The 72,089-nt window shown below is 39.3% G+C and overlaps 1 protein-coding gene across 1 annotated transcript; it reads right to left on the bottom strand.

Annotated features, from left to right (window-relative positions):
- Window positions 1-38,963: 38,963 nt before the first annotated feature.
- KAT7 (lysine acetyltransferase 7) lies at window positions 38,964-64,998 on the bottom strand. The gene is made up of 15 exons (XM_087713621.1): window positions 64,751-64,998; window positions 61,638-61,785; window positions 60,695-60,871; window positions 59,997-60,236; window positions 59,800-59,882; window positions 59,413-59,502; window positions 58,992-59,090; window positions 58,214-58,324; window positions 53,510-53,701; window positions 51,744-51,833; window positions 50,566-50,706; window positions 47,790-47,883; window positions 45,103-45,249; window positions 44,220-44,326; window positions 38,964-42,131 (listed from the first exon to the last, which is right to left on the bottom strand). The coding sequence occupies exons 1-15, from the start codon at window positions 64,763-64,765 to the stop codon at window positions 42,030-42,032; spliced, it is 1,836 nt and encodes a 611-aa protein (XP_087569747.1). The 5' UTR covers window positions 64,766-64,998; the 3' UTR covers window positions 38,964-42,029.
- Window positions 64,999-72,089: the final 7,091 nt, after the last annotated feature.

Raw genomic sequence — 72,089 nt, 5'->3', positions numbered from 1 at the left:
GCAAACCTGGATGTGCAATTACACCAGGTATAGTAATACCCTCCAGATTTTTGGACCACCACAGTTTAAAGTATGAGGAGGCGCTGAGGTAACACCCACTTAGAAAAGGTGTCCACACGAGGAGGAAGGTACGCCCATCCACAGGCCCAAAGAAGTCCAAGTGTAGGCGGCTCCAGGGAGCAGAGGGGGTTTCCCACTCCCGGGAAGGTGACATGGGGGGGGGCGGGCCAGATGGCTTGGCAGGGAGGACACCACTGCACCCAGCCAGCGATGTCCGCATCCAGGGAGGGCCGCCAAACATTCCCGCGGCTGAGGGCCTTCATGCGGACAATGCCTGGGTGGCCCTCGTGGAGGCGACACAGGACCAACTGGCGCAGGGCAGGCAGCACAACCACCTGGGATCCCCAGAGGAGGCATCCCTGGACTATGGAGAGTTTGGTGCGGCAGCAGAGTAACGGCAGGAACTCGGAGCTCCGAGAATCTGCTGTCCAGCCCCAGCGAACAGCATCCAAGACGCGGCGAAGGAGAGGGTCGGAGGAGGTGGACTGGGCAATGTCGGAAGCGGAGAGTGGCAACTCCAAGTCGTCTATGAGGAAGACGCCGGAGACCACAGTCAGGTTAGGGTCAGTTACCTGGATGGGCAGCAGACAGCGGCTCAAGGTGTCCGCGTGGCCCATATGCTTACCCAGCTGGTAGTGCAGCCAGTAGGAATAAGCGGCGAGGAATTCGGACCATCAGGACATATGGGGTGACAGGATGGGGGAGTGGCGCGATCCCCCGCTAGAATGCCCAGAAGGGGCTTGTGGTCCATAAGGAGGGTGAACGGGTGGCCGTAGAGGTAGTAGTGAAACCTCTTCACCCCAGCTATGGCCGCCAGAGCCTCCTTGTCCAGGTGGCTGTAATTTCATTCAGCCCTGGACAAGGTGCGCGAATAGAAGGCAATGGGGGCTTCCGACCCATCAGGAAAGGAGTGGCTCAAGACGGCCCCCATGCCATAGGGCGCCATAGTGAGCTGAGGTGGTGCAGTGGTTAAATGCAGCACTGCAGGCTATTTCAGCTGACTGCAGTTCGGCTGTTCAAATCTCACCGGCTCAGAGTTGACTCAGCCTTCCATCCTTCCAAGGTGGATAAAATGAGGACCCGGATTGTTGTTGGGGGCAATATGCTGACTCTGTAAACCGCTTAGAGATGACTGAAAGCCCTATGAAGCGGTATATAAGTCTAACAGCTATTGCTATAAGGGGACGCGTCACAAGCCAGTAGGAGGGGCAAGTGCTCATCGTACTGAGTAAGCACGGGGGCAGCTGGTCCAGGCCCAGGGAGCGGAAGAATCAAGCAAACAGTGAAGGGGCTCTGCCACCGATGCCTTATGCGGAATGAAGGCGGCGTAGAAATTAAGGAGCCCCAAAAACGCCTGAAGCTCCACCTTGTTGGAGGGGGTGGGGGCGTTGGTGATGGCCTCCACTTTGGTGGGAGAGGGGTGGATGCCACAGGCATCCACGCAGAAACCCAGGAAGTCAACGGAGGAAACTCCAAGTTGGTATTTGGAGCGCTTCAGGTGGAGACCTGAGGCGCGAAACCTGGATAAGACAGTGCGTAGGGTGGAGATGAGTCCTGATTGGTCTGGGGCAGCAATCAGGACATCATTAAAGTATGGCATCACGCTAGGGGTGCCATGGAGCAGGCGCTCCATGAGTCCCTGGAAGAGACTGGGGGCAACGCTGATGCCGAATTGTAGGCGCTTGCAGTGAAACACGCCCTGGTGCGTGACTATGGTCTGGGCTGTGGCAGTGGCGTTGTCCATAGGCAGTTTACACCCCTCAGACAGGGTTCGCAACTTGGGAGTCCTCCTGGATCCACAGCTGACTTTTGATCACCACCTGTCGGCTGTGACCAGGGGGGCATTTGCCCAGGTTCGCCTGGTGCGCCAGTTGCGGCCCTACCTGAATCGGGAGGCTCTCACAACAGTCACTCGCGCCCTCGTGACCTCTAGGCTGGAATACTGCAACGTGCTCTACATGGGGCTGCCCTTGAAGAGCATTCGGCGGCTTCAGCTAGTCCAGAATGCGGCCGCGCGAGTGATCGTGGGTGCACCTCGGTTCGCCCACATAACACCTATCCTCCGCGAGCTGCACTGGCTACCTGTTGGCCTCCGTGTGCACTTCAAAGTGCTTCTTACTACCTATAAAGCCCTTCATGGTAGTGGATCTGCGTACTTGGGAGACCGCCTTCTGCCAATTACTTCCTCCCGACCCATAAGATCCCACAGATTAGGCCTCCTCCGAGTGCCATCTGCCAGCCAGTGTCGGCTGGCAACTACGCGGAAGAGAGCCTTTTCTGTAGCAGCTCCGACCCTCTGGAACGATCTCCCCGTGGAGATTCGTACCCTCACCACCCTTCAGACCTTCCGCACAGCCCTCAAGATCTGGCTATCCCGCCAGGCCTGGGGGTAAAGATCATAGTTTGCCCCCGCCCGAATGTTGAATGAATGTTGTTTGATCTTAACTACACACTGTATTTTTATGTTATTGTATGTCTTCCCCTCCCATAAGTTGTTAGCCGCCCTGAGTCCCCCCAGGGAAAAGGGCGGCCTATAAATAACCGCAACTGAACTGAACTGAGTTGCTGATACGCTTGGGCCAGGTCCAATTTGGCAAAGATCTTGCCCTGGCCCAAGGAATGCAGCACATGCTGGACAACGGGCACGGGGTAGGGGTGGGCTTGCAGCATTTTGTTGACAGTATTTTTGTAATCAGCGCAGACCCACAGGGAGCCATCAGACTTCAGTGGGAGGACAATAGGGGTCTCCCAAGGGGCATGATCCACTGGCTCTAGAATGCCCTGGGAGATGAGCTTGTCCAATTCGGGATTGACTTTAGCTCACAGCGCTAGGGGCACCCTGCGAGCCTTGAGGTGAATGGGCGCCACCAGGGGATCTAAGCTCAGGGAGATAGGAGTGCCATTATAACAACCCAGGGCATCGCTGAATTCCACGACTAGCAGGTCTAGATCGGAGGCCAGCCTGAGGGAATTGACACCGGCGATGCAGAGGCCGAAGGCACGGAACCAGTCCAGCCCCAGGAGAGAGGTCAAAGGATTCCTAACCACAATAAGGGGCAAGGGACCCTGGAACCGCCCATACTGGACTGGCAATGTGAGGCAACCCAGTACAGGAATGGAAGTCCCCTGATAGTCCCTGAGGTGGCAAGGGGCAGAAGAAAGTCGGTCCTGCCTGAAACGGGGAAAGAGCCGTCTCAGCATGTCCCAGGAAATGATGGAGCACGAGGAGCCCGTGTCCAGCTCCATAGTGCAGGGTCGGCCGGCTAGTAAGACGCAGAGGTGCATCTTACCCCGGCCCCCTGTAGTAGTTGAAGCGGAGTCCAGCAGCCAGTCAGGAGTGAGCCCCTCGGGTTCCGAGACGGCGTAGCACCCTTGGCGGGAAGCCTATGGAACGGAGGCAGGCCGGCGGCCGGCGGGAGCTCTGGCAGGCCATTGCGTTGAGGCAGGGGAGCATCACACTGCGGTGATGTGCCACTTCTTTCCACACTGGCAGCAGATGGCGGTCCGGAATTGGCAGGACGAACGGGGATGGCGGCCACCGCAACTGAGGCAGGCCCCAGCTTCTTTGAAGGAGAGGGACCTGAGGCGATCCACCGAGAGGTCGAAGTTGGACTGAGGGTCTTCCGGGCCCATCTGGCAGTGGATGGAAGCAGCAGGAAGAGAAGCCGTGACCGAAGGAGGGAAACAGTGAAGATCCGGTGTGGACTGGCCGGCCATTTCATATGCTCACACCTCATCAATGGTGATCTTCATCAAGAGCTCCAAGCGGGAGAGGATGCAGTGGTGGAGGTTTATATCTTGGAGGCTGTAAATAAACTGCTCCAAGAGCGCATCATCCAAGTCCAAGAACTCATAGTCAATGGTGGCGGTACGAAGAGCCGCCACATACTGGCTTATGGACTGGCCCTCTCCTTGGATACAGCAACAGAAGTGTTGGCTCCTGGCATAACAGGAGGGAGCCAGCTCATAGTGAACCTTGAGGCATGACAGAAGAACAACACACGCACTGGACAGCGCCACCTGACAGCTATTTATACATATAGCTGTCAGGCGGCCGGCCAATGGGGTGGCCGCAATTCTCCCACCGGCCGGCATTCGCACCAGGACCAATCAGCCTCTTGCAAGGGGTGGCTTGGCTGCCAGCTGCGTCAGGGGGACGCAACCCACAGCAGACATTATTCCCTGTCATCCTAGAGCATTTTGCTGGGATTAATAATCATTGGCAGTCTTTCCTCATTCTGAAATTTAACTGAGTCCATCCAGGCTTCAACATTTCTATTCACTATTATACTAGAATAAGAACTGAAATTCTTTTTCCCATGGCAAACATTGCCAGGTATCTAAACTATGGACTGGCAAAAAGTTGCTTGTTGTTTATCTAATTATAGAACTGTCATCTCACAAGCATGTGTCTCCGAGCAATATATAAGTAGTTCAGAATCCATTTGGAGATTTCTGGATGTCTATTATACAACTTTAAAACCAATTCTCCCTGTGATAAGTTGATGAAAAATTGTTTTCAACAATTCAAGTGGCCATTTCAGAAATCTCAAGAAAAAAAAGAAGATGTATTCCAGGAATGCAAAGTTTCTGCTGTTTGATACAGCATTTGCTAATTGAGAATGAAAGCTGTTATACACATCTCAAATTGCTCCTGTTTAGGGAAGGCTAAATTAAGTTATCTGAAATAAAAGGTAACCTAGCTTTCCTCGGTACATGCTAACTGATTATATTCTGCCTTTCCAATCTTAACTATCAGACCCAAAGATAGTATTAGAATAGGTTCCCTGTTTGGACTTAACACTTAACCTCAAAAGCTGCAAACCAAATGGAAAAGGCCTTTTTTATGTCAGCAAGACATATCAGTAGGTACAGAAAATATTCTTCAGATAAGAAATGAGTTGTGGGCAATATGAAAACAAACCCACGGCTCATCCTGCTTCTTCACCTCCCTTCTCGACTCCTACCTTCCCATCATCCATCCCTCAGGGCAGACTGCACTCTATGGTATGTGTGTGGTTACTGGCGACAGTGCTGGGTGGTAAGAGAACATCAAAGGGACTGGGGAGTACCAGGGAGCTAAAAAGGGTGTAATTAAAAAGCCTGGGTTGTACTATTTTGTGCAGATGTTTGAAGTAGCTCAGAGCAGAGAAGCATCAAAGCCTTGAGAGCGAACTGGAAGTGTGTGTGTTTGGGGGGGGGGGACAACTAGAGACAGAAAACCAGGAGTCTCATCACAGTGGAACAAATTGGCTCAGGACCTGCACCTGCTGATGCAGAGAACTTTTGATGATCACAGACTGGAAAAAGAGCTGAAAGGGCAAATAGATCTAGTAGTCCAGTTCCCTCATTCAGGAAGCAGAGTAGAACACTGAAGTCACATATTTGCAAGATAGGCCAGAAGCTGAGTTTGGACAAAAAAAAGTAAAAGGGGGGCGGAGTATGCACAATAAAATAAAATCAACCAAACAGAGCCTTGTTTATTCTGGCATCCTTTCCCCGAAATTCTAACTTCTAGACAGATTGCTAGGATTGATCACTTCCAGTTTTTATGGGATATGACAGAGATGTTTTTGCTCTGGAGAAATTTGAGGTGACTGATAAAATTGCAATATATGAATCTATGTATTTTCTCCGCCCACCTTCATACCCTTGCCTTCACATTATACTGATTGCTGGATATTCTTCAATTTCATCTCCATGCTTTTTTGTGGCCGTTTATGGATTAGAAAGTCCTCACAATCTTTTTTTTTTAAATAAAAAGAACAGTTAGCAATGATTCACACGAACTATGCAAAACAAAAACCAGGTGGCCTTACTCACATACAGCAGGGGATATCTCCCCAAATTTCTCAATCTTCTACAATAAGGGATAAGATTTATTTTCATAATTATACAGTATGTAAGATGAAAATTGTAAATCCTCAGTGTGAGTTAACTCACACTCATTTAATGTAAGAAATTATGGTCAGTTTATTTCTAGAGCAGCTAAAATACAGATCCTTTTAAAAACTCAAATGCCTTGCTTGAATCAGAGCAAGACATTCAGTGCATTTATATCTTATTTCCACATTAGTTAACCAGATTTCAATAGATAGTGTACATGTATGATAAAACTCCAATAATCTCTCTTTGTTTTATTTCAAAACATTAGGCCAATTAAATAAAGATTAAATAAGTCTTCAAAATTGTGGTTCATTTTAATATAGTAAGAGAGGTAATGTACATTGCCCCAGCAATTCTGCTTGAGTCCTCCTTTGTATTGGTAAATTAATAAATAAACCAAGTAATCTCAGCTAATTTATTATTGTTATAATCAAAGAGAAATTTCTGGATTGTTGTTTATAACAAGCAGAATTTAAAATTGGGATCTATCTTTTGAGCAGCATGTGATCAAAATATATAACCATAAAACTTGATTAAAGAATCAAAATTATCCATTTCTGTATTGAAATCCAATCAAATGTTCTAAAAGAGTTTGACCAAATTTAATTGTCAAAATGCCTCAGAAAGAACCTGATCATCTATATGTAATAGAAGAGAATAGAATTCTTTATTGGCCAAGTGTGATTGGAAACACAAGGAAATTGTCTTAGTGCACATGCTCTCTGTGTACATAAAAAAGACAAGATACATTCGTCAAGAATCATAAGATACAACAAAGGGTCATAGGGTACAAATAAGCAATTGGGAAACAATCAATATCAATATAAATTGTAAGGATACAAGCAACAAAGTTACAGTCCTGCAATCATAAGCGGGAGGAGATGGGTGATAGGAACGATGAGACTAATACAGGGCGGGGCATAACCTTTTCCTAGGGGGTCACAGCAAGATCGACAGCAGTTTACAACTTCCGCGACACCTCATTTTAAAGCCCATAAAAAACTGAATTGAATGAGCTATTAAATGTTAAATTTGCTTTAAGAATGGCTGGAAAATTCGATTCGGAAGAACAAAGGATCATTGACAGAATAAAATGCATTGCCTTTCGAGAGGCTCGCGATGCTGGAGCGACGTTTATCAATCGAAAATGGATTGCAAACAAATTGAAACGTCATCCGGATTGGGTTACTGATAATTGGAACAAAACAGCCCAAGAATGTTTCACAAAATTTGGAGAAGGGCATCCTCTGCAACTGTCCCAAGAAAGCAAAGCCATCATTGCAACTGGCAGTCGCAAACAACGAAAAGGAAACCGAAAAGTGGCCCAAGAAATCCTTCAAATTCGTGGAAAACGAGTTGATCAAAGGACAATCGGCCGATATCGAGAACGAGAAGGTTTGAAGCCATTCCACGTCATTTGCAAACCATTGAAAACTCAAACACACGTTCAAGATCGGCTTTGGTTGTGCGATTGGTTGTCTGAATGGACCGAGGAAGATTTTCTTCATTTGGCGCCATCTGATGAATTCTTCGTTTATGCCATTCGAAAACCGAATTTCCAGAACGATCGAATTTGGGCTAAAGACGTCGACGACATCGCCAAACATGAACGATATCGACAAATCGTTCGCAATCCGACTTGCATCGGGATTTTCGTCATTTTCACAGCCAAGAAACTGCATTGGGTTTTGAAGGATAAAGGGGAATCCTGGGATGGCAGTTATTTCCGTGAGAAAATTTTATTGGAGAATGTCATTCCATTTCTCAGTGATCCAGACAATGTCTTGGTGGTTGGTGAGGCTGTCTTTCTTCATGACAAAGCTCCTTGCATGCGTGCAAATTCGACTCAGCAATTGTTAAAGGAAAACAATGTCGAATTTTGGGGCAATGACGTCTGGCCGGGAAATTCGCCAGATCTCAATCCGGCAGAGAACATTGGGGCCATAATTAAGGATGAAGTGGAAGCTCTGATGATTCAGGAGCAAGGTCAAAATCGATATTCGGTTGAAACTTTGAGAATGAATTTGGAAACTGTGTTGAAAAATCTGGAAAATCGAACGGAACTGTTTGAAGATTTGTTGTGTTCTTATCCACCTCGTTTGAATGCTGTTCGAAGGGCTAATGGTGGTCATACTGACTATTAAATCGTGTCAATAAACTCAGTTTTTGATGGGCTTTCGAATGGTGTATGAATTATTTGTGTTGTTATTACAAGTGTTGCTGTGACCCCCTAGGAAAAGGTTATGCCCCGCCCTGTAGTAATGGTAATGCAGCCTTAGTGAATTGTTTGACAGTAATGAGGGGATTATTTGTTTAACAGAGTGGTGGTGTTCAGGAAAAACTGTTTTTGTGTCTAGTTGTCTTGGTGTACAGTGCTCTATAGCATCGTTTTTTAGGGTAGGAGTTGAAACAATTTATGGCCAGGATGCGAGGCGTCTATAAATATTTTCACGGTCCTCTTTTTGACTTGTACAGTGTGCAGGTCCTTAATAGAAGGCAGTAGTTGTTTTTTCTGCAGTTCTAATTATCTCTGAAGTCTGTGTCTGTCTTGTTGGGTTACAGAACCAAACCAGACAGTTATAGAGGTGCAGATAACAGACTCAATAATTCCTCTGTAGAACTATATTAGCAGCTCCTTGGGCAATTTGAGCTTCCTGAGTAGGTACAGAAAGACCATTCTTTTTGTGCTTTTTTGATGATGTTTTTGTTGTTAGGTGTCCATTTTACGTCTTGAGATATGATAGAACCTAGAAATTTGAAGATCTCTACTGTTGATACTGTGTTGTCTAGTATTGTAAGAGGTGGTAGTATGGGAGGGGTTCTCCTAAAGTCTACCACCATTTCTACGGTTTTGGGTGTTCAGTTCAATTGTTCCAGTCGCACCACGAGGCTAGTTGTTCAACCTCCCGTTTGTATGCGGTTTCATCGTTGTCTCAAATGAGACCACTGTTGTATCAACTGCAAACTTCAGTAGTTTAACAGATGGATCATTTGAGATGCAGTCATTGGTATAGAGAGAGAGAAGAGAAGTGAAGAGAGCACATAGCCCTGGGGGGGCTCCTGTGCTAATTGTACAGTTATCTGATGTGATTTTGCCTAGCTTCACCTGCTGCTTCCTATCTGTTAGGAAGCTTATGATCCACTTACAAGTGTGTTCAGGTACCGCTAGTTGATTTAGTTTAGGGCAAATTGATCCAGCTCTAATACCACAAGAATAGAATAGTATAAAAATACATTACTTGATCATTTCTGCCTGAGGTTTAGTTCACTTGTTTGAATTTTCTATTCTGTAAAAATATGATTTGGTCCAGACAATAGTACCCATAGTATAAACTGTATGAAATACAGCTGGAAGGCTTAATGGAAGGCTGAAAAGTAAATTGCATGTTCTTATTAGGAGAAGGTAAAAATTTGGATCCAATAAATTTATCTCAATCTTGTGCTTCTTATAAGTTGGATTATCATTCTCAACAGTGCTATAAGTTTTCTGATATAAGCAATGTGGCATGCTAGCAAGCTAGGAATCCCAGCAAGCAATCCCATAATGACGTACCTGGCATCTACTTATTGGCACAAGCCGTTATTCTCTTCCATTCTATCAGACATTTCCAAATATAGCTGTCTGGACATTGATGCTCCATTTTTCTCTCTCTTGGAAAGCATGTTCATCTGGTGCCTCCTAACAGCAGCATTCATAGAAGTGGGGAAAATCCCAGGTTGCAAACAGCCTCACAATTGCAATCTGCTTGACTCAGGGAGAAAAGTCAAATTGTCCAAGACTGGATTTAATGATTTAGTGGTGGTAGGGAAAGCTCTTGTAAAAATATGGTATGTTTGATGCCCTATCTGAGAGAGCACTAAACTTCTGGTCCACATTTCTCCCATTATGAGGGAAAAGACTTCAATATAATAAATATCAATGCTTCTTGCAGGAAGAAACACTACCTCTGCAACTGGATGTTTTGGAAAATACTGTATTCTGGCTTGTCCTAGGTGTTAACATTTTCCCATTAGTACATATTAATCAGTGTAAATCTTAAAAATATACCTTGACATCTTCTGTATCAAACCACAGGATATGTGTGTATTCACAGATCATGCCTCAATCTGAAAATTGAAGCAATTTTGGAATGATGCATATTAGTCGTCTTGCAAATGCATCTGTCTTTGTCTTTCTTTGTGGTTGCTTTTCCAATAAACAAATCACATTGATTGCTAAATAAAGTAGGGGGTATGTACTTCACCCATAAATATGACTAAGTGAAACCCAAAGATATCATTCATTCCATTGGGGAAAATAAGCAAGGCAGATTGCCAGCAACAGTACAAACGCTTTTCAAATAACTTGCTAGTAAAATTGGACAATACAATTACAATTTAAAGACTCAAGTGGTAGATAGAAATATAAAATAAATACAATACTTCTTTAAAAAATAAAAATGAGTGATTGTGTAGAGGAATGGAAATATTAAGAAATTAGATGAAAGATTTCATATTCAAGCATGAAGAATTTTGGGTCATTATTTCACTTAGGAATGCATTACTGAGCTCATAACCACGTCCCTGCAGTCCAGGATCTTCAAAAGACCAGCAATATCTGGAACATTTATATTTCTTTTTCAACAACAGAAAACTGAATTCACTAACTTGTCTTGTTGCTATCAGTAGGTTTAAAATAAATGTAGTAACTGACTTTGTCCAGGCTACTTTGATTAGTTTGCTGGTAGCCATACTCCAAAAATGTATAAAAATAATAAAGATGAGATTTTAAAAAGTATTGTACAAAGCTAGCACAAACATACATATATATATATATATATATATATATATATATATATATATATATATATATATATATATATATATATATATATATATATATATATATATATAGCACTTACTAAAAATTATTTTATGGCCATGTATTTATTAATGGTCTCTTTTTGCATATAACATTTCAATTTGATAACAACTTTTGAAGTTTGATAATAACCTAACCCAACATTAAGAATTAAGTACAGATAGTCCATGACTACAATTGGGACCAGAATTTCCATTGATAACGAAGGTGGTTGTTAAATGAATCAAGCCCAATTTTATTATCTTTTTTGCCATCCTTGTTTAGTGAATCACTGCAATTGTTAAGTGAATCATATGGCTGTAAAGCAAATCCAGTTTCTCCCATTCACTTTGCTTTTCAGAAGCTGGCTGGAAAGATCATAGAGGCAGTCAAATTACTGTGGGGCAGTACAACGGCTGTAAATATTTGTCATTGCTAAGCAACCAAATTTTGATCACATGGCTATGGAGATGCTATTATAGATATAAGTACAAGAACCAATCATAAATCACTTTTTTCAGTGCCATTGTAACTTTGAACAGCCATTAAACCAGTAGTTGTAAGTTGTGAAGTAATCTTAGATATGAACTTTTATAACAGAGATGAAATACATGTCTTCTAAATGTTGCTGAGCTATAGTCCAGCAACTGCTCCAACTAGCAGAGAAAAATCAGTTTTAAGAAGCATTGAAAATTATAGTTGAATATTATTAGTAGGGTCACTTTTACCCATTCAAGATTATTTTTTACTTAGGAACAGCGGCAGAGATTCCACACAAATACATCTAAAGGGTCCTTCAAGGAAAGCTTGACGTATTGTGCCAAAATGATGGACATATCCATAAAGATTTCTTGAAAGCAATATAGAGGTGTGCCATACTTTCTTCAGGGATTTTTTAAAATTCCCAATCAAGTTTATGGACCTAATATTTCTAGTGTTCTTTCATCCATATGCTAATCAGGTAAGTTCAGCTGCTAGTTATGATAATAAATGTATCATGCTGCTGTGCCCTTTCAAAGAACAAATAATTGATTTTACTATATATTGTCTAAATCAAACTGTTGCATCTGGAGATTAACCCCTCCTCAATCAGATTCCATGAACAATCAGCCAAATCAGGCCAATATTTGTCCTAGAAGCAAATTTAATGGACAGTGTTCAGGAGAGGTCCCAATGGAATTGCATGCTCCATTATTTAGAAGTAATTGTTTAGTAATAGGTCCCTGTACAGGAATAAATCAATCAAACACATTTTCTGATGTAGTTGCTTGTTAAAGGAGTTCCTTCTGAAGAGGGTATAACTTGCAATGTTGTTTCTGACTAAGCACCTCTATATATTACAAGAGCACCCTGGACTGGAAAAATAAATAATCTTCTCCCTACTGCAACAAGCAATGCACATTCCCAGGGTCAACAAAGAGTAGAAAACAAAGAGGCAGGAAAGGGATCCAAAGAAAATATATTTTATCACCATTTGGCCTTCAACAGCAAATCAGAGATGCAATTCCATTTGCCCATATACTGTAGCAAGGTTCCATTTTAGATTATGCTATGCTCATGAAATATGGAATTATTGAGCAATGACAAAATACTGGTAGTATTTCTGTGAATGCATATGGATATTTGGAACACACACAGTGTTGAATCTACAAATATTACAGGTTTTAAGTACAATAAGGCTCTAAGTAAATTTATTCCTGGAAATAATTTACCCCTGTTTATTCCTTCTAGTGGTTAGAAAGGCTTTTCAAGCCTTCCTCTCTTTTTTTAAATTGTCCTTTGAAGGCTACAGAGGACACCATTTAATAAACTGAATCCCTGAGTAGGCAAAAGATTTTTTAAATGTATGTTATGACTAAGTACAACTTGACTGATTGATTGTGTGCCATGTATCAATAAGTTAGTATCAGCTCTAGAAATAGTTTTTTTTTTCCCAGAAAAGAAAAATTATTGTTAAAATAATTGAATTGTGACCTGTGGTACTAACCATCAACTGACTAGATCAATTAATGCATAGAGTAGAATCATTTAGATTTAAAAAACCAACCTGAACCCAGGATTTAAATAAGTTGTGATTAACTTTTTAAATTGTGTATTGTTTTGTTCATTTTTTTATCCCTTATCTGCATCCACTTCCCTGACTTGGATTGTGAGCCACCCTGAGTCCCCTTCGGGGAAAAGGGCGGCATATAAATGCAATAAATTCAATTCAATTCAATTCAACTCATACCTTACTCATTTTAATTGATCTGCTCTGGATATGAAAAATCTGAGTCCAAGTGAACAATTAGTAACACCTATAAAGTCTTGAAGTTCCCAAATTCTATCATATTATAATTTCTATTTCTCTACAAACATGGCTTATTCTCAGGAAGAAGTCCTGAAAATCAAAAGGATTGCAAAATAGGATCATTTCAAAACTCGGACCAGATCCCATAAAGGAACGATCCTCCAATATATGAATGGCTATTAGGAAATATGCTTATGAGGTGAGATAAAACTGATACCAAAACAGACAGGAAATTTGTACTGAATTCAGATTGCTTTTCTAAGATATTTCTAGAAAGCAGAGTTCAGTATGGCCTAAATTAGAAAAAAAAGTCCTGCCTAAGTGTCAACAATTTTTGTAGTAAATTTGGGGGGGGGGGGGGGAGCTCTCCAAGGTCCTGCAATCTTTGGCTGCCATAAACAAGTTCTCCTATTGATCCTTATAGATACAGATACAGATTAATAGAGTTGGAAGGGACCTTGTAGGTCATTTAGTCCAACCGCCCACCCAAGCAGATTCTATACCATTTCTGAAAGATGACAGGCCGGTCTCTTCTTGAAATCTTTCAGTGATGAAGCTCCCACGACTTCTGAAGGCAAGCTGTTCCATTGGTTGATTGCTCTCACTGTCAGAAAATTTCTTCTTATTTCTGAGTTGAATCTCTCCTTCCATTCATTACTCTTTGTCTGGCCTTCAGATGCTTTGGAAAATAGCTTGACTCTCTCTTTTCTGTGGCAGCCCCTCAAATATTGGAACACTGCTATCATGTGGCCCTGGTCCTTCTCTTCACTAGACTATGTACAGTTCCTACAACTGTTCATCATACGTTTTAGCCTCCAGTCCCCTAATCATCTTGGTTGTTCTTCTTTGCACTCTTTCTAGAGTCTCAATATCTTTTTTATAGTATGGTGACCAAAATTGGATGCAGTATTCTAGGTGTGGTCTTACTAAGGCTTTATAGAGTGGTATTAGTACCTCACTTGATTTTGATTGTATCCCTCTGTTAATACAACTAGGATTGCATTGGCTTTTTTTGCTGCCACCACACACTGTTGGCTCATATTTAATTGGTTGTCCACTAAGACTCCAAGATCCCTCTCACAGTTACTGCCATTAAGCCTGATTTCACCCAGTCTATATGTGTACATTTGGTTTTTCTTGCCTAACTTTTCTCTACATTGAATTTCATTTTGTTAGATAAGGCCCAGTGTTGTAAGTTCTCATTCTTCATTTGAACAAGACAATAAGTGTTCCTCACCAAAATGTCAGAACTTGTCTTGTTCTCAGAGGTATTTCTTAAGAATGAGGCACTTGAATTTCAAATATGTTTATGCCACCTTAATTATTCACATATGTATAATAATTATTCATTGTTATGAATCAGTGATTTCATAACATAATTATGATCATAATTTTCAAGTATAACAAAATAATCCTAACAATGAAAGTTGGATGGGAACTCTATAGTGGTAGAAGAACTTTTCCCAAGTGCCAAGAAAGTCATCAGTACCTAATTAATTCTAAAATAAGCAAGAAGCATAACTTTGGCTCATAACTAATGATCAAGATTACACACAACATTACAATGTGAAGGTTTTTTTAAAAGTATAAATGTTGAAAACAATATTTTACTTATAATTTCAGGAACTTTGAAAAGAAAATGGATCGTTTTCTCTCTTGGGCAATAATTGTCCAAATTTTACCATTGTACCAAATAATCCCTGTTGGATCATCTGTCCCAAGTCCTCAAATGTCTCAGCAGAAAACTGTTTCAGCCAAGACATCCCCATAAAAACAGAACACTCCTAAAAATAAAGGTATCTCCAAATCAACAACAAAGGACTTCTTTTCCTCAGCAGATCCTAATTTATGAGCCTCCAGATACATTGAGACTTCAGCTCTCAGGGGGCCAAGCAGGATGAGAATTTGGAATACCTTCATATTTTGAGAAAACCGGATTGAGGCTCTTATCTTACTCTTGCATAACGAAGATAAGTTTGAAAATGTGTTTTATTTCAAAATGTACTTATTTCACTGACAAAACCTCTCTGGCTCCATGAAACCTCAAAGGTTCTAGTGAAGGAAAGTTAACCCAGATTAAACACACAAAAATAACAGAAGGCAAAGAATGAAGACATATCTATAAGGCCAGATGGATATTTTGTGTTAAAATTGTCCACTGAAGCTACATTGCAGAACAACTATGCTCTGATTGTTTTGCCTAATAATTCTCCTTCCTAGCCAAATTAATGGCCCGTTGTACCAGACCAGCCTAAGCCTGAAAGCGACAAAGACCCTCACCAAATCTCATGATCTCTAGGAAGGAAAATATCCCTAGGGAGATCTGCTGGCACATTTTTTCCCTTTACCTCATACACTTCATCTTGAACATTTCTACTGCTGGGCGGTAAAGATGCCACAACATGCCTGTGCCTGAAAACCCTGGAAAAAGAAGAGAAGGGGAGACTGTGGTGAGCCGGCTGTGTTGCCTTCCGCCCACCCACTGGCTCCATACAGACAGAACTTCGGTCCTTCTTTGGGCTTTGCTAAATCCCCTTCTCTCCAAACCACAAGATACTACCTAGCAGAGAGAGATAACAGAGGGTTATGTGCTTAGAAGAGGCTGAGGTGGACGTTTGTGTGGGGGTTGTTCTCTGGTAAGACACCCTACACAAACATCATCCCCTCAACAAAAGACAGACAGGGAACCTGCAATTTGTGGGGACAGAGACTCCAAGATGGGGGGGGGGGCGTATAAAGTACTTCCACCCTCTTCTTCCAATGTCTGCTGCCAAAGCCTCAGGGCTACTTTCTTGGGAGGTCTTCCGACCAACACTGATGATGGTCTGATGAGATGTCAAAATATGAACACTTGCAAAGGCAGAAAAGTTAGTGAAATAAATGCAATATGACCTATGGGCAATTTTCTAGATCTATACTTGGGGTTCCAATTTGTGCTATACATTTTATCTATTACCTTGGACGACTTGATAAGCTATTCCATTTGTAACACGGGAATAAAGAAGTGGAATAAGATCAACATGGGGGAATTATATTTCTTGTGAAAGTGCCGTAGAAATAATTAGTACCATTACTTTTAATAAATGACTTGCTCTGCATACTGATTATAAGTTTATATCATAAAAACTTTGTAAATACATGATATATACATGTGCACGTACACACATACTTTTGTCCATTTATGTATGTTTTGTTACTTTTCTAGAACACTAGAAGAAGGCACAGCGTACAAGAATCATGTGGAAGTGAAATAGATCTGTATCTCGATTGGCTATCTTGAAATGTATACCATGAAGTTCCTTAATGCTATCAGATTCCAGATAATGCCAATGGAAAGCACCAAGTTGGGAAATTTGTATAGTTAATCCTCGGTGAGATAATGGGCTTGGAAGTCCATGATCACCACCCTCTGTTTCATTGTAGAAGAATATAATTAATATACAAATAGAGCATTTAACAAAACATTGCAATATGTAGTGCTCCCGTTCCATTTAGCCCAGTTCAATTTTTATGCAACATTCATTCAATATTTTAAAATGATTGAACATTCTTAATCTTTTATGGATTGTTTTTTAAATGCATTAAATGTAGTGAATATCATTAATTCAGGATCTTCAAATCAATATCAACAGCAAATTATTGTACTCTTAGACATACTGGTGACAACATATGACCACAATCGAATCCAATATATCCATTGCTAACCAAAACAGTTATTAAGTGAGTTTTGCTCCATTTTATGACTTTTCCTGCCACAGTTGTTAAGTGAATCACTGCAATTAGTAACATAGTTGTTAAATAAATCTGGCTTCTACATTGTAATCACATGACCCAGAGACACTGCAACCATTGTAAATACATGCCAGTTGCCAAGCATCCAGATTTTGAATATTTGACCATGGGGATCCTGCAACAGTTGTAAGTGTGAAAAACGATCAAAAGCCACTTTTTTCAAACAGTCACTAAACAAATGGTTGTAAGTCAAGGACTACCTGTATTTGTTTATATAACTTTATATGAAGCTAGATAGAATTATTTGAGTTGTATGCTCATCCCATCTTTAAATTCCAAATTGGAGAAATGCTTATGTGAGAAATGTCTACTCTCAATTTGAATCTATACATATGTAGCTTTGTACGCTTTTTAGAAGCCAGTCATCATAACGAAATTATCAGAAGTCACTGCAAAAGTGACTAGTCAGGATTCAGCGTTGGATCATAGACAAGTTTATAGTTTACTGTAAATCGAGAATAAACCTGTACAGGAACCAGAGAAATAGAAGAGATATACCATGGGCAGGGCTGGTATTGTATTCTAGGTAAGAGTATTTTTTCTACCTTCTTTATAAGAATACTAAGCTTATACCAAGGTCTTTTCTATAGTTTTTCTATATTTTCTTTTACCTCAAAATGGCAGGAAATTGAAATACCAATGAATGGCAATTAACCTGTTGAAGTTGGGGATACAATACAAAAAGAAAAGAAAAAGATGGCAGCCATATTCTAAATATTGAATAAGTAAAGTTTACCATAAGGCCAACTGAAAACCCAAATTATGATTTCTTCCAGTTGCTTACATAGATACAAAGCTTTGCTAATTCACAGTTGTCCTATATAAAATACTTTAGTATAAAAATGCAGCGTAGCTTCCTTTGTTGCTGGCAAACTTAAGGCATATTGTCCTTAAAAAACAAATGTTTAAAAGCAACTTGTCATAAAGAAATTCAGCCGATAAAGTTCTTGCCACCACCATATCAGAAAATGTATCACAGATTTGGGGAGTGGGGTGGGGGGTAATGTCAAGTTGCTATTTAAAATGACACTGGGGCTGGGCCCCAAAGAAAAGAAGGCGACCCTGTAATTGTCTTGATCGTGCAAGATAACAGAAGACATGTCTCCATCCAGTGCCTACTTGCTTGATGAAAAGGGCCAGAGCAGCCACTTCCTTCCACCCCCTCCACTGCCTACTTTGGCAGCTGCTTCCCTGAAGCTTCATCAAGGCCAAACTTGTGGGTCAGGCTGCATGCCAGCAATTGGAGGCCTCCCACTTCATGCTTGGAGGGCTAGTTTGTATTGCCTTCCCTTCCCACCGCAGGTTCAGCTCAGTGCTTCTTCAGCCTTATACTGAAGAGGCTGCAGGGCTTTAAATAGAAAAGGGAAGAGATGCCTAAAAATAAAGTTTAATTACAGAGGAAGAGGGTGACAGGGGTTCAAAGTGCTCAGAGGAGCCGGAGGAAAGGGGACACGGGATTCTCTTCCCCTCTTGCCAATCCAACTGCTTGAATGGATTCCGCCTACATATAATCACTAGCTCTCTTTCTGGCCCTGCTGTTTTGATCCTACTACACTCCTGTGGCAGGAGTGTATTACACTAATGCAACACTATTTTCTGATTAAATTTTCTGTTTCTCTCTCAAAACTGAATTATGTTGGAGATTCAACATTCAGGAAATATCAGACTGTAGCACTGCTCTGTTCAAACATATCAGCAAACTACTGGATTATTTATAACAACAACAACAACAACAACAACAACAACAAGTTTTTACAATAGAAAACCACGACTTGTTTAGCAGTCAAAATAACCAGGGGATGTTATCAAAGATCATTTTAGTGACAGGTTAGAAAAGACAAGGGATTGACAGATGTGATAGTGATATATGATATGGAAAGATTTATACGATCTGAAGATAAACCAGAGTATGTGGAAGAAGTTAATGGAATACTTTACTGAGACCAGTGTTCAATCTAGGCGGCTTTAAGATGTTTAGACTTCAATTCCCAGAATTCTCCAGCCAGCCTTAAACTGTGCTGATTTGAAGAGAAAGAAAAGCTTTAATTTGGATTGAGAACCTTCTTTTCTGCATCATGCTTAATTGTTCACTTTTAATGGTTGATACACTTACAGAGAAGTCACCCCCCCTCACCCCTCCGAACCCTTGTTTATTAGCAATTTTATTTTTTGTAATTTCAATCCATTTTATATTCATAATTGTTGGATGTTTGTTTTATCTTGATATAAGTTGCTCAGAGTCAGCTGAATCGTGGATGGGCAGCAAATAAATTTGATAAATAAATAAAATGAAGTGCTCATTCTACAAGCAGTGAACAAGTACATTAGCCAGAAAAGGAGAAGAAATTTGCAGCTTCTCTCCTCAAATACATGTTGCTAAAGATGCTAAATATAAACCTGAGTGAATAGAACAGAATTTATTATGTATATAATATGCTAGCTCCATAATAATTACTAGTATTACAATGTTATGTGGTGCTTTATAAGATGACCTGGTACACAAACATGTTTACCTAATGGCATGAGTTTCCACATCATGCTGAACCATAAGATATCCAATCACAAACTAGCATGTAAATCCATCTGAATGTTGAATGAATGTTGAATGTTTATTATACTTGTATGCCACCCTATTCCCGAGGGACTCAGGGCGGCTAACAAACAAGTGGGGGAAAGGGGAGATACAAAAAACGAACAAGACCAAAAAACAAGATACAAGAAACAGATTAAAAACTTCACAACAATCGCAACCATTCAAGTGGGACTGGAAACTCATCAGCCCCAGGCCTGCCGGAACAGCCAGGTCTTGACGGCTTTGCGGAAAGACTGAAGGGTAGCGAGGGTCCGAATCTCCATGGGGAGATCGTTCCAGAGGGCCGGAGCAGCCACAGAGAAGGCCCTCCCCTGGGGGGTCGACAGTCAACATTGGCTAGTTGATGGTATCCGGAGGAGGCCTAATCTGTGGGATCTAATTGGTCTTAGGGAGGTAATTGGCAGGAGGCGGTCTCTCAAGTACCCAGGTCCGATACCATGTAGAAAGAAAACCCATGTTATACTATAGATCCTCTAGCTCCCCTACCCTTGAAAATAGCAATGGTTTAATTTTAACTATGAATAATATAGTTTTACCTTGGGAACCATGTAATGAAAGTGTTTAACAGAAGACTCAGGCAGATCGGGTCTTTTGCAAACTCTGCATATTTAAGGAATAAAATCCTCTGATAACAGAGGAAGTCATAGTCCTAAACATGGGTTAGATTCATTCCAGAAGGATTACGCTGTCAATATTCATGTTCGAAGAATATCATGGGATGACCATTATATATATATATGTAGCAAATACCACTCACTCATCACGAAATCTCCAGAACCGTAAAGCCTTCAAACTTGAAATTTGGCACATATGTTCCCTTTGGCTTCTAGGTGCTCGATAAGAAAGGATTTCTTTTTAAATGACTATCAGATCATTAATATTTCTTATACAGTAATTAACATGCTCTGATGCTAAGGAGTTCTACTCCCCCTCCCCACCTGAAAAAAATTCTGTTTCAACTCCCATTTGCCTCACATTCTGTTACGTCAGTTCAAACTGGCAGACATTCCACTCCTTTACTCAGGAGCGGTCTAGAGCTCCTTACAGTACTAAATGCTGATATCTCAACAAGATGTCTACACCTTCCACATATGGAATTGCTTCCGGACTCAAGGCGGCAGGAGCAATATTCCCTTAAGTGTTTCAATCACCGACCGCCCCTGAGCCAACAGTTTGAACCCGATTGAACTGGATTTCTCCTGAATTGCCCGATCACATAGTTTCGTGGCAAAGCACAGGTATCCAGCTAGGAAAACATATAACAGACTGTGGCCCATCTTCCTGTTGCTACTTTGCACAAATAGCACTACAGGTAATTCTCAACTTACAACCATTTGTTCAGTGAACTTTCAAAGTTGTAATGGCAATGAATGAATTGCACTTATTGCACTTATGACTGTTCGTAATTTAATGAGCTTATATGACGCCCAATCCCGGAGGACTCCGGGCGGCTTACAAATACGAAATAAAATAAAATTACAAATAGGGGAAAGAAACAAAAACAATTAAAAAAACACAACATACATTTGGCTTAGCTGGGAGTTGGACTTGATTTATAGATCAGCAACCCCAGGCCTGTCGGAACAGCCAGGTTTGGTGGCTTTTTGGAAAGCCGCGAGCGTGGGAAGGGTCCGGATCTCTGTTGGTAGCTCGTTCCACAGAGCCGGAGCAGCTACAGAAAAGGTTGCAGCATCCTTACCACTGTTGCAGCATCCTTACCACTATATGATCAAAATTCAGGCACTTGGCAAATAGTGTGTATTTATGATGGTGGCAGCATCCCAATGCCATGTGATCACTATCAGCAACCCTTCTTGCCAGCTTCTGACAAGTAAAGCCAATGGGGGAAGGCAGAGTCACTTTTTTTCAGTGCCATTGTAACTTTGAATAGTCACTAAACAAATGGTTTTAACACAGATTTGTATCTTCAAAGAAAATGAAAGAAATTACAAGCACAACAAAAAATCAACATCATTATTAGTAAAAAGCATAATATATAATTTTGCTAACATTTCCAATTTGTCCTGCACTTACACTATGTACTGGTGTTTAGATTAGGCTCATATTTTAAACAAACAATTACTGTGCTAAAATAGTTGATTGTGTAACAAATTTTATTCTAATGATTAATTTTGCTTGTTTTATGCATTGTATTTTTTATTGTTTTAAGAGACGACAAATGATGGAATAAACAGAAAGGTGGCCTATACATAAATACATCTGGAACAGCCATTCATATATGAAAACATGATTGGCATGCAGACTGGCAGTTTATATATCTGCTGAAATCCAAGAACTACTTAATCTATTATTTCTTATCTGTCAAAAGAAAGAGGGGGAATTATAGGCCACTTGAAAGTAAATCAGGCTGGGTAAAACATTGGAAATTTTCCTTCTTTGCCCAACATGAATTTTTTGTTGTACATACCTTTAAAATGATCCTCCAATGCCCTGCATTCAAATAAACTTAATTGGCAACTCAATAGTATATATGTTTAATTGCTATTATTTAATTATAAATAGTTGCTGTTATTATCTGTCACAACTTTTGAAGTTATTTTGTCAACTATTTCTCTCCATACTTGTTGGGATTACATCCCCCATTATCATATGCAGCACTATGTAGCATAAATCTGATGGGAGTCAATCTGGAAGCTGCTAGAATTGGCTCCATAAAATATTTTTTTTCTCTTCAACATCATAATCTGCAGCAGTTCTCTTGTTCACAAGCATCCTCCATTTTAAGAAAGACAGAGCCAATGTGAGTCTTATGACTCCCCCTTTATTGTTCAGATCAAATATGGGAACACAAGTAAAAGATGTCCATCTGGATGAAAGGCTCCTTTCAATCCATTTAAGGAGTCTGATTGGATCCCAAACTGTTCACTGGACAGAAATGTACATGTCAATGTCACACGGGTCAGACATGTATGTGGCAACTTACCGAATCCCAAAAAGGTAGAGCCCAGCAAATTCACCTGCAAAAATAGTTTGGAATTCATAATAGATATCCTGTTTTAAGCATGTGAGGCAAAAGTGAAGTTGCAGAATTCTGGCTTCCCAGTAGAAATATCATATTTAGTTGCTTCTGTGCTAAGATTTGTACTTTTTTTTCATGCTACTAACAACTTTGTGGCAACAACATTTGGGGAAAGTCAGTATATATGCCAGATAGATCATTGGCAAGACATTGTTCAATCGTTAAGCATATAGATATTGGCACAGAATCAGAACAGTGAATTTCGGAACCATATCTCTACAAAGACTGCAGTTTGAAGGAGAAATTGGCAAACCAGTTACAGATAGTCGTCCACTTATAACAACAATTGAGCCCAACATTTCTGTTGCCAAACAAGACAGTAGTTAAGAAGCTTTGCTCATTTTGGGACATTTTTTGTCATAGTTGTTAAATGAATCACTGCAATTGATGCAGTAACATGGTTATTAAGTCTAGCTTCTCCATTGACTTTGCTTGTCACAAAAGAGGATCATATGATCCTAGAATATTGCAACCATCATAAATACATGCTGGTTCAAATTTTGATCACGTGACCATGGGGATGCTTCAATGGTCATAAATGTGAGGACTACCTGTACCTAAATTCAAGATACCACTGTTTGTTTTCCAACCCAAACTATTGGTGGCAGTATAAACTTACTAGTGAGGAAATATGGTGCATGTTTTTTCCTATTTCCAAAAGACTACCTATTATTCACAAACTGTATTTACTAGCTCATTTCTCCCCAGTATTTTTGTTTAACAAAAGCAACTCAGAATTTCGTTAAATTTTGCTCCTGTGTACATATATCATGCTATGTTTAATTTTGTAAGGATCTGCCTTTTCAGAACAAATTTAATGTTACTAGATATGAATGAAAGATTAATTTCGATAATACTTCCTTGGAAAATGCACGTGAGCTTGATATATGAAGTTCCCCTTCCCTATAAATCAAGCATCAGTCATATGCAAGTTGCAGTTTGGATTCAGGGATGAAATTATTAAAATGGTAGGAGGATCAATAATATCCCTGAGGCAGAGAAAATTGGAAAATAATGTCTTCTCCTATCTAGTATCCTAGAATTTGGGGACATCCAATAGAATAGATTCTGCAGTGATTTTGGATTATCAAAAAAAAAAGATAATCCTCAAATAACAACCTTCCATTTAGCGACTGTTCAATGTTATTATGGCACTGAAAAGGCGAGATGACCATTTTTCATACTCATGACTGTTGCAGCATTCCCATAGTCATAGGATCAAAATTTAGGTATTTGGCAGCTGGCATGTATTTATGACAGTTGCAATGTCCCAAAATCGCATTTCATCACCTTTTGATACCTTCTGATAAGGAAAGTCAATGAAGAAGCCAGATTCACTTTACAACCATATTACTAACTTAAAAACTGCAGTGATTCCCTTAACAACTGTCTCTAGAAAGGTCATAAAATGGGGCAAAACCCATTTAACAATCACCTCCCTTAGTAGCAGAAATTTTGGGCTCAATTGTGGTTATAAGTTGAGGATTACCTTAGTCCTTCTTTCTGCAATGCATATTGAACTTCTTGAAGTTACTGCCACTGGATAATGGATAATGATCATAAAAATTTCCAACATTACAAAAGGATTCCACAAATTCTGCTAGGATAAGTCTACCAGTCTTTTGGATGTTACTTCCATTGAACTTGTAACATGCATCAGTTTCCATAGTTTATGATGGAGTTTCTCTCATATTTACAAGAATTAAATGATAGAATGGGTCCAATAAAACCTGAGGTTTCACTTTCACTTTCTGTGCGAAGGCAATTCCAATGGCCAAAAGCAGCCTCACTAGAAGAGAAATCAAAGGTGCTATGTTGCTTTCCTTTCCTGGAAGGATGCCTTACAGCCTTCTACACTGTAGGATAAATCACTACTAGATGTTGTATAAAGGATAGGATATTATAACATAGTTTATGTTTTTCTTGGGTAAGTAAAATCTTAAATCTAGGGTTTTTTAAAATTCTCTCTTAAAATAATAGAATCCAATCAGACTCATTAATGTAGCTGAACAGTATAAAATTCAGAAGAGAGGACAAGAAAGACTTCTTCATGTGGTGTGTAATTAAACACTGGAATTAACTCCCATAGTGTGGTGGTTGTCATCAACTTAGGTGGTTTCAATAAAGTTATAAAGGGCTGCAAGGCATGTTGGCTTTAAGTACTACCACCAATATGCTCTGCAATACTATTTTTAGAGGTTTGTACATATGAAGGTGCTCTTGTGAGAATGTTTTTGTATCTGGAATTTTCAGATGGACTTTTCAAAGGATCAGGTCAACTATTAGCACTTTGAGATTGCCTCAGATAAATAAAAATAGGAGGTCTCGGGGCAGAAAATGTAATCATCCTAATCCCTTCTTTCACTTTATTAACAGATAGAGAATTGTATGCCAAATGGTCCGTTCTGTAGCCCTACGCTAGCCTGCTACCTTCCAACAAACAAACCTTCCATTACAAACAACATTGTTCTTTTACCTGTGTTGAAGTCTTTCTTGGTTATATCAGTGTCAAAAAATCTAAAACCTGACATTTATTATAGGATTGTGTCTCCCATCTTCTAATGGCTAAAGATCAGAAAAGTTATGATTCATCATTGCCCATCATGGTCATGTAGATAAAATGTTAATGTTGGTGGGTTCCCATATTTTCCTTCACCTCAAGATTCAAAATATTTAGGGCCAACTTGACTGAATGATAAAAAAGAAACTTAAATCTAAACCAGAGAAATATCTTTTTATGTTTTCATGTGACTGCCAGCAGATCTGAATATGTCCACCCATTCAATACCAGTCTTTTTTCTCTCTACTAGGTCTGAAGCACTCTGGCCTCCAGGCAACACAGCAGCAGAAAAAGCTACCCGTGCCCCAGCAGCTGGTTTTAGTTAAGTCTTAAGACACATGAAAGCAAGCATTGGCTTATATTTAGCAGTGTTGGTTTCGGAGGAAAGTCTTTTATCCTGGAGGCTGGTCATCTATCATAGCCTTTGGGGTGGGACCATGTCTCCAAATAGCTCCCACGGACACACAACAACAGTAAAACCACACTTCCTCCCTCGGACAGTTTGTGCAAAACGGCGCCTGTGGTGGCCAGTTCCTCCAATGGCAGGCTGCTAAAGTGAGCCAGGACTCACCAAATTTTGACCCTTACGGAGTCTGTTCAGAACATTCAGCCCAGAGACTTGTGGCACAGTAGGAAACATGAGTGAGTATATACAGGCTGGGTTTGCATATTTGGCCAGGCTAGGATAAAATGAGTACTTGATATTCAAAATGTTGTGTGAACCCAATCATTTTCTTAGCATGTTGAGTGGTCTTGGCCATTGTATTAAAATGTCATTGTTTGGGAATCCATGCTATGGGAACACAGCATTATGTTTGATTAACCTAAGTTTGGGGTTTAGCCAGAATACCCCCTTTCCACTGAATAACAAAAACATTCATATTTGAGTTTCAGGGGTTCAAATCTTTGCTTGTTGTTTATATATGGATACAATTTATATACTGGTCAACTCCAAACCTCTGTGGGCTGCTCACTATTAATAAGTTAAAAAAATGACAAAAGACACAAAGAAATCACATGTGGCCAGAAAGGCATCATCTAACCAAAAATCCCATCCAGCAGTATATAGGCAAAATCTGGGAAATAATTCTGTAATAGCTTTCTGAATGTCATCAAGGTGGGAGCCTGGTATGCCATTCTGGAGAACAGGCACCATGACAGAAAAGGTCCACTTCTGGATCCCCATTAGATGATGGCCTTTAACTGAAAGGACAGACAATGCCCCCTCTCTGCCTAATCTCACCAAATGGGCAAAAATAATTGGTGACAGGCAGCCTTTCAAATAACCAGGCCCTAGACTACAAGGGCTTGATAGGTGATAACCAGCACCTTCAATCATACTGTATAAATCACTGTATATTTAAGTCTGAAATTAAGAGACTATCTGAAGATAATCTTTAGAATAATCTCTATAAGTATGAAAAATAGATAAACCTTCTTCCATTCCTGTTTCCTTTCTAGTAATTGAAGCCATCACTTGTATTTCCCATTGAATGAGTTAAATAAGTTTACCTGCCTTTTGTTGCTTCCCTCATTTTGAACAGTAAGCTATCCAGGGCAGGGACCCATCTTCTTCACTCCATAAAGTATTTTGCTAAGGGATAGGTATAAGGGATAATATATAATTAAGTATGTAGGAAGTGCCCCTTGCTGCATACAGTGCTTTGGCTTAAGGTTCCAGACACTTAATTTCACATGTTTTCTCCCAAATCTTCAACCAGCATTTTGTGATCATCAAGAATGCTCATCTCTCCCAAAACTCCAGTTGCCTATTTCCTCCCAAAGGATTTTTTTTTCTTGAACCAAACCCAGAGGTTACTCAGAACCTGTTGAACCACCCCTCTGTCTTGTGCACATATCTTGTTCTGGTTTTGAAGGACCTGCTCTTGAAAAGCTGAGATGAGGACTCCTGTGCAGGTTATCAATACAGTTCAACTCAATTATTGTTAATTGATTACAGTTAACTGATCATATTTGTTCATCATGCCAAGTTATGGTTTATCAATCATAATTTCTTGACTTGACCACAATGAATTGCTTTTACCCAAACAAGCAAAGATGTTGAATCACCAGAATCTATTTCTTAATTTTTTGTCTTCGTATAAAAAAACTTTTGTCTGGAATAACCAACCCTGTTATACAAGAAGGTGGCTTGTTTTCCCAAAGTGTTTCTGTTTCATAGAAGACAGATTAAGTTAAATTAGTGTTTAGAGCAACTTCCTGCAATCCGGCACTCTCCAGACATGTCGAACTACAACCCTCATTATCTCCAGCCAGGATGCTTAACATTTTCAAGGTGGGAGACAGAGGATGTGTAGCCCCAATGATCTGCAAAGCAAAGAAAAATATAGGCGGTATCATCTATTAACAGGATCAACAATGTGGAAGTTGGTTTACTGTCTCCCTCTCTAGCCCAACAGCTGAATCTGCATAAGTGGAGTTGTAATTCCAATCATCAGTTACTCATGAGTGGAACAAGAAGATGGAATCAGAATATTCTGAAGAGCTTTGAGTGAATGCACTTTTTCAACTTTATAAATGATTTTTGGGGCTGAGGAAACAATCGTGTTCACTTTTTTGAATTGTGAGGATTAAAAACCTCAATTTAAACTCATGGCAACTAGCACTTAGCTTAGACTACTGCTGTTAATTGGTTTGGTTCTTTTCATTCATATTTTACTCATCTTTGAAATACCTTGCAGCAGCTTAGTTTTTCATCAAGGGTGATTTTCTATCTAGCAGCTTTAAAACTGATCCGCTTAGTCCAATAGCTGTGCAATCTTGTCTGGTTGTTAGTTATGTTTTAACATTTCTGCAGGCTAAATAAAAACTGTGCTTTTGATAGCTCTTTGGACCATTGAGATGCATTTTTGTATATCCTGTTACTAATATATATAGGCCAGGCATTGGCTGTTCCCCACCAAGTGTTGCTGAACCACAGTTTCCAAAATCTCTCAGCTGAGGCTACTGGAATTTAAAGTTCTCTAGTATCCCAGAAAGTTTCCATTCCAGCTTAGGCAATTGTAACTGGAAATACTGGCTATGGAGTGACCATCCAAAAAAAAAAAAAAAAGAATGTTCTAGTTAGGGAAGATTGTTTCGAGATGACATCAAACATTTGGAAGAATCTCTAGTATTTTAGCAGCAATCTATAATATGCATTTAAAGAATGCAGTTCACTAAAATTCACGCCACAGCAAATGTACCAATTTTTAGGATGATTTAGTTTTATGTGCGGTGTGTGGATGGATGTAAATAACAGTGACAGGCAGTTGTACAAAATAGTGCAGGTTTTTTTTAATGAAAGAAGAATCTGGGCCTAATAAGTCTGCTCTGCTCAACCTGGGCATTCTTCTGATGTGTAGGTCTTGTACCCAAAATGCTCAGCAAAAACCATATACTGGCTATGGAGTCATGTGGAAGCAATTATTTGATCACACTGTTGGAACCACCATCTTGACTTTTTGGCTACTTTTTGACACATTTTTTCCCCTCTTTCCTTTGGATTCCCCATCCTGTTCATTCTACTTTCCATGGCCTCTCATGGACATGTGACAAATTATAGCACTTTAAGGAGAGAGAATCAAGCTGGTTAATGGCAATTATTCTTGATTCCTAAATGACAGGCAAGATATCTTACATACTAAGTGCTAGGGAATACAGGCAGCAATTATGCTATCAACAGTACGATTGATCTTTCCATGCTTATTGGGTGCCACTAGATGACATATAAATAGACTAATGTCCTTATCCATTCACATTTTTAACCATTTCACTCTGAACTTGGATTACATTGGGAGAAAGGATTTTATGAATGGAAACTTTTCCCAACCAGCCTTTATAAACTTAGAACACTTGAATCCTACATGGTTGGGGCTCCAATGCTCAAGAAATGAAAGCTTTTGCAGTTTCCATGTTTCTGCTAGGAAGTTTTTCCAGAACAAATCTTCTCCCATTTGAGTCTTGGAGAAGTATTCTTTCTACCAATATGGCATCTTCTGAACCCGTGAAGCTATGATTTCAATTAGCAGGAGGGCCCCAAATGCATCAAGGCCAGCATAACCTGTTTTCAAAGCAACATATAAACCTTTTTTTTAAAAAAGCAACACCTCACCCTTCCATGAAACCACTAAACCCAACATTTAAAATGAGTTGACAGCACCACCAATCTTCAAGTCCAGAAAGACTTGCCTAAAGATTAAACTTGGCTAAAATTGTATTTTTTTTATTTTGAAAAATGGCAAATAAAATAGTCTGAATTGTTCTAGGCTGGTTTAGAAAGCACTCCAAAAAGCTTTGCTCTGCACCCTCAGAATGCTCACTCAATCTCAATACTGCAGCAAACCTACTAAAAAACCAGGGTGGCTATTTGACGAGACCCTGATGAACTCTAGTTCTTGCTAGTAAGGGTAACAAGTTAGGGTTCAGACAAGAGTTATCTATTAATGCCGAGTGATCATAGAAATGTGCTTTGGCATTCTGGGACTAACCATTATTTTTATTTTCTACAATGCCCCATCATGTTCCTGTCATAAAATGCCCTTTGTGTCACTGACCGATTTGTCTGCCTGGTGATAGTCAGGGTTGGACCAGAAAACAAAACTAAAACTAGGGCATGAGCCAAATGGGAAAAGAAGATCAGAGATGTGAGCCCTATTTCTGTTGGTCTCCCTCAATATTTCCATTTCTAGCCTATATCTTCCAAGTCCCTTTTATCATTCTTTTTTTTCACTTTCTGAACAATAATAGCAATTAAATATGACTGCCAGGGTGTATTTCTCTTTTAAAAGGAATGAAAAGGAAGTAAAAACAAATTGAACAGAATTATCTCCAACAAAGCCTTCTAGCTGTGTAAAAACCAAGTTATCAAGTTAGGAAAGTTGACGTAGGTGATGAGCCTATACTTCGGATTTCTTTATTTTTAAAAAAGGAGCTCCCAATAGTGGGCGTCTACTGCCACCTACTGCTACTTCCTGTCAAATTTTTTTACCAGAGGCTTGCCTGAAAAGTTCTTCCACAGACATATATTTTTTCTAAAATGGGTACACACTTAGATTTGCCACATTTTTTTACTATAGCTGGGGTAGAATTGGAATATCTTGGCAGGAGAAACCTAAGCGTACAAAACTGTGATATCAGTTGGCATCTCAACCGTCCTAATCAGAGGTAGGTTTCACGTAAGTTTACCACCGGTTCGCTGCGCATTGAAAATGTGAGTGCGTGCATGTGCTCACTTTGTGAGCATACATGCCTTCCATGCATGTGCGTGGCCTTCCACACACATACTTTGCTCATGCGCACAGCTTGCACACATGCACTTTGCTTCCTCATGCGGCTTGCATGCATGCACACGGGTTAGGAAATGTGGCTAAATAGGACAGCATAGAACCGTAGGGGGCGGGCAGGCCGACACGCAGGTCACCACTATCAGTTCACCCAAACCAGTCCGAACCAGCTGAATACCACCACTGGTCCTAATAGTTTAATGGTGCTTAATCTTTCACTTGATCTACGTTAGCTTTCTACCTGAATAATCAAAAAAATTTCCTTAAATAAAAAGTTCATTGAACTACATGAAAGCAGCTGTTTCAAGGAGCTTTGTGCCACAATGGTCAATGTTGTTGCAGACAGGATACAGTGGTGAGCAGATGCTGGCTGAGGAATTCTGGGAGTTGAAGTCCTCACCTGTTAATATTGCCGAAGCTGAGAAACATTGCTGGGTAGGATTTCTTTAGTTCTTCAAGTCAGAAGTAGTCCTTGTATTGTTAGCAGCAGCAGTTGTAATATTAACAACAAAATCCTGTACACTGTGTGCACAAGCATTAGGTAAGTATTTTGACATCATTTTTATACATATTTTCCATATTTATGAATATTTTATACAAGATGTATAAACTTCAATATTTAGTGGATATAAGCATAACAGGTGATGTGTATTTGTGTAATTAGATAGGGTGTGGCTTAAGGCAGTGTTTCTCAACCTTGGCAACTTGAAGATGTCTGGACTTCAACTCCCAGAATTTCCCAGCCAGCGAATTCTGGGAGTTGAAGTCCGGACATCTTCAAGTTGCCAAGGTTGAGAAACACTGGCCTAAGGAATCAACACCCTATATCAAGGTGTGCATAATTATTAGGCAAAATGGGCCAAAAGAGATTTCACTGACACTGAAAAGGTTTTTTTTAAGTCTTTCAGACGGATGCAGCACTCTTGAAATTGCTAAGATATTTCATCACAGAACCATCAAAATATTTTGTTGCAAATAGTTAACAGGGTCACAAGAAACATCTAGAGAAAAAGACACACATTAAGTGCCATAGATTTGAGAAGAATCAAACGTGAAGCTACTAGGAATCCATTATCCTCCAGTGCTGCCATATTCCAGAACTGCAACCTACCTGGAGTGCCCAGAAGTACAAGATGTTTAGTGCTCAGAGACATAGCAAAAGTAAGAAAGGCTGAAACCCAACCACCACTGAACAAAACACGTAAGTTGAAATGGCAAGACGGGGCCAAGAAATAAGACAGATTTTTTCAAAGGTTTTATGGACTGATGAGAGTGACTCTTGATGGATGGGGCCATGGATGGATCAGTAATGGGCAAATAGCTTCGACTCAGACGCCAGAAAGGTGGAGGTGGAGTACTGGTATGGGCTGATATTATTAAAGATGAGTTAGCTGGATCTACTTGGGTTGAAGATGGACTCAAAATCAACTCCCAAACCTACTGACAGTTTTTAGAAGACACTTTCTTCAAGCAGTGGTACACGAAGGTCTGCATATTTCAAGACCATGATGTTTATGCTGGACAATGTCCATCACATGCATTGAAGTACACCACTATGTGGCTCGCCAGTAAAAGTCTTAAAGCTGAAAGAATAATGACATGGTCCCGCTTCCTCACTTGACCTCCATTCTATTGAGAACTTGTGGGCCCATCTTAAATGGGAGATTTACAGTAAAGGAAAACAGTACAACTCTCTGAACAGTGTCTGGGAGGCTGTGGTTGCTGCTGAACAAAAAGTTGATTATCAATAGATCAAGAAATTGACAGCCTCCATGAATGGAAAGCGTGTGACTGTTATTGAAAAGGAGGATGACTATATTGATTACTGGATTTTTTTTTTTGAAATGTCAGAAATGTTTATTTGTACATTTTGAGTTGTTTATTATTCTCACTTTAACAGATGTAAATAAACGAGTGAGACGGTCAATTTTTCATTGTTGCATAATAATTTTGCGCACTAATAGTTGCCCAATAATTGTGCACACATTTTGTCCTAAGAAAGCCATAACCTGACTTTTACTTTCTTAAATATTCAGATTTGAGGTTTATTAACATTTTGGATTGCCCAAGAGCACTGTAGTTGTTCAATAATAAAATTAATCCTCCAAAATACAACTTGCCTAATAAGTGTATGCACTCCGTCTCAAAAGCTTCTCTCAAGCTGTGTTCACTATTCATTAGTAAGTGTACTGTATTATTTATATACCGGTATGTGTACAATTTCTATTTTGCCTTCCCTTGTTTGATAACAATTACTACCAAAGTGTAATAGCCAAAGATTTGTCAGCTGGGTCCTCCAAGGAAGATCAACCTCTCAGGATTGCATTTTCCTATCTAGTTATGATAGTGCCTTCTACCACTGCTCAACTGACTCAGTTCAAACACACTTCTTTTAAAAAATGACTATAATTCCATTGGAACTCATACCCTGAATACTCAAAAGTTCATGATCAAATATATTGCACCCTTTTTTCTCTTGTAATATAATTTTGAGAGATGGTTGCAGATTAAAAACAAAAATAGCTTAATTCTAAAAAAAAGCAGCAGTGCAAAAGTAACTTTAACATGAAAAAAAGAAAACTTCGGGATTTTTTTTAAATGTTTATTTTTTAGAAAATCTAGAATGAAAAGGCAAGCAAATAAAATCCTTTTCTGAACACTGAAAGGGTCTTAAGAGTCGATTCATGGCACATTTTCCTAAGGCATATCTTTAAAATTACTTCACATTAGAAGATAGCAGGCTTGGGGCACTGGGAAAAATCCTATAAGCGTAATATTAAAACTTAGACTTTTAGCATTTTAAAACTTGAAACAGTGAAATATGCTTGAATTGGGATCAGTAGCCAATGTCAATAGCAAAGTCCCTGCTCAAGCAGGAGACTATACTATTTCAGACAAATAGCTGTCCACTCTTCTCTTTTAAACGCCTCCAGTGATGGAGCACCCACATTTCCTGCCAGAAGTTGGACTAGAAGACCTCCAAGTTCCCTTCCAACTCTGTTATTCTAGTCTATTCTATAACAGTTAACCCCTTCCTCTTTGTAGCAGCCCTTCAAATATTGGAACAGTTATCATGTTATCCCATCCTCCTTTTCACTAAACTAGACATACTCAATTCCTGCAATTCCTTATATGTTGTAGCCTCCAGCCCCTTACATATTTGCAGATCTCTGCACTTTCCAGATTCTCATCTTTTTTATATTGTTGTGACCAAAACTGAATGCAGTATTCCAAGTTTGGTCTTACAAAGGCCTTATAAAATAGTAGTAACACTTCATATGATCTTGATTCTATCCCTTGGAGGAGATTCTCCAATGAAGTAGATCTGAGGATATTTTGCTTGATATTCAGCATCTTCTTGGTGCCCAATATATTTTTTTAAAAAAATTCATCAGAAGCTCCAGGTCTCCACTGAACAGTGAAGGCAGCTGTCTCTTTAAGTCTGATTCCTTTAATTACACTGGACATACTAAGGTATACTTAAATTACAAGTATTTTATTTATTATAAAACATTAAATATTTAAAATATTATTTTTAAAATATTAAAATATTCTTATTCTCTAGCCTGTGTTTTCCAAAATCTCATTTCTTTAATTTTTTTGGAGGCTTCCAGTTGCCTTGGCTGATTTTTCACATCCTTTCCGCCAATCAGATATACTATCTTTAATTAAAGAGACATTTTCCAAATCAAAGCTGGAATTTCATCCTCCTCAAGCACAAGCTGGTGTGAAAACAATTTCCTTCTGGTCCACCTGCTGTTGGAGTAATAAGTCATGAAAAGCATCTGACACAATCCTCCTATGAATGAGAAAGATCATAAGTGTTTTGGAATTTCTTCTTTACTGATAAAACACACATTTAGCTTGGTTAGATAACATTGCAGTATGTTGTAAATCACTGATGGAATTTTGCCAGAACCCTTCACATTTAGCTCATCAGTGGATCTTTGATCTTTTAGGTAATTCAAATTAATAAATAATCTGTTGCAGGACCAATTATGTGCCCATGAAGCAATCTAGGCATTTGCCTGGGCAGCACAAAAGGGCAAAAGTTGGTAGAAATGGGGCTGCAGACTAGTGCAGTAGAAATCCTCAGGTTATAATGATTAGAGCAACCACTAGATGATACTGAAAAGTCCCTGGAAAAAAACCCCAACATTCTGCTGCTATCTAGTGGACCTCCAGATTTTTTGCTGTCCAGAACAGTAAGCCTTGCTTCTTATTGAGGCACACTCCAACCATAAAGATATCACTCCCGGAAGTCCCTTTTCCTGCACTTCCTTCCTAAGAGTTGCTTGTGTTTGCAAACCAGGGCACCAAAACAGGTCTGCTCCCTTGTATATAATCATTAGGTCTTTAACAGATGACTATTATCAGAATGGTATGCCTCCTCTGAGTAATTTATTTTGTAGTCCAAAGAGCTCTGCTTACATCTCTGCATAGCATCCCCTTCCAAAAAGGATCACAAGCACGATTTCTTGTTATTTCATCCAAATTCTGCAAGACTTTATTCATAATAAGTTTTTGATTCTGCAATCCTTCCAGAAATGCAATAAGACAATTTTCAATTTGGGAAGTTCTGAGAACTGAGGTCCAGGGAAATGAAGAAAGCCTACTTTGGAAGACTGGATTTATCTGTCTTAAACTACAATAAGCAAAATGAAATATCAGAACTCCAGAAATATCAATCTCTATAGAGACTCTATTATATACATGTCTGTCTTCATATTTACCCAATATAAATCTAGGGTAATACTTCCTGAACCAATCCTTGAATCCACTTGCAACTGTTTCTACCCTTCTTGAAGGCTATTTCCAAGATAAATTCAGTCCTCAAAATAGGAAGATCGTCTCAGATCCAGTAACCCCTTTTTCTTAATGCTTCATTTCTTTAAACAAAGAATGTGCCTAGGCATTACCAAACCACATCCATGTCTCAAAGTGACTTTTCATTTAGTGCTGTATCAAACAGATACCATTGAAATAAATTAGAAATGCTTCTGAAATCACTTGTCAGAAAACTTGGTCAGTTGGAATTTTCCTCCCTGTAACGTAGTCATATCCTCCACATCTAGAAAATTCTATTTCGTAAGGTCTGACCTTATCAACCAGTGCGACTAGGAAACATAAGGTGGCATTATTGCAATAAACTTTTGTTTAATAGAAATTCTTACTTAAAGAAAAAGTTTATTTGTGAGCAAAATATTTTAAAACCAGGTGCATCCTGGCAAACTTCTAATGTACCAGATTTAGCTGCAGTAATGCAAATAGATCGATGGGGTGTTAATTTTGACCAATGCCAACGAGGCGGATTGAAAAAGCAAGAGGTTAAGAAAACAGGAAGGAAAAAAAAACCTCTCACATTTAAAAAAGTAATAAAGAACAAAATGTTCTTCCAGAATAACTGCTCCTTGCAGGAGCTATTTTTAACTTCCTTAGAGGCAACTTCCCAAACCAAAGACTGCTCAAAGTCCTGCTTTTTACCTCCTACACAAAGATATTACATACACACAGAGGGAAGCAAAAAAAAAAAAAACACAAACCAATAGATGAGTTCACTTATTATGATAAACGAAGATGGTTTGCTGGGGGAAAAACATGATTGAATGTACACATTAGACAAAACCATGTGAGTTTTTTTTTATTTTCAATATATTGTGTGATGTGATATCAAACATATAGTTGCAAATATAGTTATGTTTTAGTACACTAAATTCAATAAATCATAAATAAACCATGACTTATGGTAGATGCATCACTGATGCAACATTAAATCATACTTTACCTATCAGTGGTTGAATTTACATAGCATAGAAGCCAAAACTAAACAAATCTAATTATAGTATAGAAAAATGAATGGAGCAAATATGTATTCCTTTTCAAATTATTCACCAATCATAAATAACCTGACTTTGCTTGTCCCCTAAAATAGGAGGAATGTGTAATGAACATGTTCATTGCCTTGAGTTATTTGTAAAAATAATAAAGGCAAGATAAAAATTAAATAAATATGTATGGGGTAATTGTCTACACAAATAGCTTAAGCAACCTAGCTTGTTTTTTTAAGGAGTTGAAAGATGAGCATTTCTGTTTGCTTGAAAGCATATCTTATCCCTTATAAATCTGCACAGCTTTGATGCTTATTTCAGAGCTTATAGTTCAATTTTCATGAGCATCATTCCTCAATATGGCAGGAACTATGTACGGTAGTCAATTTTCAGCAACTATGGACATATAGCACTTCATCAAGGAATGGCCAACTTTATGTGGATTGCAGGTAAAAAAAACAAGTCAAGTCTCAATACCATCATCTTGTTTTGACAGTAGCTTCTAGATTTGCTTGGCTCCGAGGATGAAGAAAAGGAAGCAATATGTGGTCTCAAACTGCAAGCTACCTATCTGCTCAGTGAAAATTGTGATTCCCCCAATCCACCAGATGTTGTAGAAATAAAACTCCTAACACTCTGAATACTGGCTATGTTTTTTCCCCCAAGTCTGTAGTTATGTGGATATGATGTGAAAGAATCCTGTTGTGTCTGACTGAAAATAAACCACTATTTAAATGGCTTGCAAAGCCCACACCTTTTCATTGACTCTGAAGGTATTCCACTTAAGAGAATACCAAGAATGATTTTTTAAAAAAAAATTAGGCCTCTGATCTGTAATAAATCTTTGATTTCATTTTGTTAGCTTTTAATTTGTAGATGGTGTTTGCATAATGCTTTAATTATAAAAATATGGTTTACATTCATCATTTTCATACGTAAATATTTGTGCTGTTTGCTTATATATCATTAGTATGTCCGTTTCTTACAAATATAATTGATGTTATTAGACCACTTTCAGTTAACATTTTTGTAATTACTGCATGAAGTTGAAGATGGCTTTCTCTTTATTTATGCAACAAATCAGTTGGCCAACACTAAGTTAATTCTGACTTCTGGTTTTATTCTTCCCCTCCCCTCCCCAACTCAAGTCCAGCAACCACTACTTGTTATGAACATCTTTTTTAAGAGGAATCCTCTTATACATCACTTTCTCAACATATATTCTGGTGTCTGTTTCTGTTTATTGACTATTTGCTATATAGCATATTGGATGCCCTACAGTTAGATGTTCCTCCTTCCTTTGTAAAGCAACAGGATAAAACTTATTTGTCAATAATTGGACCTGTCTTTGTTTTTTTCTTCAGCAAACAACAAAAAGGAAAAGGGAACTGGGAAAATAATACTAAAATGATTTGTGGTACAGGTAGTCCTCAACTTATAGCCCTTTGTTTAGTGATTGTTCATTACGACGACAGAGGAAAAAAATGACTTATGACCTTTCTTCACCCTTACCATTGCAGCACCCATGGATCACATGATCAAAAATTGGTTGGTTGGCAATTGTTTCATATTTATGATAGGTGCAGTACTCTGGATGTCATGTCACCAACTTCTGTGATCTTCTGATGAGCAAAGTTGCTGGGGAAGCCAGATTCATTTAACAACTATTGTTACTAATTTAACTACTTGAACAACCGCACTGATTCACTTAACAACTGCAGCAAGAAAGTTTGTAAAATTGAGCAAAACTCACTTAAATGTTTCGCTTAGCAAAAGAAATTTTGGGTTCAGTTATGGTTGTAAGTCAAGCATTACCTATGCAGCAACTGAATTGGCTCTGGGCAGTATACTATCAAAAAGCAATTTAATCTTGTTTTTGTCCTGAACTCATGTCAGCCTCTGTTTTGCTTGCTACGCTTGCTTGCTATCAGCTGCCATAGGAACCGGGTGTGTGTATGTGTGTGTGCATAGTATTGGGGAAGGGAATTATATTGTACTGGAGTTTTGTTCTCACCATCTTCTGCGCATGCTGGTGGCTGATGTTTGGGTTTGGTCAAGGCCAACTGTTTCGCATTACCAACTTGATGAGGCTGTTTGAAGATGCACCCCACATGACACCTTAGGGAGTTGCAGATTGGACAATGGGTTGGGGAATTGGGGGAAGGGTGCTGGGTAAACGTTTGATATGTATATGTTCCCTCCTTTCTGGCTCAAATCTTGCTTTCCTTTTGCTATTTTCACTTCGTATCTAGCAAAAGTACTTTATCTCTATTAAAATGGAGTTAAGGTTTTCCTTTCTTGAATATTGAAGGGGGCAATGCTTGACACCATTCCTGATTCATCACAGGGCAATTCATATTCTTTGACCTTAAAAGGAGTAGACACACCTTTCATCTGTCTCTCTACAGAGTTATTCTTGGCCATCAGTGGAGAAAAGATGCAATACAAATTGCATTGTCTAGTAGTTAACAATTGATCCATTCAGCAAACTACTAATATGGATTTTCTGATTTATTTCCTTAACTTTCCAAGGAGTTTTAAGGAGCTTGCATGCCAAGACTTCATATGCAAACTCTGTGCTTGAAAGCCAACAATGAATCTTCCCAAATGGTTTTTCTGTTGGTTCCTCGAGTGCAATGTAGAATATTCAACAGAAGCAGAACAAATTAAAGACTTGACTTAATCCACCCATTACATTGGTTCAAATGGCAAGTAGTGGTCTAGAAAATCTTGCTTAGAGGTCAATTCCCCCCACGTAATCCTTTCAGAATAATACTTGAGAAAAAAAATGAGAGCAGAGAACATGCTTTATTGAGAAGTTGATACACTGATAGCATATTCTAAAATATCCAGGAAAACAGTTTTGCTTCTGTACAAGAACACCCAGCCTCTGTCACAAAAAAGAGCATTACACCCCATTTTTTGCAATAATCTAGAAGCTGAGAACAATTGCCAGACAATGTTCAGAAAAAGAAATCCTGCAGACTGAGGATGGCAATAAAAAGTCAGAACCAAACACAAGAACCAACAAGTAGGAATTCTTATCTAAAAATCCTTGGTGGAGATTGAACAAGTCTATTTATTTTTTTCTCAAGATGGGAGACGAAAGGACAATTCTTAAATAAATATTCAGTTGAAAACAGATTGTATGTCATGCAGGTGTCTACTATTGAAAATTGCATGCTAGGCAGGAGTGAAAGGCATAGCTGTATGGATAACTGTATCTTCAGGATTTTTTCATATGTGTCACCTAACCTTACCATTAAAAGCCACACTCCTACTTTTGTGGAAACTGCAATTAGAGTGCAGAACACACGAGCCCATTTTTCTACAGTCCCCAAACAAATAAAACATGCTGTTTCTTTGCATAGTCCACCATGCCAGGAAGAAAAACAAACCACTGCCTCAGAACAGGAAGCATTCTCAAGATAAAACCCAGGATGTAAAAGACCATACTTCAAGCTGGCTGAGCACCATCATCCGTTAATCTCCACTACGGCTACTTTGATCTGTTGCATGTAAGTGTATTCCCAGGGCCGGGTTACTCTATGTCTCATTTGGAAAAAGGTTCTCATCTCAAATACTAGGATATTACTGCATAATATCATGCACATCTGTGGCCAAAAGATCAGCCAGTAGAGCAACCCAATACAGCACAGAAATAGCAGAAACACAGCCAGCAGCTGAGACATAACTTCACACCAATAATACAGGCAAAAAGGAAAGAAAGCTTATAAAGACTATTGGTAGGCCAATTCTTTATGTATACATTGCCACCTATGTATAACTGGAACTGGCAGATAATAGTGTAGCAGACTAGCCAGTTTTTTCCTCTTTTCCCTTTTGTAATATAGGAAGATCGGGGTTTTAGAAATGGGCAAATTAAAATACTTGTAGCACCTGACTTACAATGGTAAAAAGCTTAATATGGAACTGATGCTGGAGATCTATTATAGTTGTTTTGAAGTTTTATTTTTAATTTGTCACAATTTCAATTAAAACTGATAATTTTAATGTCATAATAAAATGGAGTCATATTATGATAAACCTCCAGGTACCAAACCTTAAAATGAGATTAAAATTTGTCTTTGGATAACCTTGTATAATAGACTTTATTTTCCATTTGTAAAATAATAAAAAAATATTTTAAAAATACCCATAACTATCCACCTACCCTCAGTGACTTCTGAGCTAACTCTCAACATTCATTTATGGAGCAGTATAGCTGAAGCTATCAATCTCCTTACAGAATGCTTGAAAAAAGGATAAGAAAATTATCAGACCAAGGCAGTCTCATTGGCAGGGAAAATCTGCAAATTGACAATGTAGGCCCAAAAAATACAAGCCATCATGAAGACTACATTCAGTCAGCTGCAGCGAATTGCCCTGAGGCCTGGCATTAGCATATCCAGCAGCTTCACAAATTGAATAATAAATCACAAAACTGCCGAATGTATATACCGTAGCTATATACTGCAAAGGAATAATTTGGCAAAAAGAGCAGTGTTCCTCCACCAGCTGATGAAATGTGTTTCTATGTATATTCCTTAGGCTTCAAGCATAGGACCCTTGAAGTAACTAATCCAAAATGATGAGCCATGCCAAATTAGAGAGGCGATGCTATGCCAAGACTCAAATGTTGATCTTGCAATTTTTCCCTACAAAGTTAATTTAATTGGCTCTTGAAATATATTGGCAGTCAGAGTCTATTCAAAAACTGCCATGAGGGTCACTTGTCCAAAATTACAGAGTAAGTGATGGCATCTTGTATTTCCATTCGGCATGCAATCAAGATCAGGTAATGTGACATCTTTCCTGTCTGATATCTCCCCATCGGGGATCTGACTATCCCAGCTACAAAATCCAATTCACAGAGGGCTGACTCATTGCTTCTGATACCCTGTATCCAAAATTATAAAACCATTACTATTCTCAGAAACCAAAGTCAGTTTGGAGCTTCCTTACCCATCAACTCTCTTGGTGGACTGAAGTGGGAAAATATTTTGATGACAATGTTGGAATACACAGGTGCCAAGAACAAGAAAGTTTTAGGTTCTGCAAATAAATGTGAGAGATTTGCACATCCAGAAGCAATTCAGGATTCCAGGAAGCACTGGATCATTTCTTACTTGTACCTTGTCAACATGTGGTGAGGAAATAGTCTCACGGACATACATCTAGACTGTATATACACATGCAGCAGAATGGCAAGGAAATGTAGGGCGAATAGAATAGATTGGAGCATTTCAGAACACAGGCACAAGGATTGCTGGGTTTTTTTTTTAGTGCTCTCTTACCTATTAAAAACATGTGGATAAAAGCTAGTATAGAAATGGACTAATGAGAATGTCTGCCCCTAGCCCCACTAGCTTTACTTTGTTTTTAACAAAGAAATTTAAAATTGATTTTTCTCTGCCCCAATTGGCAAAACGAAGCAATATGATCCTTTCCATCACATTTGCAATTCCACTATATTGCATAGGTGGACTACATCTCAGAGGGCTAAGAAGTTATAAAACTAAAAATGTGAGAAGCAACCCTAGTTTTTGTGCTAGGAACAAGTAACTGATGGAGGAGCAACTAAATCCTACTGCACTTTCTTGAGGTCATGTTAATATTGTCCAGAACTCTCATCTTTTCAATCTTGCCTCATAGACAAGGTGTCTGTTCAAAAATGTTCTATAAAAAGTAAAACACTGCAGAAATATCTGAAAGGGAAGAGCTGGTACCAAGAGCAATCACATGTCCAAGATCTGGAAGGATGTTTCTAGTGCTGGGAAAAGAAAAAGTACCCACAGTGGTGATGATGACAGCACATGAATGGGATGTTCACACTTCTTGGAGAGACTGGTTAATTAAGTGCCTTTGGGTGGGGTCCATTTCAAACAGCTAGGATCCATGATTTTATTGCTGTTGCACCTTTTGGCCTCTTTGGCTATCCATTCATCAATAAGATCCTGAGAAGAGTAAGAGAAAAAGAAAGACAGGTTAAAGGTTTGGTGAAATTTATCTACAGAAGACATAATTATAACTAGTAATGACATAAATTTCAAGCTAAGAGAGCTACTGCCTGTCTCCTTTGGCACAGTGCTCCACCTGAAGTCTGATCAGCACCAACCCTGCAGCTGTTTTGGAAAGCTCTGAAGAAGTAAATGTTGCTTAGAGTCATCTGTAATTAAAGTCGCCTATATGTACAAACAAACACATGCATGGTTTATGTCAGAAGGACAGTTATAGTGCTGCTTTCTTAAATAAAAACCTGTGTAAGTCCAAAAAAAGTTCCCTGATTAATTTTGAAAGAGTCCTATTTTCCAGTATTTTTGTTATAGGTAGAAAATTGATACCACATTATTTCAGATTTACTGTTTTAGAGAGTGAAGCTGTAATAACTTAGTTGAATAAAAAAGAAGAAAATGTACTGAAGGAAAGTTTTAGAAAGCAATGTGTTCATTTGTATTGATTTTGTCATAATTCATTTTTTCCGTTCCCATGGTCACCACAGATTTGGTGAAATGACCATTTTGTTTGTAAGTCAGAATGTCTTAGACCAGAATGACAACAGCTTTGTTTTATTTAATCAAAACCTAAACATTATATATATTTAAGATTTTATAACTCAAGAATTTGTTCTGAACTCTAGAACTGAACTGCTCTCACAGCTTGTTCCACATACAACTTCATTTCTGGTATTTTTCAGACTATAAGATACACCGGACTATTAGATGCACCTAAATTTACAGAAGGAAAACAAGAAAAAAATAGTTTTTAGCCTCCGCCTGTCACATTTTCACCTTCTCAGACTCCCAGAAGAAGTCTGCAGTGCTCCGTACAACTCGTTTTCGCCCAAAACGTTTCTGTTTTTGGCCTGCAGAGTGCTTCTGGGGATTGGGGACGACGCATGGAGGGTTGAGATCCCCAAAAGGGTCTGTTTTTGGCAAAAACTGTTTTTGGCTAAAACAGGTTGTGCGGAGCACTGCAGTGTGTTTCTGGGGGCCAGAAAACGCAACATTCGAGAGGCCAAAAATACCCTTATTCGGCCTATAAGATGCACCTAAATTTTCACGCATTTTTAAGGGGGAGGGGGAGAAGGTGCATTTTATACTCCGAAAAATACAGATACCTAATAATTGTTTTTAAGTTTATCAGGAGAAGCGAAGGTACTTTGGTTGCTATTATTAGACTCTGTGACTCAGAAACCTGAACAATTCTTCCAAATCACCCAGAGCTTGTTACAAAAATAAAACAAGATTGATCTTCTGCTCACTCTTGGTTGAGCCTATGCAGACCAATTAATATTGCAGTCATGAATATAAACAAAAAATATTGAAGAATTAATATTAACAAACACAATGAGATTTTCTTTTAGGATTGCTCTGTACCCATAAAGCTATTAAGAGGAGATAATTCCTTTTTAGGTAAGTTCCAATTTCTCTTGGAATTTGGTCCCCAAATATACCACTCAAAGGTCAAAAGCAATTTCCATCTTAAGAAAGAATATACACCCTGTTCTAAATGAAGCAGAACAGCTTTAGTTAGTACCATCTATATTTCATTTTCTCCATTTGTAGTGTCATGCCTCTCCTATTCATTGTTTTATAATATTATTTCCTAATTTGTATCTGTCTTGTTTTTTTTAAGCAAACACAAGAAATGGAACCAGTACCTATCACAACCATGGAGAGTGAAAACTTTAAGGTATCAAAGGATAAATAGGGACACTATATAAATATTGTTTTCTTCAGCCATCCAAAAATTCTGTAAGTAATTTATTTTGCTTTATATAATGTTTAGCGAAGATGGAATGGAAAGCTCTTCAGCTCTCCAGTACTGGACTCCCAACAATATTCAGACAGCTATGATTCCCAGGAAAACTGAAAAGAGTTCTGCAAAAGATTTCTCAGTTCAGATAATGCATACAGACTCCTGTTTTCCAATGTAGCAAATCTAGGGCAGAAGAGGAAGCCCCCCCTCCCCAAAAAAGAACATACAGTGAGTACCCACAAACTTCCCAAACAAAGATGCAAAACTACAAGGCAAACTCTTACTTGTCTTTTTAGGACCAGGTGTTTGCCTTTCCAGTACTTGAGCATCTGAAGGGCTTGCAGAGTGCTAACAATGTCAACAGGATTGACAGCTGTCTCTTGGCTGATCTCTGGAATAAAGAGATACACAAGTCTATTATTAATGAAACAAATACATGTGATGATCTATCTTAAAAAATGCTGTTTCCTGCCCAGTCACATAAAGACTGGAAGCCAGAAGACGAGTTCCTGTGGCTTTGTAAAAGAACATGTATCATTCACAGAATTTATAATCTCAAAGGTAGACTGAAAGCCTGCCCTTCAGAAGAGATGGAAAAAGACTGAATGTGATTTTCTCCAGTCAAGGATTAACTGCTTTGCTCATCCAGATGAACCACAAAAGCAGAATCAAATGAGTTTAGCAGTTATGAAATACCATGACTTCTCTGGTACTGGAAGACAGAATAGAGATGAATTTTAAGCTTCTATTGTTAGGAGGCATTTCACATGTTTTCCTCCTACAAGAAGAAAAATAGATTGAAGTAACTGGGCTGGAACTGTTTCAAGACATTTGTGTTTTGAAGCATGCATTTATTTATTCTCCATTTAGATTCCAGACTATTTTGGAATTCATAAAAAGTAAGGATAGAGAATGGGGGAGACAGCATCTAGGGTAAAGCAGCAATGAAAAATAAATGAGAGATTATCAGACTTTTTAATCTCTGGACACCTTGACCTATTCCTCAATAGGTTCTTACATTTTATTTATTTTAAAATCTCTCTTTTTTTGCAACGTGGTAAGAAAGACATTCCCGGTAAAAGTAAATTGAGAAAAATTGCTCCATGTGGCCACAGTGAAGTGAGAGTTAGAATTTAAGAAAAGAGAGTGAAGAAAAGTAGAACCCACCTTTGATGGAGATTTCTTTGCCTTGGAAATTATGCAGATAACGGAGAAGAACCTCCTTCCAGTAACTACGGTAGCTGATAAGTCCTAAGTCTGAGAGGGGCCTTTCTGGAGAGCCAACTTTCTCTTCCACTTTGGAGAGTAAATAGCCTGTTTAGAGAGCACACATACAGTTTTGCAAATTGCTCTTAGAGATATTTTTAGACTATTTCCACCAGTTCCATACATGGATTTGTAAACCCATTATTGAAGAGCTCAAATACTTTGTGATGAACAAACTACTCCAAAATTCAAATTTCTTGAATTCAGTGCACAAATGAAATAAAATGCAACTGCACAAGGCAAATTTTAAACTGGTTCAAAACGTAACATTGTCTGGGACAAGTTAGCAACCTCCTATCTGAAAACCCAATTTGCTGTATAGAAATTGCTACCCAATCTATCAAGTTGGGAGTAAATATGGAAGGCTGCATTAGAATATTCATCATGTTATTACTATTATAAAGGCTTGGCAGCAAATTAGAAATCTAATGCACAATCTGTAGCACAATATGGTGTTATATCCCTACTAAAAAGAGGTAAGAATTCTTCTTTGTAAATCTTTTGACACATCAAAATGTTATACTTCAAACAGCTCTGAATCTGATACGATTTGGGATTGATTCAATTTGCCTGACTAGATTTCTTTAAACCATACTTCTCATAGGATCCAAATGTATTAAGATATTGTTGCCAAAATTTCTAAGCAGTAGGTTTAGACCTCCATTATAGGTAGCATTGTATAAGTTCCTATTAGCTAAATTCCTTCTGGGTTATTTATTTATTGCTTTACAAAGTTTAGATAGTTATAGAGAATTCTTCAGCATACAAAAGATATGACCTTTAAAATCTGAGAGCTGTCTCATTTTGTTGTTACAGCAAATAAGTCTAGTCCAGCAATTACTTGTGAGGCTGCTGTCACATTTTCTGGTACTCACCAGGGATGTGCAAAATATTTGAGTGCAGTGTTCTGAGCTGAAAATGGCAGGACAAACTATTAAGTACCTATTAATTCCCATTGGTGCTAATGGGGAAAAAAGTATGAACAAAAAACTCGGGGGAATCTGGTAGTACCTTTCAGATCAACAAGTTGCATTAACAGAAATAAGTATGCAACCAACAGAGAGTAGTTCATAAAAACTTAGGGCTTTCAATGACTATTTATTTATTAGAAAAAGTGCTACAACAGTCCTCCTAATTTTTAGTTACTATAGAGTAACACAACGGCCTTTATAATGTCTTATGTGAGCAACTAGATACCTGTATCTTTTATTTTGGCTCAGTAACTCCGAGCTGTTATTTAAGTAAGCAAAGATCAAGTTTCTCTGCTGAGATCTGATTCAATCTGACATTATTTCCATTTTATCTTACATTTTTTTAAAAATAAAAAATGTCTTTCAAATCTCACTGGATTCTTAGTAGCAGGTAGCAGGGGCTACCACCATTTATTCTCATGTGTTCATAGTGAAAAACAAGGGAACAAGAAACTAGTGGCCAAAGTCCTCAAGCCATTTTGAATTCATGCAACTGATCTGACTCGGCCTTAGAAGCAAAATACAGACTCCTTGTCACGAAAAACCCCTCTTTATTTACCTCTTAGGAATTAATGGCATTCACCTACCAAAAAGTCCAAGCAAGAGTCCTGCAAACAATTAAATGCAGCAACAGATGTTATCAGTTCCTTGCAATAATTGCAAGGCCATGAGCTCCCAGCCAAAAAGCTGCAAATTAAGTTCTGGCAAGCAGTTTTTGATTCACGAAATATAATGAGCAAAATCTTCAGAAATATGAACCATTGTCTCCTACAACAACCACTCCTCTTTCTTTCTATTTATTCCCCAGCCAGGAAGGGGCCATTCAGCAGCCACATGTGCTTTGCTTCCCAAGTCGACTCCTTTTCCTCCGTTTTTCACCTCTCCTAACTGCTCTGCACATACGTGCATCTGGAACAGGCCCCAGCTGTTCTTCTTCCTCACTTATCTCAACCTCCAAAGGCAGCTGCGTCTCCGGTGGTTGGGAAATATTGGACAGCCCTGACTCTATCTCTGCGTCTGACGCATAGCATCCATCAGTCTCTTCCTCAGACTCCAGAACTGGCCCAAGTTCCTCCCCAATCTCCTCATCGTCCGAGTCTGCCACCAGCTCCACTGGCAGCTGGCGAGCCACAACAGCAACAAACATGGAAGGATCAAAGGTTTTAAGTGCAGCATTTTTATTTGGAGTTTGAAACAAAAAAGGGGGAGTATGAGCAGCACTAAGTGGGTTAGGAAAGATGTATTAGAGGAGTCAGTGGACGGTGTAAATGCAGGAGATGGGGAAGGTGGGGAGCTGGCAGGGAAGTCTTAAGCCAGCGATTTGCAGCCTTCCCTGTTGACTTTTTGGAATGCCAGCTGGGAAGATTGCAAACTTAAGTGTCAATGGACTGAAAGAGACCAGATTATGATCACGTGATCGTGGGACTGCTGGGATGGCTGGAACTCCAAGGACCAGTTATAACTCCCCATTCATTCAGCATTGTTATAATTTCAAATGGTTAGTGGACGAATGGTTGTAGGTCAAGCACTGCCTCTGTTTATTATTAGTTGTCACTGGCTAATATTATTATCTATAGCACTGTTAACATATATATATATAGAAGTAAATATACTTACTGAAATCAATAAGCATTTTGCCATAACCCTGCCTCATGTACTGAGGCATTGTCAGGATGCAAGAAACGTTATAGTTGAGAAATGAGTTCTTTTCCTAAAATTGAACAAAGTAGTATTTCAGGCTAATGTTTCATAAGAATTACATAAGCATATAGTTAATAACAGACTGGTTCAAATTTGAGCAAAACAATAAATAAACGAAGATATTCCCAGTGAAGCGAATTTGGTCTGAGAACCCAAGAGCCATTAAGCCTTCACCTGCATTCTGTCTTGGTATGCCAAATAATGTTTTTTGGAATCTCAGCTTATAATAAGAAAAATCAAACTTTTCTTTGTTTGGTTTGAATAACCATTCTCCAAAACACCCTTATTTTCAGAAGGTTCTAGAATTCTGAGTATCCAGTTTGCAGCGTGCAAAAACTATTTTTCCCCTTTTGGAAAGCCCTTTAACTGATTGATGAGAATAAGACTGATCAAGTGCTGTGCCAGCAGAAACAAAGTCTTAGGTGCTGCAGAACGTCAGCGATTTCCTTCTCCAGCACATGGATAAATACACCTGGAAACATCTACCTACCTATTTACTCTCTCTCTCTCTCTCCCTACCTACCTATTTCTCTATCTCTATATTTCTCTCCCTCTCTCTATCCCTTTACCTACCTACCTACCTACCTAATTACTCTTTCTCTCCCTACCTACCGTATTTCTCTATCTTTCTATTTCTCTCTCTCTATCCCTTTCCCTACTTACCTACACTCTCTCCCTACGTACCTACTGTATTTCTCTATCTTTCTCTATTTCTCTCTCCCTCTCTCCCTTTATCTATCTATCTACCTAACTACTCTCTCTCCCTACCTACCTACTGTATTTCTCTTTCTCTCTCTATCCCTCTACCTACCTACCTACCTACACACATTCTCTCCCGACCTACTGTATTTCTCTATCTCTATATATATTTCTCTCTCTCTATCCCTTTATCTACCTACTTACCTACCTAACTACTCTCTCACTCTCTCCCGACCTACCTACTGTATTTCTCTCTTTCTCTCCCTCTATATCCTGCTATCTACCTACCTACTTTTTTAAAAAAAATCGCCTCTTCAAAACCTTGGTATGTCTTATACTCTGGTGCATTTTATACTCCAAAAAATATGGTAATCTAATGGATTTATAGATTGGTAAAGTTCTAGATCTTTCAAGGAAGCTCAGAAAATAGCCAGACATTATTAGTTTAGAAAATAGCTTTGTGCTTGCAATAGGAGTTTCTTGCCACATAAACAAGAATTAAAAGCTGATCAATTAACAGTTAATAGCCGAAACTGACATTTGTAGCAAAAAGGAGTTTAAATGTGTGCTTGTATATGGAACTGAAAGCAACATGTGCATTAAAAAAATTAAGTGTGTTATTAAATTATATATATACAGTAATATATTTTAAGTGTGTTATTTTTATATAAATATATTTAATAACACTTACATTTTTAATGCACATGTTGCTTTCAATTCTATATACAAGTACACATATAAACTTTAATGTGCATTAAAAAAATTACATATGAAATCACACAAACCCAAAAGCTACTTTTTCCTGGATTTTTCTTTGGATATCATGATGCCTAAACTAGAATGTGAAAACCTAGCAGATTTGTTTCCAAATCTGAAATTTCTGAAGTATTGCCTAATTACTGTATATTTTCGCTGATATGTTAAAAAGGTCAGACACAGAACAAACTAGGCAGTTTAAAAAGAGGCAAAACTCAAGCAATTAACATGCAAAGGAATAAAGAAGTTTGATTAGTTTTCAAAAATAACCAAAGAATCTAATGAAGAAGAAACTATTGATAGTATTGAATGGATAACTTTTCACGGGGTAAATATATGTATATTAATATTTGGGTGTTGCTCCATATTTTCTATTTGAGACAGTGGATGATTTTGTATTCTTTTACATTATTTTTATTACCTTGTTTTCAGCATTAGTAGTAGTAGGCAGGCAAACAATAAATAGATATAAATGAAGAGAAACTACATCCTTTATAATTCAGCAGTTTTTCATCCCATTTGTAATAAACTTTAAAAACATACTAAAGAAAATTTAATCAACATATTCAATGTTGTCTAAATAAATTACTTTTCCATTTTATATAAATATACTTTCATAAGCAAACCATGTTACACATACAGATATTCCTTGATTTACCACCGTTTAACTACAGTTGTAAATTCAAAGTTACAAAGCTCAAAAAGTGACTTATGACCCTTCCTCAAAATTACAACCGTCACACGACACACACATATACTCCAGTCATGTGACTGACTGCAATTTGGGTATTTGACAATTGACTCACATATACAACAGTCACATGATCATGGTGTGCAACTTTCCCAGCCAGCTTCCGACAAGCAAAGTCAATTGATAAAATGTAAAATGGTCATAAAGTCAGGTCCGGTGACATGATAATTCAATGGCCACATCCTGAGCAATTGAAATGCTGGCCCCAATTGTAGTCATAAATCAAGGACTACCTGTAACAAAATTTTTGATGTAATAAAAGTGACTATACATTGGAAAAATTATATACTTCCCTCCCCCTTAATAGTCTGGAAATTTCCTAGCTTGAGCAAAATCCTACCTTTAGCAAAGTCCTATCTTTAGCAAGTACTCTACCACTAAGCCTCTTTGGGCTAGGGCAATGTAGGCATCATCATCATCACACTGTTTTGATGCACAAAAGCCCTGCTGGTGGATTAGATCCAATGTACAGTCATTATTACTGACCTTGGAAAAATAGCCTATTAGGTGGCATCCTGTGTTATCAGCTTCTGTCATGACATAGAAAAGAAATGGTTCGACATCATAATACAAAGTCTTATGGTCCAAGAAGAGCTTTGCCAGGAGGCACAAGTTTTGGCAATATATCTGGAAAAAATCAGAAAGAGAATCAAGATATTAATACAAGACTGATTAGCAGGAGGCAATCTACCCTCCCAGTACTTATGACAAGGTAGTCCATAAAACATGAACAAAAAAAAATCTATGGATAACCAATAGGTAGAACTTTCTTAGTGTTTCAAAGATTGTTGCAGACCAAACAATAGTAAGTCAAAATCAACCCACCCACCCCACAAAAAATTGGTTACTACTTGGTGAGCAGCAGTTTCGAATATCTATTGTCCCAGGATTGTGTTGTTCACAGTAGAGAGAAGCTGCACAGCCTTGAAAAAAGATGTATGTGATTTAAGGATTTGCTCGGGTATTATTTGAGTGTCCCCAAAGGCACAAAAGTTACTTTTTGGCTTTGAAACAATAAACAAAAACATGAACCTATATCTTCAACGAATTGGTACAATCCAGGACTGCCATCACCTTCTCTGCATATCTAATTCTGATCCAAGCCTTTATAAGCAGCAACATGGAGTGACTACGGAGATTCTTAGTCATTGGGGTCCTGGTTGTCCCAAAAGTGCTTTTTCAAAAGGCAACTGGGTTTTCTTGTTTTTTGTTCTCATCCGAGAAGCTTCTTCATCTCTGACTGGATAGTAGGGAATGGAAGAATTTATATTCCTTACAGACAACTGGTCATTTGGAAGAAGGATCAAAGAGGCCATCTATGTCAAAACTGAACAGCCCTCTCTCAACAGAGGGGGATGGATACAACATCATCCATCTCCAGTCTATAACACAGCTGTCTGTGAAGAATATAATCTTCCATTCCCCACCATCCAGTCAGAGCTGAAGAATCTTCTTGGTTGAGAAACAAAATGACTTCAAAGAAAAACAACTAGGCCCAGTTACTTCTTGAAAAAGCACTTTTGGGATAAGCATGAAGTGAGATGTTTCAGGGTGATTAGCAACAGCGATGAAAAATTTCTAGCAAAACCACCTGTATGATTTACAAATGGATTACATATACAAGCTCTCTTCCTTCCCGAAAGCCACTCTATTAACACAGTTACCTTGTTCTTTTTCCCATCTACTTCAAATACTGAGATTGAACCTTTGCGGTAAATTTCATCCCCTGGAGGATGCTTCCAGACACATTTTGCCTATGAAGAGTGATAAACAAGCATTACTGTCATAATTGGTTTTCAAATATACCACTGAACAGGAAAGATAATTGCTTCGGATTCAGAAGCAGTAAGTCATATTCTATTCAGAAAACAAAATGAACCTGATGTTTAGTATAGGCTATTGACCAATGAGCTCTGATTAAGAATAGGTAAACTGTTTAAAGGTATTTTATCATATGAAACTAATTAAAAGAAAGCATGCATAGCTACAACTATGTAAACAATATTACATTACATGTAATAAATATAAAAGGTATATTTACATTAATATCTCTAATAATAATAGTAAATTTCAATTTTTCACTAGACAATAATCCAGACTTTTTTAGGTTCTGTTCATTCTACAGAAGGCTTTTAATTTATATTACATGGGCCTTATGAAAAACGTTTCCTCCCTTCCTTTTAATCAGACGAAACATGTCTGCTAAAAATTTTCCATCACAATAAAACTCATTTTAATATGAGCAGATCATTGTAACAGTGTGTATTACATATATTTATTTATTTGTTTGTTTATTTATTTATTTATAGGCAAATAATACTCTCTGTGCTCCACATGAAATAAATTATATGAATTACTATGCCTGGCTCAGAATGGGCAGAATTAGATAAAGGAAATTACAGAGATCTATAATATTTGGATTGTAATAATTGATCTTGAAAGACCAAGCTAGAGACAGATTGTCATGAAGAAAATCTATATGTCAACACCAACTTCATTACACATAATCAATCAATGACTGCATCTGACTTTAAGGTGATGGAAAACAGCCTATAAGCTTATATAACTCAACAAGTGATTTGGCCTCCTTCTCCTTTGTCATAAACATTACACATTCTATCCCAGCTATGACTGACAGCCAAAGCAACCATTGCCATCTATATTGGAAGTCGAATGTGAAGCTGTTTGGAAAAAAGCGTTGTTTGCTAAAGCAATAAGGTGGTCACAATTAAGCACTGGAAAAAAAGAGGTCGAAGGCCCAAACTAGATTCTCTGCTGCTGGAGATGATTATTCAAGATGGGGTCATGGCAGCATTCTTCAGAACCGATTTCTCTGCAGCATTTCCCATTTTTTCTCAGAAAATTGACAGGGAAATACAAACTGCATTTTTACAAGATTAAATTTCCAAAGCAGTAGAAGGCAAGAGCATATTCCTTACCATATGCAAAATTATGTTTAGATAGAAAAAACATAGATTTAGAAGAAATATATAATAAACCATGATTAAAATAACACCTTCCTGAAATTAGAGCATATCAGCAGAGCAAAAAGTAGCTGTAAATGCAAGAGGAACTAGGGTTAAAGCTACCAGATTTGGGCTGCAAAAAACAGGCTCATCAGTGAGCAGAATTGCTATTGTTTGTTTTAAACTCATTTTTTTTTAATGTACATTAATATACATATTTACATTACACATTAATACCAATAAAACAATGCAAAAAGTATTAATGATTTTAAAAACTGCATTGCTTTTTACATTGTCTTAATCTGGGCTATCCATGTGCTTTTCTGTTTTCCCTTATTTTAGATTTTTTAATTTTAATTTTGTATACTGTAATTTTGTATACTGTCCAGACTATATTGGCTGCATATAACAAATTTGAATAAAGAAACTATTTTCCATTGTATATCCTTAAGTTAAAAACTTACCATATGTCTGCGAAGTATTGTCTGACTCTTCATATATTTGAGGCAGAATTCACACATATAGAGTCGCCCAAGCCGGGCATACTCCTCTGGATAGGGAGAATGGTACCATGTGTCCAGTTCATAGCGGCCAAAAGCAATGGTTTTGATCATGTTACTACCTTCAGTGATTTGGCCCTGAAGTCGCAACTTTTCCTATTCACAGAAATAATGATTCATTTATTGAAGAGGAAAATGGAGAAAATTATTTAAGGCACTATAAAACCTTACAATACCGTGTTTTCCTGAAAATAAGACAGAGTCTTATTTTCTTTTGATCCTCGAAATAAGGGCTTGGCCTTATTTTCGGGGAGGTCTTATTATTTTTCAGGTGCAGGAGGCAGCAAACCCACCAGCCCCACCCTTTATGTCCCACCACCTGCTTGCCTGTGGCCACAATGACCAAGTTCTCCTTCCGCCCTGGCCTTCTCCTGCCCTGTTTGCTGGCTGCCAAACAGCTGACTATGCTGCTCTGGCCTCGCGGGGGGGGGGGGGGGGAGGCTCTTCCTGGCAGAACGAACACACAAACACACACACACACACACACCTCACAAACACCTTCCTCCTCCAAGACAGCCACACCTCTTCATTAACTTGCTATCCAGCTCCATTCTCTGCTCCACGTGCAGGCCAAGAAAAGTAGTCTGTGTGACTATGGTAAAAAAAAATACCAGAAAATAACTTCCAACTTCTCGCAAAATAAAAAATCTTGCGAAGTTGGAAGTAGTCCCACAAAGTACTTTTCTTGTCATGCACATGGCAGTGGAGAATGGAGCAGGAAAGCAGGTTAGTGGAGGGGGGTAGGGTTAGGGATCTCTCTCTCTCTCGCACGCACACACACACACATACATACACACACACATACATACACACACACCATCCTTTTCTTGGGAGCTCTGCACAGATGCAGAGAAGGCTTCGGATAGAGCATTTGGGGATGTGTGTCTGCACTGATACCAAGGAAAGAACGATTGCCAGGAAAAGGGGGAGGGGATTTTGCCTCTTATCCTGTTCTGAGTCTGTGCGAGCTTCAGAACAGGGTAAGAGGAAGAAAAATCTCCCCTTCCCATTTTCAAGCGGTTTGCAAAAATGCCCCACTCTGAGCCTTCATTGCTGCAATCTTGGAATACGCTGCAGGCTTGGAATGGGGTGTTTTTGCAAACCACTTGAAAACAGGGAGGGGGGATTTTGTCTCTTATCCTCTTTTCAGTCTGTGCTGACCTTCAGAACAGGGTGAGAGGCAGGAATATCCTCCTCCACATTTTCAAGCAAAACCCCCCATTTTGAGCCTTCAATGTGAATATGCAGGTGAGAAGTGACCTCCTGTAGGCATGGAAATCACTTGGGACATCAAAAAAAGCCCTGTGAGGAGACACCACTGCTGAAGTGTAGGAAATCTCCCCCCACCACCTGCAGATCGTTCTTTCAAAGAGGAGTTTCACCTGGACGAAGAGGTGGCTGAAGGCGGCGTTTGTGTTTGTGTCTCCTTCATCCTGGTGAAACTCCTCTTTGAAAGGGCGATCTGCAGGTGGTGGGGGTGGGTGGAAGATTTTCTGCACGGCAGCAGCAGCGTCTCCTTGCAGGGCTTTTCCGATGTCCCACGTGTATTGATTTCCATGCCTTCCTTTCCTGTTCCATGGATGGTACTGCCTGCTGTGACTGTCACCATTAGGTAAGGAGTCATGAGGCATGTGGGTTGTGTTGCTTGGCCTCCAGCTTCTTTTGCAGCCGCAATTGGGTGCAAAAGCGATTGGCACTTGCTGGAGGCAGAGGCCTGAGCAGCACCCACGAATCAGCTGTTTTGTGAATGGAGCGCCTCAGCTGATCCGATTAAGGGGCTGAGAAGCCCTGAGGTGACTGGGGAAGGGAAGGGCTGCCTCCTGTTCTGGCTAAACCCACCCCTTCACTAGAGCTTATTTTCGGGGGAGGGCTTATATTTTTGCCCACCCCAAAAATCTGGCATGGCCTTATTTTCAGGACATGTCTTATTTTCAGGGAAACAGGATAGATTTTAAAAGAAAAAAAAGTTTCAGTTCACATTGAATGCAACCTCAGAAAAGCCATAGTATGATACTTTTTAAGTTACGGCTTATTTTACATTGCCAATAGTATACAAATTTCCTGTTTACTAATTAACAGAAAAGTGAACTCAAAAGGATTCTCCATCTGGTAAAGTATGCATTTCATCATTGCCACAACTTGCTCCAGTAAATTTCCATCTAATTGAAATTAGCAGGATTGAAGTAATACAATACTAACAACACATTCCTATCAAACAAAAACAAAATTGTTCAAGTCCCATCAAATTCACTAATTATTTCCAAGAAAATAGGAATAAGACTATAGCCAAAATTAGATTGCCTCCAAAATTAATATTTGCAAATTTTGTATTAAAATGTCTGCTGACAGAATTATAACCCTTGTTTTCCTTCCCCATCCTATGGAAAGCTTTGCTCCTGAATCACCTGGCATGCTGCTTAAATTATTTACCAAATTAATCATAACTTGCTGGTTTCACACGACATACTAAGCCTTACATTTTATCTAGGTTCACAAACTTTGCAAAACCAAAAAGAACTAAAATATATTTGGGCTCAAAGTTACATGATTATTATTAAAGTTAACAAATTGCTTTAAGTTAAATATGGTATGCAAGTTTGCAGATCGGCAGAATGTATAAACCCACCACATGTATATTAAACACAGAAGAAAATATTTAATTGCAGAAACAGCCACAGTAATTAAAAAACAGAGTAGCAAAATTTTGGATCAAGTTTCTGACATTATCAATACACAATGAAAGCAGGATATTATGCCAATTTTCCTAGGCTTCACTGATCATATGCGGTTAAATATAAGAAGCAAATACTATGTGAATGATTTTGCGCTATTGGGGACTCATTAGATGTAGGTTGCCTGATGTTATTCTATAGAGTTCAAACCTTCTCCTGGGCTATATACAATCTAGTAGTTTTAGGAGATATCCAGATCCTACCATTCAGTAGTTGCAGGTTCATTGTATGCAAGTATTGTAAAACTGACAAACAAAATAGGAAATACTGCACAACTGCTTTTCGTTTCAAAGTTGTCACAATTTCTCTTTCCTTATGAAGAAAATATATTCCCAATGTACTTCCAGATAATATTGAAAAAATAGGAAGACAATGCCTCTGGTTGGCAAGGTGGCGTAATATCTAGTCTTTCTCCTTTTCTCCAAAAGTAGGAAATAAATCAATTACAGATAATTATAGTTTTTTACTACAACAATAGTTAACCTGAACAACTGTGCAGCTCTGTTTGCAATTAGCCATTAGAGACAAGAAATCTAGAAGGTCAAAAACCTTGCTCAAGGCCTAAACAAAGAGGCTTATGCAGTGGATTCTGTTTTTCTGATTAACAGTGGTATGAAGCTACTCTGCACATCTCTCAATACCAAAGCCTTTGTTTCTAAACGGATTGGCGTCAATCCTTCTATCAGGCTCATAAAATGTCAAATTTAGTATTCTGATTTTGAAGACAACTCTCTTAAGGACACTGTACATCAGAGATGCTTTTGCTGGAATCAGGGCACGGTTTTTTTTTTAAAAAGGTACTTCTTTGCCCTTTAAAGATTACATAGGTGTAAAGAGCAGAGGGGAAAAAATCCATAAAAACATTTTAAACAATTCTCAAGAAAAAAAATGCCACATCTGAAAATAAACCAAAACTGATGGGTTTATTTCAGCTCAGAGTTGTCTTTCCCTGACAGTTTATCTATGCAAGAAAAATGAATCAATTTATATTTCAGAAAGCTAGAGGGTTTTAAAAAAAATCAGTAGTAAATACAATTTGGGATCATCAAGGAGAGCAATTTTGAACTAATTACATCATAAGCACTTTTTTTTCAGATCAATGAATTTGATATGTAAATTAGATATGGAGCAAATTATAAAATGCCCTCACTGAGGAATAAACAATACAGAGTTGAATGGCTGGACGAGTTGTTCTATTTTGCTAAGGTCTTAACATCTTATTTTACTTCATTTATTGCTTTGTACTCTTTTGTTGGCTTTATTTACTGACTACACTTTTAAGTCATTATATTTAGTATATGCCTTCAGTTAATGTGTATATTATTAATATATTAATCTAAAAATGTCACCAGAAAATCAAGTCTCACTGGCAAAAATGTTATCTAGATAGGCCAATCATTTATTATAGCCATCAAGTCAGAAACGTTCTGCTATATGAAGTGATTCACTGAAGCACTCATCAGCTCTTAATGTTTTTTCTACTGCATTTTTAATTTGAATTAGCTATAACCTTATAAATTATGATTATATATTTTTAAATAGCCAAAAAGATAAGTAGTGAAATATCCTGAGAGTAATATGAAGTTATTTAATTACATTGAATGTAGTAAACTTTAAAACACATTCTAAATTATTTAGATCCTATACTTGTCTACTTTTGGTGTGTACCCCCAATATATACTAGGCCAGGACCAACCTTCAAAACATTATGAGCTCTGCTATGAAGTGTGCAATGAACCTTTTAGCTTTGCTTCCTTCCATCAGTTTAGTTTGATTCTATCCATTTACAGCAAACTTGCATGCATTGCAGTGAACTAAGTATAACTGGCTTTTTCACAGCTGGGATATGAAATGGAATGAGCTCAGCCCTACTTACAAGATCTTCAGAAGCTCTTGCTTGCGCTCGTCGGAATAGTTCTAGGTCATACTCACTGGTCAGATTCTCTAAAAGGGGCTCTCTCGTGTTGCCATAGATTTGTCTATGCTCCTGAAGCAACAACAGAAGAAATATCTCATAAACACAAAGAAAAAATGTCTCCTGCATTTGGGGAAGCAACTCCTGATAGCCACCTCCTATTTGTTTAGGGTGGGCATAGATGGATAAACAGTTGAAGAAAAAGTCTAAAAATTCCTTTCAGTGGTATCACTATATTCCGTTACTTTTAGAGAACTGAAAGACTTTTATGAAAGATCTCGATGTTGAAAAATATAAATTAATTCAAATGTGCTTAAAATAAAATTCAACTGCTTGGATAATGTAAAAAAAACAAGGAATATTGACACATGTGGTTAGTTGAAAAAAAAGACTATTTCAACCCTACTCACTCCTTTTCCTGTTCTCTAGAAAGACGTGCAATAATTGCAATGCTAGAATTCACACATGGATTCCAAACAATAGGATTAACACAACTCAATGTTCCATAGATCCATTTCCATTGTTATCTATCTCATAACTTGTTTCAAACAAAATAATAATTCTTTGCGAATCCATGGCATGAAAGCTATTGATTCAGATGCCTTATGTTTTAACTCTAATTTTCCTGTCTTAATATACACTGCTTAAGCACAGTAAAAACACATTTGGAAGACCAAACTAAAAAGGATGTCTTAACACATGGCTTATTTTCTAAGGAAAATAAATGAGGTTTTTATACCATGTATTTTTCCTTTTGCTCCTTAGTTAAGCTTGCATTCCTCTTCTTTCTCATCTCTGCAACTTTCTCCTTATATCTCAATTGTCTTTCAGTTGGTGCCTTGTAGGGAGTAGGAAATAAAATATTTGATTGGGAGACAGACAGACAGACAGATGAGTATCTGGCTTTGGCAATATTCCATGGGTTCTCCAGTATTTCATGAATTTGCTTTATGCATCCCTCCCTCTGTTTAGAATCATCTTTAGCTTTTTATAATGCACGACTGCATCAAATTATGAGCTGATTATTCATATGAGCATAGTTGTTATATGTGCAATGTGACAATTCTTTAAAAAAAAGTGAATAATTTGAATAAATCCCTAGTGGGGTTCTTTAAGCCAGGACAGACTTGAATTATATATATAAAATTAGTAGAAATTACCTGATGCCTGGTAGCATGTCTATTGTTGTCATCCTGTCGATGAGAAAGCATCCGGTCTTCCACTTGTTTGTCTCGGCTTTGAGCTCTCACCTTGAAATCCAGAAAAATGTTATATATAAATCTCCTTCATACATCATGTAATTTAAAGGAATATGAATCTGCCACAGTATGGATTTTGAATCTAGAAACTGCTGGAACTGTTTCCATGGGACCACCAAACCTCAAGTGATGGTTAAAATAAGCCATATCTTGGTACAATGTATAAAACAGACTATCTTCCAGAAGTTGAAATTTGCAAAGATGTGTTAAAGCATATGAATCTGTCCTGTTACAATTATGACTTTCCACCTGTTTTTCTTCATTACATACATCCTGAGAATAAGTTACCTTGCATTCATCCGCTGAAAGATTATGATACAGAGGGCATCCAGATATAGAAAAATGTCGCTCATGTTTTCCTGTCAGATGTCCTGTTGAAAGCCAAAGAAGTATAGTTTACGGCTTATTAATAAGAATATATAGGAAGCTTGAACAACGGAATATCCTAATAATTAAAATTCAGATCAGAAATCATTCCACTGTACCTAATGAATTGCAGCCAGGGGTGGGACATTTCATGTTAAAATTATAGCTTTCGTGGAAACGTCGTCTTTTGGGACGATGGGATAAATCACTCCCTGAATCTTTCATGGACATATCCTTGGCAATACTTTCATCATGTGACATATTGGGACTAGAGATATCAATATCAGACTCTGAAGAAGGAGCATTCCCAGTTGGAGTGCGGGGTGGGGACTCATCATGGTCAGCTGCATTTTTTGTGTCTGTTGAGAAGGGAGAAAATTAGGACAGTGTACAAAGACGTTGCCAAATTAGAAAATATACAAAGAATAAATGCTTCCTGGGTAATTTCTGTGTCAGCACTACACAAAAGACGGAACATAGTATCAGAAAAATATTGTTTCTTTCATAGCTGGTGACTGAGAATAATCTGGGGATAACCAAGAAAATTAGTCAACCAAAACTGCGGTAATCAAAAGTAATAGACACACACACATTGAGGGTGGGGTTATAGTCTCTATCCCTTTCACACATAATGTGAGATCAAGTAATAGCCAGGATGTTAAAACCATCTTAGCAAAGATATTACTTTTTAATCTAGTACTATGGAAAAATTCTACAAAGGAAGTTGAGCAAATACTAGTTTAAGAATCAATTCTCCATCTTCCCATATGATAACATTTATTAGGTGCGTCCTCAACAACCATTCACATGTACAAACCTCTGTCAGAAAAATCAACCACTTGCTCTGTTTCGGAACCAGATGAACGTGTTTGTCGCAGAGGATATTTCTTTGGAGTTACAGGAGTAGGTTGCTGCTGACTGCGGGTTATTCTTCGAGTAGAATAAACAGGCTCTTCTACTGCAAATGATGGTGGATTGCGAACTGGACTGGAATCTATGAAGGATCAAAAGGCATTGTTAAAGAAGAAAGTAGCATCTCATTTTAAGAAACATCATTGCAGAGCCCACATTACGTGTCAACCGTATTCCTTGTGGTTCTTACTCTAGTAGTCCAAAATGGTTGTTCTTTTAGGAACTATAAAATGGACAAGTTTTACACAATTTTTCTTGCATTACTGCATATGTAAATTAAATTTAAAGGAAAGTGTAAATCACAAACAGTTCAGAATGTAAATCTTCAGTTCATAATAGTATTGGAATACAAGAGCCTGGACTACAGAGTATAAATAGTATACAGTTCCTTATTGTGCTATATTAGTTTGCCTAAATGCTTCTTTATCTAAATCTATATCTGTTCCAAAATATATTTATGTGCATGGTTTTGATGACCTAGATTTTCCTTTCCTAAAATGTTGATAACCAATATTAGGTTTAAATAAAGAATCAAAAATGGTGCAAAGATGGTATGATACAGAGGATGTTCTGTTATATACTTACTTTCTTTTTCTCCCCAAGGAACAGAGTTTGAAACAATTCATATATGCATTGCCAAAGGATGAGTGGGAGCAAAACCAGAAGATGGTTAATTGTATTTTCATCTTTATGTTCATGAAGAATAAGTGGATATTCATTGGCATATGATACAATTCCTCCCATTTAGACAAAGCTTAGGAGAAAACATCTAATCATTGCAAGCATCCTTTCTCCCAAAGTAGAACTTTAAGACCCAAAATGAAGAATTTAAAAAGATCTAGATATACCTTGAGAACTCTGGCTGAGCCTAGCAGAAGAACGTGTCACACGGGCAGACTGGCGTAATGTACCATCGCTTTCTGAACTGTCTGTATGCTCTGGGTCTGTAGAGAAATCTGAGTCTTCTGTGCCATCTGAACTGCTTCCTGCATTTCTCTGAAAATCCAACATTTAGTTTTTAATTGGGAACCACCCATATTTGGTTGAAACATGAATAGCTATATACATTTTTAAATAAATAAATAAACAGCACATAAGACTTTCATCTGCATTAAAATAATACTTTAATGCAGATATGTTCCTCAATTTTTTTGGGGGGGGGGATTATTCTGTGAGTCAGCTTTTGACTCCTATGATTGCCTGGATCAATTCCTGCAGTATTCTTGGCATATTTTTTAGAAATGGTTTGCCACTGACTCCTTCCCAGGGAGAGAGAGACTGGTTGAAGGTCACTCAGTTGATGTGCGTAAAGTGATAAAGTAAATATTTAATAAAATATTAAACCAAATGGGGCCTTCTTCAAAAATTAGTATGCAGTGTTAAATTTAAATGTAAAATATTGCTCCTGTTCCTAAGAGACATTTAGTTCTGACTAAACCTTCAGTGAATTTCAGAATTCCCTCTTCATCCTCTTATAGTAAACCATCCATTTAACTATGAAAGACTATAATGATATATCACAAAGGAAGTCCTAAGTCAATTTGTCATAGTTCCTCCTAATTTAGACTGGCAGGTCATACAAGCCATCTTATTAAGGGAAACACCAATGTACTCTAAGTAGCCCATGATTAAAATAAATAAATAATCGCCCATATTCTTATAATGAAATCACAGTAAAACATGAAATTAATGGAAAAGGGGTAACTATCAAAAGTAGTGGCCCGAAATATTTATTTATTTCCCTATTTGTATGATTTTTTTTGTCCTGCCTTGATTACTTTATAAGTGACTTAGGGCCATGAACATACCTAAAACGTTTTCCTCCTCTTTTCTATTTTCTCCACAATAACTTTAATTTTAAGCTCTATGAGACAAGTCCTAGTACCTTATAATGTACTAAAAATAAATTAAATGAAAATAAAGCAAATCAAGGTTCGATGTAATCACCAATCACAAACACCCAAGTCAGAATTCCCATCCTGACCCCAATGTCTGGAGGAAAAGACCTATTTTCACAGCCTTTCCAAAGGCTAAGAGGTCATCTGAATCTTGTGGTAATATAGGTATATGTGAAGCTAATCCATTTGACACCACTTGGCACCATGACAGAAAAGGCATGCTTCCTGAGATTCATCAGGAAGATATTCTGAAAGTACCAGGTATATGCCCATTCTGTCAGATCTGGTAGGGTACACAGAACCACTGGAGACAGACCCACAAATAACCCAATCCATGCCATCAAGAGCTTTAGATATCTACTAGCACTCTGAATTGTTTGGGAGACAATGGATTACACATAGCAGGAATGCTATATGGTGTATCTTGTGTCCCAAACTGCATGTGCCGCTACATTCTAAACAAGCTGTAGCATACCCCAATGCACTTCAAAGGGAGCCCCATTTAGAGTACATTGTTATAATCAACTTTTCCAAAAGCCCAGGCCTAATTCTTTTCTTTTGCAGTAATACAAAACATTCCCTGCTATAAATAAGCATTTTAATAACCAAGGCAGTTATGCAACAGCACACTTTCCTGTATTCACAAACTTAGTGTAATCATAGTACACTAAGCAAAAAACAACAACTATGTCATATATCACACTATGTCATACTTCATGGTTTACAATCAGTGACTGAGTTCCTACAATAAATAAAGAAAATTTTTTTTTATTAAGTTCAGTGCACTGTGTTAACAATCAGGTACCATCAATATGTATTTATTCTAATACCTGACCATAGTGACAGGAAAACATGCTGAATATTTGTACCTACTGCTGAGTTTTGAAAGGATCACAATATATCAGAGGGAAGAAAGGGTTACACTGATGCATCTATGGGCAGGTGTAATAGGTAATCTTATGGCCCCTGTTTTTTTTAACTTCCATCAGCCTTTTGAATGATTTTTGTAAGGAATTATCATCTCCCAAATCTAGTTTTGACATAATTACCATACACACAATTCAAGTAAGCTACAGAGAATACATTACTTTTCACTCATTTGATATTACATCGTCACTATAAAGGTAGAAGATTCTAGTATATATCTAAAATCTCTATAACTATGAATTATATCTTCACAGACCTGGCACAGCTAGCTATATTTTTACAAAAAAATTAAGTCACTATAAATTTGCTAGCCTTAAATTACGGTATCATAACGTTCGTTCTTGTAGGAATAACTGCCAAAATAAGCCCCTATTTAATTTGCCTGCTCTTCAGTAGAAAAGAACTAGAAATAGATTTGTTACAAAAACCATGTTTTAAAACTCATTAAAAATGTTTGGCATGTTAAAAATGCTGTTCTATTATAAACAGATTTAACTTACAGGCAGACTCAACTGAGTTCTAGCAAATACAGAAATATAATTGTAATGATTCAAAAAACAGCCCATTGCCCATTTAATCCCGTCTACCATACTTGGATTCATTTCTACCATATTCCCTCGCCTGCAATCGTTACCAATGTGAGGGTTGGACTTTTGTATCACTCTTTCCCAATGAGAAACTGAGAAACAGTAGAGGGGTGGGATTTCAGGGACGCCGATTCAGAATCCCAGCCAATGAATGCCGCCCTCAACATCCACTCCTAAAGCACCCAGCCAAGAATGGATACAGAAGAACCGGAGGAGGCGGGGGGAAAGAGGAAAAACGCGCCAGTAGAAAATGATAATGTGATCAACCAATGATGGTTCAGACGCGAGCCAATTAGGAATGAAAGGAGGTGGGCTACAATAGTCATCGAACGGGTGGAGGGAAACAAATAACCGTTGAAGAGGTTGCGCTTGACTGATGGCGAAGGTGGCCATTGAAGATGCGGCGAGAGGCAGGACTAGCCAATCGTATCGCGAGATGAAACGGGCTTGAAGGCCTACGTTTTTAACTGGTTTTCGAGCCCAACGGTCTTAAGCAGATTAAAAAGGAAAAGGAGGAAAAGGAGGTCGGTTCGATCTACACTTGCTCACCTTTCTGCGCGACATCCTTAATGGAGGCGGCGGCGGCGGCGGCAGCGAAGGTGGCTGCGCCCCTGCCGCCGCGCTGGCTACGGATGAATCCGTGGTGACTGGCGTGTCTCCGGTTCTCCAGCGCTAAACGCGCCGTCTTATTTTCCCTTTGCTGTAAGATGTTGCCGTTCAGACGACTCCCTTCACTCTTCCGCCGGGACCCACGACGGGGATACACACACCCCCGTCTTGCCTGTCACGTGACGCAGGGAACTCTCACCTCACGCCAATGGCCTTCCGCCATCTTAGAATCGGGTCGAGCGCCTCGAGTCAGTAAAGTGTAATGGCCATTTTCACTGTGGGCTACAGCCCTATCTCCGAATAGACAATACGGCCATTTTTTGTTTGGGCAACTGATCGTCCTCAATTGGAATCGCTGGTGCAGTGTGGCTGCTGCCGTAAAGTGTTTCTCATTGACGTCTTGATCCACCATCTTTGTTTTGGAACTTGGCGGGCTTTTGTAATCAAAGAGGCGTTCTGTAAGTGAGCGAAAGAGAGAGAGAGAATCGCAATGTACCGGCTTATACCGAAAGACTACGTTATTTTCTTAATTAATAGGAAAAATCGTTCCGTTACAGAAAAATCAAATCATTTATGAACCTAAGTTACCTTTTCACAGTATTGCAAGTCAAATCAATTAAGAACAATCTATTTCTGATTAGAAAGATAGCCTTGACTAGCTGAATAACATTAGGTTGGTTTTTTTAAAGATAAATATTTAAACAATTGCCAGTGGCGTTGGCTTCTCTGAAAGAGCATTGTTTTTAGCTTGCTTTTAAGAAATCCATCATTTATTATGGTAGGTTCTGGAGTATATCTGAATAAAAGCAATGGATAAAAGTAACCCACTCCCCGAAGGTTTTTGTTGTTTTGAAGGTTAATAAATGTATGGCATCTTCCAAGTATCATCTAACAATATCATCTGTGCATTTGGTACTTATTAAGAAGCCAATTTAACAAAAATCTTGCTATGTTCAGTGATATTTATTTCCAGATAAGAAATCACCCAATGTATACAGACTAAAGAAGACTCAGCTATACTTTTAGTATATATTTTTAATTAACACTCATGGAAGCTAACCCTAAATGAATTTGGGACTTGCACTTATTCATAGCAACACTATTAACTATAGCAGAGTGCTTTTCCATTTACATAATCAGAAAAATACTTCTTAAAATCAGGTTGCAGCTCTGCCTTTAGATCTGTAGCCTCACATTGATTAAACCTATTGGATCTTACAAGATCTTTCAAGTGTTTTATTTCGCATTCCTAGTACTTCAGATACTCCTGCATCATTTCTACTGAGCTAAACACTAAAAAAAAAACTATTTGCTAAATTGTATCGTATTATTTTAGGCTCAAAGAATCCAGATAATCTAACTTTAAAGATCTGAAAAATATGCATTGGGTTATGCTGATAAACGCCATTTATGCCACTTGTGTACATTGCATGTAATTCAAAATGTTACTTATTTAGAAACAGAGCTAAACATATCTTTTCTTGAACCCACAAGTATTTGTCAGATTTAAAAAAGATATATCTCAAAAAAGATAATCAGAATGATAAAAATGACAATCTTGGATTGTTAAAAATAATATATTATTTTTTTAAGAAATCCATTGCCACGGTAGCTTTTATTTTTATTAAGAAGCATAATGTAAGCCTTTGGCAATTTCTTACAACATGGGGCATTCCCTCCAACACCTACAGTGAAACATCTCATGTCAACATCTACAGTGAAGAATTCAACTAAAGATGTTTCATAAATCCAATGTATATGCTCTTATTGTAAACACACATTTCAGAATGGACAGCAACCCAAGAACATGTAAACATAATCTTGAAATGTAGTATGTTTTACTTGCACATCAAATTTAAAAATCTTGTGACAATATTGGTGTTGGTTCATCTAATTTAATAGAAGACTTTAATTTTAAAATAAGGTTATCACTATTGTGTGATAACTGAGTACTTTGAGACTGTCACTATCCCTGGAATGCTTCAAATCAATGGAGAAATCCTAAAGAAGGTGGACATTTTTCAGTATCAGGGATCCAACCTCCCAGGCATTGATGGCATCAATGGTGAGGTGCAAGCAAGGGTGAATGCAGCCTGGATGTGTTGGCAAGAACTCACTGGTGTGTTATGTGACAGATGAATGTCAACCCATCTTAACTCTAAGAATTATAAGACAACCATCCGCCCAGTTGCACTGTATGGCACTGAATGCTATGCAACAAAAACGGGGACCGAAAACTATCTCCATGCCATGGAAATGTGAGTGCTCCATTAGATATCAGGCATCTCCCTTCTTGACCATCACAAATGACACTATTTGACAACCTTTTGATGTGGAACCAATTCTGGAGAAGATGAGAGAAGGCCAACTCCGCTGGTATGGACATGTCCTGAGAACAGCACCTTCCACCCTTGCCAAGACTGTCTACTAACTAGAAATTAATGGCTGGCAACCTAGTGGCTGCCCAAAACAGATGGCAAGACACCATCAACAAAGATATGCAAGCCACGGGCCTGCGCACTGGAGACACAGCTGACCTTGCAAAGTGGCGCTCAGTGATCTGAAAAGCAGACCCTGCACTTGCAGGAATACGTGAAGAAGAAGAAGTAGAAGTGACTCACAGGTAAAATGCCTCACATAAATGTCTCAGCAACACAAATTCAGGGCTCAAATGCTATCGTAAGTTGACTACCTAAATACCACTATTCAAAATATAACTGACTAAGATTCAGCACCATTATATGGATTCAAAGATTGCTGAACCTAACTGAAATGGATCTTGGATGATTTTTGTAGTCTCCGAATAGAATGGAATGGAATGAAATGAAATAGAAATAGAATAACAGAGTTGGATGGGACCTTGGAGGTCTTCTAGTCCAACCCTCTGCTTAGGCAGGAAACCCTATGCTCTTTCAGACAAATGATTATCCAGTCTCTTCTTAAACACTTTCAGTTGGAGCATTCACAACTTCTGGAGGTAAGTTCCACTGATTAATTGTTCTAACTGCCAGAAAATATACTAAATTGACTTTTACTTTTCTACTGACTTCCTATAATAGCTTATGCAAAGCACTCTTTGTTTCAATAGAATAGAATAGAATTTTTTATTGGCCAAGTGTGATTGGGTACACAAGGAATTTGTCTTTGGTGCATATGCTCTCAGTATCTAATTATATAAAATACTGTAACAACATTTGAATTTCCCATAGAACCCTTCCTTCTCCTGTGTGCTGCTTGGGGAATCCAAGCATGGGTTAACTTTGTCCATTAGCCTAGAGACTGAGTTATGTAAATTGGTGACCACGCCTCCACTGACCGGATGGGCTCAGTTTTTTAATTCAGTCCAGCCAGAAGAGACATATACCAATTCTCCAGACTTCTGAGACAAATTTATACCCTTTTTCTGGATTTCCCTGCAAGCACGATGGACCTAGTTGGGGGTTTAAAGATTTGCGGTGGGGAGGCAGCAGTTCGCTGCCTGCCAGTTCCCTCTGTGATCCCTTTTGTCGCTCAGGTATTTATCTGGCATTTGGAGCCGTTTGGGTCTTAAGTTTACCCACAGGTGATTGGAGCCTTTGCAGGCGGCTGGGCGGCAAGCGCTTTGTGTCTGCCGATATGGGGCTTCCTTGCGCAGCGCGGAGCTTCGGCTGGCGCTAACAATCGGATTTAAGAGCCCCCGCCAAGTTAAGAGCCTTGGAGCCTTTGAATTGCCCGCTGTTCGCGGTGCGGCTTTTTCTCGCTTGCCGCTGGGAGTTACCCGCCGTTCGCAGCGAGGTTTGCCTTTTGCGGACTGCCGATCGCATTGGAGAAGCACGCCAGCGATTCCGGCATTATTTCCTCTCTGAGAAGCTCGGGAGGCTGTGCTTTGTGGCTTACAATTTAAATTTGGCACTCGTTTGTCAGGTGCCATGCTGGGGCCGTTTCTTGCGCAAGCGCTGCTGGGATCGGGCGTTGCCTCCTCTCGCAGTTGCTGATTCATCGGCCCTCCCACTTCCCTCACTTCGGCTTTGTGTGCCTTTGGGAGGAGTTGTTTTCCTGCTGCCTTTGCTGGCCACGCGGTCCCTTTGCCTTACAGTGAACTCTGTGCTTTGTGCCTTTTGAGTCTTTTCGAATCTCAATTCATTGCAATGGCTGATCATTCTGCTGTGGGAGGTACAGTTGAATCTTCTTCTGATAATCAGGGTGCTGCCCAAGCGAGGATTCAGGGCCTGGCAGAGCCACCTCTAGAACCACTAGTCAGAGGCCCAGGGAGACCTCCGGGGCTCCGGATAAGGGCCACAAGAAGAAGGATAAATCTAAAGCATCATCTAAAGCCTCTGGAGAGGGTAGAGTTCCCCCCCACACGCTCTTACCTCAGCGCATTTCACCAGCTCCACAGTCTGCAGGCCTCCAGACCTGGTCTCCTGACCGTTCCTTGCCTGTTATCCCTGAAACTGGGGTGGGGGGGGTTGGGGATCCAACTCCCCACAGTAATGCCCGAGGCCCAGGCTATTCCGATATACTCTATGCCACGTGCTGGGCCTTCTGCCACATTTACTCCCACTGCTGCAGGCCTATGGCTTATGGAAGGCTATGACCAGGGCCTACCCCCAGACCTTTACCAAATGATATCTGCAGCTATATCCAGGGGGGTGGATGCTAAGCTGCTTCGGAGGAATCAGGCCCCGGTGGTGGCTAGCACCCAGGGTGGGCCATCTCTCCCAGCCCCACAAGTGGATCTGCCTGATCTGCAGGCAGGGCCTGTTTCCCCCCTTCCCTCTATTTATAGTGAGGATTCGGCCTTGGTGGAGGAAGGGGAGTTGATTGATAGGGAGTTCTCTGATGATGAGGGCCTGGTCTTTGATCAGCCTAATTCCTCTAGTCTGTTTCAGCCTACGCTGTTCAAGTCCTTATTGTTTAAAGCTAAGGCCACTACCCATATGGGAGAGGTAGCTCCCAAGGATAGTTCTGCTGTAGGCCTGGACAGCACTGAACGCCTCTTTGCTAAACCAGTTTCATTGCAGGAGGTGATTCCTTCTCCAAAGCTTTTCATGGATCTCATTCAAAAACAATGGGACCAGCCAACTGCAGTTACCCATCTAACAACGGGGACAGGAAGTTGTTCACTTCTACCCCTGATTTGGAGACCCTTTTGCAATTTCCAACTGTGGATCAGCCACTAGCTTCCCCTGCTCTGATTCCGTCTGAGATATCTGAAGGTCTGAAGGCTGAGGACCGTAAGGCCGAGACGGTTATTCGTAAGACACACCAGGCCGCGGCCTGGGCTTTACATGCTGCTACTGCGACATCGTTCTTTAATAGGACCTCTGTGCTCTGGCTTAAGCAGCTGCAGGAGAGGCTGGCCACTGACGAGGTGCGCCTTCACCAGGACGTTACTAAGATTATGGCTGCCTTGGAATTTTCAGCGGATGCCACGCTCAATGCTGTCAAGTTTGCTTCTCGTGCTGTAGTCTCTAATGTGGCCTCTCGTCGTCTCTTGTGGCTCCGCCATTGGCAGGCCGACATTAAATCTAAATGGCGCCTGGCATCCAAGCCCTTCAAGGGTGGGGCCTTGTTTGGATCCGTTCTCGATCCCATTCTCATAGAGACTAGGGACAAGCGCAAGGTTCTCCCCTCCTTGGGGGGGCACAATACCAGACGGCAGCAGCCATACAACAGACGCCAATCCTTTCGGGGAGGCTACTCTGGGTACGCAGCGGCCCCCTTCGTTCCCCATTACAACAGGGGCTTTCACCGATCGCAGGACCAAGGCCAGGACCGTGGGGGGGCCAGAGATAGGGGCGCCAACAGCACCAGACGCAATCTCACAACAGGAGATCCTTTCGTGGCTCGGGGAACCGGTCCTTTCGGAGGTACCGGTGACTCGAAGGGGGAAGAATCAGTGGGCGGGCGTCTGCTGGCCTTCGCTCATCAGTGGGCGGAAACCACCTCCAACGCCTGGGCCCTTCAGGTGGTGAGGCTGGGCCTCACACTAGAATTTCTCTCCATCCCCCCAAGACGGTTCATCAGGTGCTCCGTTCCCAGGTGTTCAGTAAAGCAGCGCCTCATGGAAGCCGAAATACATCATCTCATTTCCATCAGGGCAATAGAACAGGTCCCCAAGGGGCAGGAAGTTCTAGGGTTTTACTCCATCCTATTTCTGGTGCCCAAAAGCTCAGGAGGATGGCGGGCCATTCTAGATCTAAAAAGACTCAATTGGTACATCAAGTATCAGATGTTCAAGATGCAGTCATTAAAGAGCATCCTGGCATCCATCCGCCAAGGCGACATGATGACATCAGTCGACATCAAGGAGGCGTACCTCCATGTGCCCATTCATCTGGCTCATCGGCGGTTCCTGTGCTTCCAGTTTGCGGGCCGTCATTTTCAGTACCGGGCCTTGCCTTTCGGCCTTTCATCGGCGCCCCGCACCTTTACCAAGCTCCTGGCGGTGGTGACAGCCTCTCTTCGTTTGGTTCGGTGAGAGTGAATTGTTATTTAGACGACATCTTGGTCCTGTCACCATCCCGGGACTAGGTCCTATGGGATCTTCAAGTGACGATGGACTCCCTGCGGAGGCACGGGTTCGTGCTGAATCTTCCCTAGAGCCATCTGCAGCTGACTACAACGCTGCTTCACTTAGGGACCATCATCAACTCTGCCACTTGCGAAGTTTTCCTGTCCCTGGAGAGGCGTCAGAGCATCCAACGGCTGGCCTCTCAAGTGTCAGCCTTGTGGCTTGTGCCCCTGGCCTTACTCTCTCAGCTGTTAGGCAAGATGATTTCTTGCATCGACATCGTTCCCTGGGCCAGGTTTCACGCACGACCACTCCAATGGTTCCTGCTTCCTTATCAGAGGTCTCACACCAGTCATTCTCAGCTCAAGGTCCGTCTTTCACCCAAAGCCCTCAGATCACTTCAATGGTGGGCATCCTCCAAGATCCTCAAGGGGTGTCCGTTCAAGGAACCGGAACGCATCCAGGTTACGACGGACGCCAGCCTGTTTGGGTGGGGCAGCCATGCCCTGGACCGGGTGGCACAGGGTCGTTGATCGGACCGGGAGCTGTCCAACAGCATCAATTGGCTAGAGCTACGGGCCATTAGACTGGACCTGCGAGAATTTCAGGACATTGTGACTCACAAACACGTGCTGATCTTGACCGACAATGTGGCCTCCAAGGCACATGTCAATCGCCAAGGGGGCATGCATTCCAGAGCCCTCATGATGGAGGCAGAGAAATTGCATCATTGGGCAGAGTCCAGACTGTTGTCCCTCCGAGCGGAACACATTTCGGGCGAAT

The sequence above is a fragment of the Thamnophis sirtalis genome, unplaced genomic scaffold (assembly GCF_051295495.1).
Source record: "Thamnophis sirtalis isolate CommonGarterSnake01/CBP01778 unplaced genomic scaffold, rThaSir2_p1.2 scaffold_4, whole genome shotgun sequence".
Lineage (NCBI taxonomy): Eukaryota > Metazoa > Chordata > Lepidosauria > Squamata > Natricidae > Thamnophis > Thamnophis sirtalis.
This window is presented reverse-complemented; position numbering and strand designations above follow the sequence as displayed.

Excerpts from the sequence above, each read along its gene's own strand:
- KAT7 (XM_087713621.1), bottom strand. Across the intron at positions 59,883-59,996 it reads CCCTGGCTGCAATTCATTAG|GACATCTGACAGGAAAACAT; the intron begins GTACAGTGGAAT and ends GGCTTTCAACAG. Across the intron at positions 47,884-50,565 it reads TAATAGGCTATTTTTCCAAG|GAAAAGAACTCATTTCTCAA; the intron begins GTCAGTAATAAT and ends GTTCAATTTTAG.